The sequence below is a fragment of the Diadema antillarum genome, unplaced genomic scaffold (assembly GCF_040938485.1).
Source record: "Diadema antillarum isolate AM-2024a unplaced genomic scaffold, OU_Dant_1.0 scf00000226, whole genome shotgun sequence".
Taxonomy (NCBI): Eukaryota; Metazoa; Echinodermata; class Echinoidea; order Diadematoida; family Diadematidae; genus Diadema; species Diadema antillarum.
In genome coordinates, this window is record NW_027271115.1 from 108,250 (window position 1) to 180,338 (window position 72,089).

Below are 72,089 nucleotides of genomic sequence, written 5' to 3' on the forward strand. Positions count from 1 at the left end.
CCCTCTATCTAGATGTTCGTTATTCCGAAAGAAATGGTGTTCGTTATGCGAACATTTTTGGCGTTATTCCGAAGGTTTGTTAGTCCGAAAATGAAGCAAGTTTCATTATTCCGAAGGTTCGTTAATCCGAACATTTTGTGCCGTCATTTTGAAGGTTTGCTGTTAAGAAGGTTCGTTTATCCGAAAATAAAAAAGGTTCGTTATTCCGAAGGTTCATTATTCCGGAACACACGAATTTCGTGTACATAGCCGTAAATCCGACAATGAAATAGGGTTCGTTAGTCGGAACATTTTGTGGCGTTATTCCGAAGGTTCGTCATTGTATGAAGGCTAGATAGTCTGAAAATGTAAAACGGTTCATTAATTCGAAAATGAGAAAAGAAAAGTGCGTACCAGCGAACCTTCGGAATTGTGAATCATATTCTATTTTCTGAATACAAAATCACACGTGCAAAAGTCAATAAAATTGAACACAGAAAAAAAAAAACCCAGAGAAGCAAAGAGAGGTGGCTCGATGAAAAAATAGAGCTGTAGCCATGGTAGCGAACGGCCGAAAGCTATACCTTCAAATATTTTTCATAACACCTCATAATCCCTGATACCATGGATACACAGAAGCTTGCCTTTTGTTTATTGATCATCAACATACGTTATACGGAAAATGCTTTTAAGGTTTATAAGGTTAGTTAAGAAGGCAAGGGAATAATTGAAGCAAAACTTCGGCAAAACTCCAGGGTCCCGTTGCATAAAACTTTTTAATTCAGGTTGGGATTTGCCCAACCTGAATTTTTTTTGTGCTAACCTAATAATGTAAAATCCGTTGCATAAGGAATTTTGTGATTTCAACCGGAAAAAAATCCGGTTGGAGTTTTATGCAACGGGCCCCAGGAAAAGGTTAGAAAAATGTGTTCTTTAGAATGTTTGTATTTCAGTTCATAAACTGAGCAGCTGAACGTATTTTACTGGAGTACAATTCGACAAGTTTGCGCATTCAAGCCACAATAGGTGTTCTGGAGATCATAGAATTAACTCTGCCTTATTGACATGTTCCTTCGAAGCAGTCAAGATTGTAGATTTTATAGGACGTCAAATGAATCTCTCGACAAGTCAAACAATTATTGATTAAATGTTCTTCCGACAGACATAACGATAACAACCAATATACCGTCCGATTTCTTTGAAGGTCTACAGATTTTCTTCTTTTTTTTTGTCTAGAGGTTACCGCGCAGGGGAAAAACGTCTGGCTCCAATGCTAAAATATCAAATGACAATAAGAAGATTTGCAATCTTAGAGACTTAAGTGACTCGAGTTAATATTAACCGCTCAAACGAGGCTTGTTTGCCAAATTATGCAGTAAATATATATATTAGATTATGTGCACACTACTATCTTGGATAGACACATCTTTTATTTTGAACTGTATCATCTACCAAATAACTATGGGCAAAAATTCGCCAAAACCACGTCTTACACGGAGTTTTCTCCACTACTGTTGTGAATTGATATCTCCAAGACTCAGAGCAGAAACATTTTGCTGTTATGATATGATATATATATATATATATATATATATATATATATATATATACATACATATATATATATATATATATATATATATATATACATACATATAGGAAGAGTATGGTCCAAATATCGGCATCATATAACTCTATGAGATTTAACATACACACACACACACACACACACACACACACACACATATATATATATAATGGATACTATATATATATATATATATATATATATATATATATATATATATATATATATATATAATTATACATATATACATTATTTAGAGAGAGAGAGAGAGAGAGAGAGAGAGAGAGAGGGAGAGACAAAGAGTGCGAGAATGAGTCCCAACCGTGTACAAAACCACAGTATAGCTCCTTCATTAATATTCGTCTCTCCGTATTAAAAAAAAAAGGAGAAAAGAAAAGAACGAAAGGAGGGAATCATCGACATACAATAAAAATGACCAGAATCAACCAAAATATTAATACAGTGATCCTATACGGAAGTGACGTACATGTATTAGAATCACAAATGATCTGTAAGTTTCCATCGTCGTTCTAGCATCAAAAACTATATCGTCATTTTTTATCCCCTGTAAGAGCGAGAACAGAAGGAAAGCCATGCTAATCAAGCCAACCAATGATTTATTTACTCATCACGACTATCGTCACAAACGTTTCCCGTTGAATAGACAACATGGCCTAGAGTGATCAGAATAATTATGGATAGTTGGAAAAGAAACAAAAACACCAAAATAAAACCTGGTCATGTTCACACTTGAACACAACATCTTGCTGGAAGGTTATACCTGGTGAGACGAGTTGCTCTACGCTTAATAGCTTAGTGAGTGAAGAGTGACCTTGTGGTTCGTATAGACACCTAATTATCACGGTTATTATGACTGGCTGGTCATGTACACTTTTTATGTTCCATGATTACGTCAAGGATGCAGGATGATAATAAATGTATGCATACACACAAAAAACAACAACTGAATGATAGAAAATAAGGGAAGGATAATAGACCTTATATCGGATTTCCTTATGATACGAAGACTAGACGGCTACAGCAAAACATTTCCTCCTCTTGGTCTTAGTTACACCTTGAAAAGTTAAATTACCGACGTCTGTTGGTCGAGCCCTCTCAGCAAATTACATGTATCCCAACCAGCAGTCATGTCAAATACTTTTACCCCTTTCAATAGCCTATAGTCGCTATACAATATGCCGAGTCACGGAAACTCTTACACACACACAGGAGATATATCAATATTGTGCATTTATAAACATAAGACATGTCTTAAAATTTTGCTCGTTTTTCTCCACACACTTACAGCAAAGGCAAGAATTTCGGTGTATAAGACTCATCTTCATGTGTGTGTGCGAGAGAGAGTGTGTGTGTGTTTCTCTCTCCAGAATGCAGAGATTCTAACACATTGGGTTTTTCGGAATGATAAGCATGGAAATGTGAAAAGAACGTACATTTTAGGTTTGACGTAGGGGATGAAGACACTATGTCTTCATCTAAACTGTAGTAGAGTACTTTGGCAACATGTGCTATTTATTGTTTTAATTTTGCATGAGCTCGCCCTTGGCTTTTAGGGACAATGTCTGTCGAGCATGAGCAATCAAGCATACATGTATCTTGGTTCCACGCACAGGAGTGAGGACATTTTAGGAAAAACAAAACAAAATCGGCAAAACAAAATGGCCTCAAGAAACTGCCATAGAACTAAGAAGAAAACCGTAGTTGAAAAGTCTGGTCCTCACAACGACCGCCGCAGATGATCTCACTATAAATTCACTGTTAACGCGGGAAAATGTTTTTATTATTCACAAACCAGAATATGATTTCTATACGGTATTTTCTGCTTACTGAGCATTTTTTTCTCCCAATGAACTCCCTATAACATAATATAGACAGTATCCATACCTTGTTTGTTTCTCTAATAGATGACGATGTTTCATCATTCGCAATGCCGATAACAGCTGCCACCTGGGATCAAATATTTGATCGATAATGTTTTCCTGACGCCGTAATCATAAAAAACTTGCTCAAGATTGGCTCTGCACTTCGTTAGGAGCGAACACACACGTGATCGAAACTTCTTTTTAAAGACTTAAATCTCTCCCTTTTTACTTGCGATCTGTTTGTGCGCCTTTTCTAACTCCCCGTCCCTCCCATTTCTCTTTCATCCAAAGAGCGAATTGATTCCCACAAGAATTGAAACTCATCACCCAAACCCTGACGTCGTAGAGAAAGCTTTATTAAGAAAATCAGAAGATCTAGGGAAATGTTTCAGGTGCATGTGTGCGGTTTCTGCGTCGCCCTAATGCCGCGGAAGGTAAGTCGATACTCGTGTGGGATAAAGCGTAAGGCCGGGAGGATTTGCCAAGGGATAAGAAGTGAATATTAACCCTTTCGTTGCCTTGCTTGCTGATTGGGCTGTCGGCTGGCTTGTTTCCAACGATACCGGTGTCCTACTTATTTCCTTATAAATGAATAAAGAAATCACGTGATACTACATGTATTAATCACTGTTCGATCAGTATCTGCTTGAAGAAGAGAATGTCAGAGTGTGTTGTGTTTTACTTGTGGTCATTTTTTTTGGGGGGGGGGGGGGTGGTGAGGAGATGGTAATGAATGTCATTTGATATTGCTTGGCGTGTTACGGCAAAGTGTACGGTCACCCAAAGGGTTAACGTCATGTAAATAGGTTCGGATCGACGTTAATGATGATGTCACTGTGACAGCTGCTAAGGCCTACAACTGAGCTCACCGACAAGACTCGAGGAATTGGGTCAACGGGGACCTAGAGATGGCGCTAGTCAAATGGTAATTGACAGAGGGGGTGTACCAGTTCTCTCACAAAAAGTAAACAGTGTCCGTGTTCTGAGAGCAGGAAGACGGGGTGGGAGTACATGTACAGCTGTATACTACAATGTCACAGACAGGAGAGTGAATTAAAAGACCATTTCAGTGGAAACTCAGTACGAGATCCTTGGACCTACGGTATTAGGCAAATTTTGTTCTTTATATCAGATATTTTGTTATAAAACAAAGGATAGGAATTCATTGGGACTGGAGAAATCAGTTTGTTATATCAGGTATTTTATTACATCAGATCTCTTTACATCAAGTTTCCATTGTACCAATGTGTTTTTTTTTTGTGTGTGTGTATACACTTGTTAATATGTATTTTATTGTTGTCAAGATGATGATTGCGTGTCTGCCTCTGTGCATATCCCTCAACATCTCTCCGTTCTCTTCTTCTTCTCTCTCTCTTCGTTTCATGTTAGAGTCTGTGACTGTGCCAAAAGCACGATCATTTTATCATTTGTTTGCTTGTTTTTATGGCAAAACCCACATTTAGAAGAAGTAGCTCATGTGTGAAGAAACTCAGAAAATTTCCAAGAACCTTATTTGAAGATGGTCTTCACCAGCAGAATCACACGTAGTCATACATACAATTGTATTGTTCGATGAGAGGAAATGGAAATAAATTGCTCGAGTTTCCGAGCACTCGGCACTCCTAGCACATAATGAGAACATGTTTATTGTCTGATGGGCTCATGTAACCGCTATACTGCATATGATTCAGTTTTTCATTCATACAGTAGACTCCTGTTATAACGAAGTCCTCGGGACCGGCAGTTTTCTTTCGTTGTATCAACATTTCGTTATAACCGAACAAATAAGGAATGAAAAATACATAGAGTGGATGATGTTCCGGCCTGAATTCTTACTTTGTTGTAGCCGGAATTCCGTTATAACCATGTTTGTTATAACGGTAGTGCACTGTATTCCAAAACAACAGAAGCCATATTTAATTTAATGTTGCTTGTTGTAAATCTTTTGGAATACAATTTGAATTATCTCTCTGATTTTGGCAAAACTGTCTTCAACAATCAGGGGAACATACAGTACTTGCATGCCTTCTTTGCCAGGAAAAGGTCTATTGACAATAGTGAGACCCCTCATTCCATTACAATAAAGAGAAAGACAAGAAAATAAATACCCTCTCTAGAGAACAGTGTTGGTGGTAGGCTAGACCAGGAGTATAACACATACTTCTGATATTTAATGAACAGATATTGCTGTATTTTACATCATCCAAAGACTAGGTAAAAGAAAAAAAAATTGGACTTTATAATATATACAATAATCTTTACCCTAGTAAACAGCTGAACATGTACTTACACATAATTCATTACAGTGTTCATTGATGATATAAATATCACCAGGGTTCCACCTCCCCGATATCACACATATTCTATGTGGCATTGAAATGCTGCTGGCTGTTACAATGCTCAGATACCAGATAGAGACAAACATTGGTTTGTCTCTTCAGGTGCAGTAGAAACAAATCACACTTACAGCTAGAGGGGAAGGTATGATTTTAAAATAATATCCTTAAATCCATGACCATGAAAAACAGTTTCAATTTGGCTTTTTTTTTTAGGGTACACTTTTGTACAGTGTGGAACCAAGTCTACTTCTAGGAAAGTTTGATTTCACTTACTGATGTGCCTTTCAAAACTGCTAGACTGCGTCTGCTGAAGTGAGAAAATATTAATGTGAATAGGGTGCGACTTTTTCAGGGTCTCTAAAGCACACAGCATTTCAAATATTTCCCATGCATCTTCACTGTCCAGATATCTTTCACATAATCAAGGTACTACTGTATGATAACTTTCATCTTTGTCATGAGTTGACATTACCATAAAAAAGAAGAAAAAGGCCAGCAATGGTTCTTGTGTACGTGAATTGAATGTGATCAGTATTCAGCAGGCAAAAACTGCTCGGTACCTTCCAAGAAGCAGAGTTCTTTTTGCATGAAGTGATATCCACACAGGCAAAGATGATTTCCAGTATATGAAAACACCTGTGAAAGAACAGTAATGTCCAGTTGCAAAGTAAGCTCCAGCCTTGAATGTCTATAAATGTCCAATTTTTGTCCACAGATGCGGAACAAACTGACACTGAGGTTGGCCAGTTATGTCTTCCTCCTGGTTATGTGGTCGTAGATGACGACTTGGGTGTACTGTGGGCACTCAATGGGGGTTCTCGTAGAGTTATCTCCCGGAGATGGGGCCTTTGGGTCAACGTTGAGGATCTTGCGGTCACGCTTGTTCTTAAAGAGCAGTCCCGATGCATTTTCAGCGATGACCTGGTAATTTGGAGTTGGGTTGGATGTGGAGGTCTGTGTCTCCCAGTTGTAAAAACTGTCAAGACAAACAACAAACAGTATAAAGTGAGTTCACATCTCATAATGAGCATAGGCAGGGAACTACTGGTAATATCATCCTGCATGATGTTACAATGTGACTCTGACCACTATGCAGAATATCCAGATGCAAACACATAAACATACAAGATAGAAACATACTAAATTGTCCTGGATTAGATCTCTATAGTAGGACAGCAATGCATAAGATACATCAAGAAAAGGCATTTTCTATGGAATGTTTTGTTCAAATGAATATGGCATTAATAGGGCAGAATGGATTCTGAGACATTATGCCAACGAAATTATCAAAATTACCAATTTAAGACAGCATGTACATTATCTGTAGAGGAAAGTTGTTGCCTTTATGCACTGACAATCTACTCCATACACACCTCAAGTCTGAAGGCCTTGGTAGAAGACGCTTTCTTCCACTGAAGTAGGGCTCAAAGTCCTCCGTCTTCAGGCGGTGGGCGTAGTCGATGTAGCCCGAAATTTCCTGCCCCCTCGAGTTCTTGTCCCTTATAAAGATGATGGAAGTCATCTTCCCACTCCGATTAGCCTCCTCTCGCTGGGCAAGCGCTTTGAGGAAACTGTTTTTTAGGTCCTTTCCAGAGCTGGCTAGAGTTCTGTGAGACACAAAATTCAGTTTTAATGGAAATGCATTTGACGATTTGAGTATCTGGTTAAACATACTGCACATGACGTATGACAGGGGATTGTGCCTAAAATTCTATGATAAACACATGCACATTTGTGCGGTATAGGTTTCTCTGCCTAATTATTCCCTTGAAATCATATGAAATCTACATTTGGCAGACACAATGATATTCCTATAATTGTATGAACATTTCTCCTTCCAAGTACACTCAATACTGAAGTTAATTTTATATGTGACCGTGCATCACAAAACGAACAAAAAGTCGCACCCCTTGATTTTACATGAGGACTCAAGAAAGGTGAATCAGGTCAACCGAGTCAATCTTCAGTTTTCCAGATTTTCTGAAAGAGCTATTCTTCTTCTACATTATTTTTTTTTTTTAGTTTGGGATCATAAATTGAATTGGAAAGTAGATTTTCAGCAGTTTTTCTACAACCCCTTTTTTGGTAGAGTAGTGTGATCAGGTTTTTCTTATAGGCACCTTTTCATTTCTTGAAAATCCGATGCACACTCTTTCACTTTTAACTGTAATAACTTTTGGAAAGATGACGCTACTGCTTGTAAAGTTGACATACATCATGGACAGAATGTGTTAATAGAGCATGCTCAATTTCAGCTTGATCTGGTAATCTCTTCATTGTTGCTGCTTCAGTGGTTTACGTCATGCTCTTTGTCCTATTCATTACACAGCTAGCACGGCTTGGTAAAGATTAAGCGCTTTAATAGACCCTGTACTTCAGAGCTTCTTTTCTCAGTTAAAAGTTTTCCAGAGTGTGTGCTTTCTTTCCAATATTTACACTTTGTATATACAGTAAACCTCGCATGAGTCGAAGCTCTCGGGACTGACAAAAATGCGTCGACTTAAGTGAACTTCGACTCTCGCGAGAGTCGATTTTTTTTCGACTCACAGTTATGTGCATGTATTATAGTACATTTGCATGCATGTGTGTGTGTGTGTGTGTGCGTGTGTGTGTTTGCATTCAAATTTGTCTGTTCTTGAAGATAATGTTCTTATTTTGTTCTAAATTGAACATGGAATTTGTATCAATACAAGTACTAGTAGTTAAACGTAGTTCTGAGAATGTCTGCGCTAATGTGGCAATGTGCATGTGCTATCGTATGTCTATGGTGCAACATAGGTAGCCATCTCTGTCAACCTACCCTGAGAGACAAACACTCTCCCAGGCCCATCCCACCTCCATTGAACAAAACTATACAGCCAGCCGGGCACGCACAAACAAGCTCCGCCCACTTGGCCTGTCACTAAAATATTAAAGCAGCGATTGGTTGACCAAGGAGTTTTGGCTTGACATGGATAAAGTATGGATGTGCCGTGTGTATGGATAAAGTATGGATGGATGTGCTGTGTGTATACATGTATACATGTGCATGTATTCGACATGCGTGCTGAGCGGTACGGTGAGTGTGCATGCTTATACCTGCAGCAGGCCAGGGACGGGGTTCTGCGACATGCCGATTGCTTTTGTTCTCCTCTAAATGTAATGAGAATGCCAGACAAATCTTCTTCGGCTCAAGTGATGTAAACTACGCGTATTTTGTACAAAAGGGACTGAATGTTTTACTTCGACACAGCCGAAATTCGACTCTCGTACTTCGGCTTATGCAAATATTTCTTAGAGAAAATACATAGGGAAAAATCGGGACTTTTTATTTTGCTTCGAGTTAAGTGATTTTCGACTCACTCGACGTCGACTTATCCGAGGTTTACTGTATATAGGTTAAGAGAATCCATTTGAATTGAGTTTTACGTCATTTTAAAGCTCAGAGGCTGCTCTTTTAGAATCTGCCCTAAACTGAAAATCCATGTCTGGCGACTTTTTGTTGGTTTTGCGCTGGAGAGTTTTTCTTGCAGTCATCACCACAGCAATTTCATTTGCGTGCTACACTGTAAATGTAGTCGGCACAGGAGTGCCATAAAGGCAAAGGTATAATTATTGCTTGCAATGTGATGGGCTTTTTGTACCGCACAGACATATATCATTTCTCTTGTAAACATAAAGAAAATGGGATGTTATGCATTCCTCCCAATTGAAACTTCATCAGTCCCAGTTAGGATTTGTCCAATGGGATAATTAATATTCTTTGATGACATACATTGTATGGTTGGGGCACCACCTATCGGCAGGGCACCTTCCCATCGGCACCCTGCGTATCATGGCTGTTTGCGTATAGAACGAAAAGGTACGCGCGGGATTAAGTGTCATTAGCTATAAAGACAATAAAAACGAAGAAACGAAAATCAAACTCAAACAAACCAAGCTAAAAATTACACATCCACTCAGTAACGACACATGGCTGTGAAATTCACGTGTATTACCTATGGCCTGTGAAATTCACGTGTATTACCTATGCTGTGAAATTGACGTGTATTACCTATGGAGGGGAGGGGGTGCCGATTGCAAGGTGCCCTTTTTAGCTGCGCGAAGAAAACAGAACGCACGCACTAAAATTGCGTTATTTTAAAACGGAGATTCATAATCAACGAGACGGTCACGACATTCAAAACTGCAGTATTTATGGCATATCCGAGGTAAGAATTAGGCGGATTTGTGTTATGTTTTTAGAATAAACAAGCTACAGATCCTTAAGGTGACGATAGGTGGTACCCCCAACCCTATATACTTTTAAATGCGCTTAGATGCAGTTGCTGTCATTCCTGACTGACATCTACACACACACACACACAACCACACACACATATAGTGAACCTGATGAGAAATTACAGGACAATCAACAAAATTCTTACTTTTGCTGGCTTCTCTTGGAGAGTCTGCTGGCCTCTGCCGCCTGCTTCCTGGCCTCAAACTCTTCTCTCTTCAGCACCTCGCCGCTTCCTCGGTAGCCCAGCTCAACCAGCTGTCTAGCAAGCTCTTCATCCTGGGTTAGAACACGATGAGACAGAAACAATATAACTTTTTTTCCCTATCTGATACAGGTCAAAAGGTCTTATTTGGGTGCCTCTCTACATTTCAAACACAGCTCATCCCAGATAAGGACATGTATATTAAATGACCATTGGCATGATAGGTGAATGGGCTGCAGATTTAAATCATTAAAATGTTGTTTTCTGCAGAGATGAATATCTCTGACAATTTCCAGAATTGAAAGAGGGGGAATGGTTGTACAGAGGAAACAATTTGAAAGTGCAACTCAATTTGTGGAGATAAGCTATGATGCAGCAAGACGGCCAATGCCTCTGTGGCTACTGTACATCTATCCTTTTTCCAAAGTTTGAACATGTTTACTTAATACCCACGTTATCAAAATGCATTTTCAAAGGCCTTTCTGATCATGTTTCTCAAATCCACACAGCTTTTTTTCAAATTGTTGCATTTATCATCTCTATAATATGAGTCGAGAGGAAGGCATTGTAAAGGCACAGCTCCATTGCATTGCTACCAGTAGTTGACCCTCTGAGTATCAGACGTCATGTAGTCTGCATGGATTCTTTGTATCTCATCTGATTACCCATGAATTGATAAGCTTCTCTGTAATAGGTTTTTACAGTGACTAGAGCAGGTATAATTTAACACAGATGAGAGTGAACTGTTTCTTTCTTTCTTTACTCCTGCATGTTCTGATAATTTGCAATAATTCAATCATCTCATCTAGGCCCCAATGAATATCACAAAAAATAAAAAATAAAAAATGTAAACATGTCATCTCATGATACTGTCTAGCCAGCTGGCTAGGCAGATTAAACACACACTAGACCTACACGTAGTCTATATCCAACCCTACACAACTCCCTGATTCAGTGAACAGAAATACTCAAGTCAAAATCATAGGCATGTTGTCTACATACAGTAAGAATATGTAGGCCTACAGCTGTAGATCTAGATACACACACCAACACGGTCCAACACCACATCTTGACGTGTAAACACAGTCTTGTGATTTTGTCTTGTGACTGTTAAAAGTCATTTGGACGTGTACAAATTTATTCGTTTGCTCTGTACCAAAGCGATAAGTTACGACCAAGAATGTCAGCGTGTAGATTTTGCATTCCATTTGCGCATTTCACAATGCAAACTTGTGTCTTTTTTGGGCTCGCGACTGCGAAGGAAGACCAGCTATGCATGTTTTTCAACTTTAATAGGGCCTACGCTAATATGAATACGTGGGACCATTCATTCCGTAAACATTTGGTAGACAAACAATTAAGAATCTGCAAAATTGCAACCAATCCTCACCTCTAAGTAATACAGATCTAGAGACGAAATTTGCGAATCCAGAAAATCTTCATAGGTGTTGAATTCTGTGACAATGTTGTCACTTCCAGACGTGATTTCTTCCTCCATTTCAAGTAATTTCACTGCTCGTTGCTTGCTTTTTGGTCTCGGGTCTCGCGCAAGTAGTTCTGCGCTTACACACTACACTACGAGTCGAGTTCGCATATAAATTGAGTGTGTGTACACGATACACACTACTATTCATCACACAGAGAGCGTACATTGTTGATCCCTGTCACAGTCACAATAAGCATGCTTATAGCAATATAGTGCCTCAGAAAAATTCCCTAGAAATAAACAGAATACCATGAATTACGAGAGAATGACACACTGAACCTATTACTTCTGTTTTTTATTTCAAAAAAGTCACAATTCTGGTATTCGGATTTAGATTTTCTCTTGACTCCCTCGAGCCGCGGAGGGATATTGCTTCATTTGTGCTGCACGTTGCTAGGAAACTACAGCTCCATGTTCCCATCCACCTGCTACTTAACAAAGGAATGCTGCCAATCACTAAAATAATCTTTTTATGCATATTTCGTCTCGATATTTTACTGAGACGAGTAAAACTTGATGACAACACTTATGTATAGCATTAATACTTTGAAAACTCTTTCCAGATTTCTTTTTGTCTTATGACATAATGATCTCGCTGCAGCTCTGGTTATCCGCAGGTACCTCCAATCGATCTGACCAAATCATCACACGTGTACCTGTTCAACAGCTCATTTGCATATGTAATTGTACATAGTTTCCCATAGCGACGCACATAATCGATGCACCCTGTCCGTCAGTCGCGCGTGTGTTCTACAGGAATTGTCAACAGCGCTATTCGCACGTAGTGTGTAGTATATGGACTAGCGCAGAAAGTTGTTAAATCATCGGAGTTTCATCGTTTCTGCATTTCAAAGGTGAGTTTGGAGGTCGAGATGTTTATGCTGAGATTGCATGATAGGCATAAAGTTTGTCAAAACATGCATCGGTTTTCGATCTATGGTTGCAAATATCACGGTTACTAATTTTGCTCATCAAGGAGTGGGAACCGCGCAATATGCCCTGCCGCGGTACGTATATCGCAGGCGATACATCGGCAAACTGTCCCACTGGATTTTCGAACGCATGGTACCGCTACCGTGTGGTTATAGTGCCGAGCCGGGCCGAGCTGAATGGCAAACACGCTCTTATAGATATCAACGTCGACGTCGATGAACAGTTCATATTGCAATCACGTCATGTCAGTATTTGGCAGTAAGATCAATCTGTATTTTATCGTCGGGGATACATGTTCCGTGGGGACTACAAAACAAGTACAAATATGTATGGCTTCACAGAATTCCCTCTTCCGGAGGAGGACCGATGTCGAAGTCAAAAAAATGTTATAAGACTCGATCCTCCGGACATACGGATTTTTTGTTTTTCTGTCTATGTCGGTATTATCCTGTGCCATAATTATAAGATATGAACGTTAACTGATTTCACTAAACCTGCATGCCCTTTTTACAGAATTTGGTCAGCACACTTGACTTACAAATTTGTTTCTACACAATGTGCATGAAACCATGCACAGAGAAACTAAACTGAAATTGAATTAAAAAAAAAGACATGATGTAGATTTACTCAATGTGGGCTTTGAATTGTTATGCACATTGAGAAGAAGTTCAGAACTTTGTTCAGAGAACAGCTAACAGTCAGTATATTCCATGACATGTACGCAGTTAAAAAAAAATATAGTATATACACTTGTAATGCCATTTTCTAGATATGATTTTGAAGTTAAGATATTTAAGTAATATCTCATCAAAGTGACATGATTGTTATTATATACAACTGTAGTACACTCTAAAAAGACCCAAGTCAGAACTGACCCGGAACTGGGTCCGTTGGGGTCATACACCGTTCCGGGTCAGAAATGACTTGGAATTTGGTCATGAAGATCCCGAATGGGGTCATCCTGATCCAATTCATGACTCTGAATGGGTCATATCTGACCACATTCCTTGTCATTATTGACCCGGAATGGTGTACATGACCCCAACGGAGCCAGTTCTGGGTCAGTTCTGACTCGGATGTTTTAAGAGTGTAGATGGTGTGCATTATAGTCATCACTTACAGTGTCTAGCATCCTACGGAATATATATTTTTAAAGTCGTTACATTTTTTTTTTCTTTTGCCTGCAATCGGAGTATCATTAGTAGGTTTAGGTTCCTCTGTAGATAATATAATTATGAGATTCAGTATTATAATTTCTTGTGTATGATATTGTGAGAAAATCATTTGAATATAAAGATACACAGCTTCGACTGTATCAGAGTACAGGTTTCTTTTGCAACTTTTGCGTTGACATAACTTGCATTTTAGCTGTTCGGAGATGGAAATCAGTGCAGTAGCATTCTACCTACTTCGTGTTACTCATGAGAGACTGCATTGCAGCTGATGATGATGATTCTTCATCACTGCCATATTTTTAGTTTCCTTCATGAGTTCCATCATCCTGGTCTAATACATTGTACATGAAAGCAACATCATGTGCATGCCAGTAGGATTGATTCATGTTGCTCTGCTGTCATCTAATTGAGATTCATTGATTGCATCCAAAAGTGTAGGCCTACAGAGCTCCAGATTGGTGAAAAAGGAAAAGGACATCGAGAAGCAATGTCCCACTCTCCTATCTCTTTATCATCTCTGTCAAAAAACAGGTACGCACATTAAAAACGAGAAGAGCACCAGTCCAGCAGAGGATCGAGTGAGACACCATGCTGAAACAGGACATGCCCAGTGGGAAGGTGCTGCTCTCCTTTGAGAGCAGCCCCAGGAACAAGTCCCGCTATTCCACCTTGGCGGTGAAGACGGAGGAACCAGAGGCTGAGGAGGCCAAGGAGTATGCGGCATTCTTAAAGTAAGTGTGGTTCAACGAAAAAAGAAACAAAAATAGCAAATGCAATATGACTTACTGAAGAAAAAAAAAAACTCATGAGACAAAATAAAACAAAATATTTAAATAAAGGAATATATTTGTGTCTTTTAGGTTATGTACTGGGCAGTTTTAGCAAAGAAGTTTAAATATGTCACATTCACATTGTTTCAAACAAGGATGTGGTATTTTTTTCGTATATATTCATATTTGTGTGGAAGAGGTAGCATATATGAAATTATTTTTATTAACTACAATCTTCTTTTTTCTTTTACTATACAGTGCATTATACAGTGAAAGTTGCATTTTTACGACACCAAAACTGTGACATGCACTTACAGCACACAAAAAAGAAGCCAGTTTGTGCACTTCTTACAAATGAATACATACAGTGCATCATTTTATCAGATCTGAATCCCTGCAAATACATGTGCTCTTCAGAGAATATCTTTAAAAAATCCATAGAAAATGTCAAAGAGTGTCTCTAATAGCTAGTATATTATGAGTTTGATACTTACATGTACATGTAAGTTATTACCCCTTGTGTCCACCCTATATTTGCATTCATCCCTAATTTGCATCGCATGTCATTTTGAAATGATTATCACAGAGAGCAAGAGAGAAAGTGTGGCCCCGATGGCTTCCTTGACTCCACCAAGTACACCCACTCATTCCAAGTCCGTGGCAAGGTCCTTGAATCCAAGGGCAGCAGATCCAAGAAGGACAAGACTGTTCCCGGCGGGGGGATGGCCGGAAAGAAGTCCCCTTCCCCATTGAAGTCAGCGCCAGCATCCCTCGGGCCCCTCGGGGAACAGATGGGTCCCAAGAAGCCAGAGACGGTGGTTGATGTGATGAACAAGGTGGCCAGGGATGAGCAAGAACATACAAGGAGGATGAAAATCATTGAGGTAGAGTAATACTCCTTGAGGTAGAGTTTGTTACGGTACTCTACTAGATATATTCAAGATTTTTAATTCAAGAATCACATTTTTTGTTGTCATGAGATATGAAAAAGACATTCTTCAATTCAGCTATATACAATGTTGGAAAAGTCTAGGGGAAGAAAAAAGATGATGCTCCAATGATATTTGTAAGTAACCTTCAGTTAAGCACTGAATTTGTTTACTCTTTTGATAGCGTGATTGGTGTCTATTACCACATATTCAGCAAGAAAGAACTTGTTTCTTTTTGTCAGTATTGAACCTCTTTTTATTTATTTATTTCATTTATTTATTTCACATATTTTGAAAGGGTTGCTTGCTCAATAAGGTCTGGTTTTCCGCAAGGCCCTTTTTAAAAAAACAACACATAAAATGTACGGTACAGAACATTAAAGATACGCAAAATTGCATTAGTAATATACACATTTAGCTGTAAAATATTGTAAAATATATAAATCATTAAACAATGATTACAACTAAATGCAACAATTCAATGACCATTATATTAGACATCTTAAATGAACTGTAAAATCATCCATATAAATAAATGTTTAACTGCAATAAAGTAACACAATTTCAATTCATTAAAAGACAACTGAAATTACATTATGTTGCTGTGTAGAATTTCATTTGAATATAATGTGGAATAACATAAAGGAAATGAGGCAGTTCTGTTACATGTCAGACAATGACTGTAGGCATTTTGTGTGTATGGAGGGGTAGGGCGTGGTTACCAAGCATCAGGATGACATTGTGGAGTACTGGTATGCTCGCGGGTGACTTGGAGACATCGAGGAAGTACTATATACAGGTGACCTCCATGGTGACATATAGTGCATATATATTGATATTTTATCTCTCTCTCCCACTTTATCTCTCTGTCCAGGACCACATGTGGCAGCACAGACAAGAGGAGAGAGACCTGAAGAGAGCTGAGGGAGACCTGATGAAGAATCAAACACTTCTCAAGAGAACGATGAGGGACTATGAAATTGGTGAGGGACCAAAAAAACAAACAAACACCAAACTTTGTGTCCATCCGTAAGGGGCCCTTATCGTACCACTGCTTCAGTGATTATAATTTATGTCCATCACAATATGATAATCTCACTGTTACATTAGTATTTATATATTTATAGGCCACAGCAAAACTTTATATGCTTTCATCAATTTGCCATTGGTGATAGTACTGATGCAAATTTTGTTCGTCGGCTATAATTCTTGCCCAGATTCATTTATGTTTGTGTCTGCCACCGAGTTGCAGAATATGTTAGGCATTTCTCCATTTAGTGAAAAAGGAAATTTGATGTTCAAAGAGATTACTGGTACTTTTCTGAGATACCTTTATGTAAGCTGTGTACATGTAACTGTGTTTATTTCATTCCTCCAAAGATATATACTATGTTCTTTTATCAGTTCATGAACAATGTAGACATTAGCATCTGTTGCATGCATGCACATGTTCGTGCTCATGTATGTCGAATGTATTCAGTGCAAATACACTACCGCAATTGGTTATCAACAGATAATGTTGCTAATGTTAGACTTTTACCTGAAATGTTGACACCCAGCAAAAAGCCCATTGACATTGATAAGGACATCTTGACTGTTGACTTGTTGCATATTGATTGTGAAAAGACAAGTGATTGTAGATTGTCTCAATGTATAAGAACATATCCTCGTGATACTGTACAGAACCATCTCTAACAACCTGTTATTTCAAAACCAACCACCAGCATCTATTCTTAATCACCATATTTCTCTCCCCCCCCCCCCCCCCATTTACCCCCAGCAATAAGTCGGAAGAAGCAGTCGGAAGACCAGAAGATGCTTGACAATCACAAGAAGGAATTCTTAATCACAAGAGATTATGTCCATCAGAAAGAATCTGTAAGTAAAACCATCTATTTCTCATTAATTTCTGAAACATCATAACCCTCCTCATCAATAACAATATTAGCGTTCCCACTGGTATAACCTGTAATATATTTGCTGTTATTAAAAGTATAGGTATTGGAGATATTTATCTAGACGAAAATACTCGAATCATAAATGTAGACGCATAATTCATGAAGCAGGCAACATGCTGTAGTAATGCTATACTTCTCAAACTTTTTCAGTCCATGGCCACTTTGGCTAATACAATTTTTCTTGAGGCCCAATAACAATGAATGCAAATCTTTTAGATTGTTTAGCTGAACTTGTTGCCCACCTGCACTGGTTAGAAGTGGGGAGATAATTAATAACTGTAATACCAGTTATAAGTTATCCTTTTCTTGACAGACTTTTTCATTTCACGTTAATATACATTAATGAGTATTATCCTCTTTTTTTTTTGGATTGTACATTCAAAGATTATTCTGTTGTTACCACAACCCTGGTATCTTTTTTTTATCATGAACGTAAGTACATTGATTATCATTGTTATTTTCCTCTTCTTGCATCTTTACAGCAAACAAAGCAGAATATAGAAAAGGGTGTAAGCAAGCAACAACAACTCAAGGATGAAGACAGGAAGGTCTTTCTTTCAATGTGAGTACCAGCACATCATGAATAAAAAAAAAGCCCAGCAAAGATAGTAATGTTTTTTCATCTTCAGTTGTGGTAAACATGCACCGTGGAAAAAACAAATTATTGAGTGTAGCTGAGCAGTGTTGTGTGTAATCATGCCATGCCCTCAAGTAAAATGCAAAAACACTCTGTCCCTTTGATAGGGCATTACATTGAGATCCAGTGTGTTAGCAAGTTATGACTTTACACTCACACATGTAAAAGATCCCACGAGCTGGGTTTTAACCCCGTGAAGTGGTCCTCCCCTGTGACTATAATTATTGTCTACACCAGAAAATGGGCAAAGAATTCAAACTGCCTTTGTTCATCCCAGGTGACTAGCAATAATTGGCAAATGGTATCAACCAGGCAAATTGTGTCATGTTAAGAAGTAGAAAATGAAAAGATGCAGAAGACTTGTTCACCTGTATTTCATCCACCAGAGCCTCCTTGGGGAATCAAACACTATTTTTTAATGCCCTGCTTGGAAGTACAGTATGCATGGATATGAGAGTTTAGAGCTTACGTTGATGTCAGATTCTTTTACTCTGCCCAAAACTCACTTTCCAGACTTTTTTGGAAATTCAGATACATTGAAATGGTTGCAGTTTAATACACTTCAAACAATTTGTCATAAGTTTAAGATTTTTTAAAGGTTTCTTTTTGCAAGTCCTCTTACACCCCTGACTATATTTGATGTAGCGCAGCAGGTGGAATCTTCAACCTGACCAGTAGACCCCCTATGTTACATCTCTCCCCCCTCCTTCTTCCCCCAGTGGTGACCTGGAGAGGAAGTACCGTGCCAAAGTGGACGAGATCGAGCTGCGGCGGGTGGAGGTGCAGAAGCTGAGCGAGGAGTTCTCCAAGAAGATGCTCCTGAAGGAGGAGGAGACACACCGGCTCAACAGCGAGCTCACCGACCTCGCCCTCAACATCAACATGGAGCTGAAGAAGAACCAGACCATGGTTAAGGACACGAGGCAGTGAGTATTATTCGTCTTTTGGGCTTCAAACAGGTGGCAACACATTTTTTTTTTCTGATTTCCCGCGTGTACCATATCATATTCATCAGCAACCAGTTTGTATGCGATGTCGATGGTAATCTCAGATGATGGCCAGAGAGGGTTAAATGAATGAGCCAGTTCATAGTTCCACTTTGCCCACGAGCAGAGAAAGGTCATTTGTAATAGCAGGCATTTGGGTTTTCAAATTCACTGAGATATGCACCAGTGATGTAATGATTATTCATGATGTAATCCCCATTAGTTGTGATTGCCAGTATATCCACCTAATAGCAACAAATTGAATTTTCATTAAAGCTGAATAGTGTTTAGCAATATTAATTGAAAAGGTTTGTCAATATATCAAATGCAAAACAATGAAATGGATGCTTCCTCAAGTGTAAATTGACAAGCCATCCTAGTCACATGGTCTATGCAGCTTCCTTCAAACATTTTTGCCATATATTGTGTCTGGCAAGAGTATGCAGTATATCACCTTGATGATGAGTGCCTAACCAAGTGAGAAAAAAGAAAGGTCATTTGTTCAGATGTGCACATGAGCTAATTGTGAACTGGCTCTCATTGTTGGTTTCATATGTGTATATGTATTGTGGTTTTTTTTTGTTCATCCAGGGATCATCTAGATGAGGGTAATGAAGCTTGGAGGCATGAAAATCAAATGGAGAGAAAATATGAACAGAAGATCAAGTAAGTACCATACCTTCTTCTAAAGAATCTTAAAGATTTAGTTCAGTGTATAAGAATCTGAATAATCTCAACACTACCCATGCTGAAAGTAGTTGTTGTAGAAAAAGTAATGATAATGAGGCTGATAATCATTCTACAAATGGTAATTATGAAGATCACGATCATGTTCATGATCATGATGATGGTGATGATGATCATGATCATGATCATCATTACCATCTTCATCTTCATCTTCATCATCATCATCATCACCATCATCATCACTATCATCATCATCATCATCATCATCATCATCATCATCATCATCATCATCATCATCGTTACTGCTGTCAGTCCAGTCATGCATTATGCCGATACTTTATTCCTTCAATGTTCTCTGACATTTCCAGGAAAAACCGAGATAAGATTGACACGTTTGAGAATGCCAAGAGGAAGCTGAGTCTCGACCAAGCAATAGCCAGAACAGGCATGGAGGAGAAGATACGAGACGGTGAGTGACTACTGCTTTCAAATCATTCCATCTGCAGTTGTTGTTGTTCTAATGTTTGTGTGTGGTGCATAAGCAACTTAATCACATTTACCACAAAGAGAAGGGAGGTGTTAAAATATCATGGTCTACAGGATTGCAAATTGTTCGTTAATCGAGAAGGTTCAAGGTTCAAGTGATGCCTTGTGTTCATCAGGAAAATTGATATCGTAACATCATCACTTATGTTGTCATACCAACAGAGGGACGAGCCCTGCTGGACACGAGGAACAGGCTGACTGACAACAGTTTTACCCAGAAGAGGCTACAGGAGGAGGCGCTGAACACCAGGCTGGATCTCACCAACAAGAGGATAGAGCGCAAGCTGCAGGTGAGTTATTGCTTCAGAGTTCATGTTATATAGGGCTAGGATTGGGGGTAGGGTTAGGAGTAATCTTAGATGCACTGATAGCAACACAAACTGCTTGTATAGGATGAATGGGTCGTGGGGAATGGGTAGTGAAATGTCAGTTAAGTCATCTGGGGCTTGCTAAACAAAATATTAATTGCAACAAAGGTCTTTCATTTTTTAAGTCATTTTCTCTTGCCCAGGCAATAACTTTTATGACTAAGTCTTTACTCTAATAAGTGTTTTTTTGTGTGTGTGTATATCAGTTGACCCCTTGTTCTTCTTTATACCCCCGCCAAACGAAGTTTGAAGGGGGTATATAGGAATCAGCGGACGGTCGGTCGGGCGGTCGGGCGGTCGGGCGGGCGGTCGGTCGGGCGGTCGGTCGGTCGGTCGGTCGGGCGGTCGGGCGGTCGGTCAGTTGCAAATCTTGCGTCGCGAACTACTTCCTCAGTTTTCAACCGATTCCCATAAAACTTGGCACAGATGTGTGCCTTGGGTTGTAGATGTGCAAGACGTATTTTTTGACAGCACCCAAAAGTACGTTGCCATGGTAACGGCATATTATGGGCAAAAATGGGTACAAATCTTGCGTCGCGAACTCCTCCCACAGTTTTTGATCAATTTTTATGAAATTAGGTACAGATGTTCATCTGAATATGTTAATGTGCAAGACACATATTTCCGCAGTGGCAAAAAGTGCGTTGCCATGGTAACGGCATGTTATTGGTAAAATATAGGGCAAAATGCTTCATGGCAAAACTGCTTCATCAGTGTTCTTCCAATTCTCATGGAATTCATATTGAATGTTTGTCTTAGGATATAGGTCAGCATGACACATTTCTTGACAGTGACAAAAAGTATGTTGCCATGGTAACAGCTCACATATTATGAGCCAAAATGATGGAAAATTTTGTGTTGCAAACTACTTCCTCAGTTTTTGCCCAATTTCCATGAAACTTGGTACAGATGTGTGCCTTTGGTTGTAGATGTGCAAGACGCATTTTTTGACAGTACCCGAAAGTACGTTGCCATGGTAACGGCATATTAATGGCAGAAGATCAAGGAAAGATCTTGCGGATTTAACTACTTCCTCAGTTTTTTGACCAAATCTTATGAAATGTGGCACACACAATAGTCTTGGTGGGAAGATGTGGAAGACATATTTTTAGGACGTGTCGGAAGCTGCGTTGCCATGGTAACGGCATATAAATGGCAGAAGATCAAGGAAAGATCTTGCGGATTGAACTACTTCCTCTGTATTCGACTGAAGCTCATGAAATGTGGCACACACACTGGTCTTGGTGGGAAGATGTGCAAGACATATTTTTTGGACGTGTCAGAAGCTGCGTTGCCATGGTAACGGCATATTAATGGCGGAAGATCAAGGAAAGATCTTGTGGATTGAACTACTTCCTCAGTTTTTGACAAAAGCTTATGAAATGTGGCACACACAATAGTCTTGGTGGGAAGATGTGCAAGACATATTTTTCGGACGTGTCGGAAGCTGCGTTGCCATGGTAACGGCATTTAAATGGCAGAAGATCAAGGAAAGATCATTCCTTGGGTAAGACTGTCGTCACGGGGCGGGGGTATTAATCACCTTAAGTGATATTTCTAGTTCAAACTTGTCTTCAGCCAACCAAACTCATATACAAAATACCCCGACAGACCAAGAGGAGAATGGACTGGTTAACTGACATATTTAAATTTTGTGCATGCCTTTCTGACAGCGAATCTCTTTGACAACCTGAAAGCTTGCCCGAAATTGGTCCAACATAGCAATATCTAACATTCGCAAACTGGATTCCAAGTATTGAGAAGTGTTTTTGACGTACAGGTTAAGAGAATGGCTTGTTACTACTATGCACGTGAGGATGGATGAAGCATCCATAGATTTGAATATGTGAATAAAACTTTGATGGGTGATTAATTTTGCACGATTCTTCCCCTCCAGCTTCACAATGCCAGGAAACAGAAGAAGCTGCAGCAGATTTCGATGGACAAGCGGGACCAGCACGAGGCCTCCGTGGCCAAGTGGGCGGAGAGATACAACAAGAAGTACTTCGACGCGATGAGGCGGGAGAATGAAGATACCATGAAGCATGCACAGGTGGGTGTGGCTCCGAAGCTGGCTGAAAATTATGAGAGAAAAGCTTTATCTCATTTCTAATGCCAAAGTATGTAGTGACAAGGGCCCAAGGGGGCAAACTCTCTAAGATGGAGAAGTATGGGGTTAAAGATGGATGCAGAGAAAAAATGACATGAGAAATGACATATTCAGAATTTCATCCCTGTTAGTTCAGGTAAAATTTTTCAAAGGATCTGTCATTGTTTGATTGCATAAGACGATTAATGTGACTCTTGTCTTTCCATTCACTCATTTGGTTGTTTGATTCATAACCCCCATCAAGCCGAGTGCATCCATCAATATGCAATTTGCTGCGATCAAAAGGTGGATGAAAGTGGCCATCAGCCACCCATTGTTATTTTACTACCATCTATAATCATGAAAAGAAAAAAAAATGCATTGATAATATCTACATAAATAGCACATGAAATACACAGGAATAGAGTCACATGATTCTCGAGCGTGATTATGCCACAGGCATATGCCACAGGCATCCACAAAAATTTAACATCATTTTTTTTAGCATGATGAGCAAATGCGTAAACGTGGGATTTTAGATTGAGAAACAAGCACCGCATGGGTCTCAGGTTTTGTTCAATTATCTCGAAATTGACTGTCACCCTCACTGCATTTCCACCTCTCCCCTCCGCCCCCCTTCCACCATTCTCTTTACAGAGGACAGTAAGCAAACTTGAAGAGATAGAGCACAACCTATCCAATCGGGTGCGGGACTCGGAGCTCTCGCGCAAGCAAAAAGAGCAGTCGGTGCGGCGGCTGAACCAGAAGCTGGCCGACATGAAGCGGCACCACCAGCAGCTGCTGAAGCAGCAGATGATCGAGTGCACCAACAAGGAGCGGGAGCTGGAGCAGGCCCTCCTGCGGGAGCAGTCTTACTTGGCTAAGGTAACTGGAGGAGGGCGGCCATTGGGTCATTAAGTCATTGTTAATTTACCGGCAAACTGTTATAGCTAAAACATCAGAAGTTCTCAGAAGGGCTAAAAATTCATCCTACACCATATGGAATTTGCTTGCAATACAATGAAAGGGTCTACCAAGAAACTTACGTGGCTGATGCGTTTTGCCAGGATGATGAGGTGTTATAGAGTATTTTTGGATCAAAAGTGTAAAATAATTTCAATCGTATACATACAACTTTTAGTCCAGAAGAGAGCCCCCCCCCCCCCCATTCAGCATTGTAAGTAGAACATGACGTTATGATTGATCATCCCCTAGCAATCATATTTTCAAACAAGCTACTTGCAAATTGCTGTCGCATGGAAGATCAATGGATATTGTGGCTCGATATGTCAATTATCGATAATTGATTATGAAAACTTATGTAACAACAATGATCTGGTGAGCTCTGAGATTGTAATACTTTGGGCAAATCTGTTTTTCACACTTTCGTTGTTGCCTAACTGAAATTGTGTCATTACAGTTTGATTTCACACATTTCCTATGCATGCATGTCCATTCTGGAGCTATAATTTACAGTTCTGCAGGCATGCAAGAACTGTGTTTTCACTTTAAGGTGCAGCTCTACTCAATATTCCAGTTTACTTTAATAGATGTACTTGTACTTGTGATACCCTTTCTTTGGTGCTCACTTGAATGTTTCACATTTGCCCTCATGCTGTAATTATTTCATTGTTTGTGACTTGGAAAACCGATTATTTCATTGTTTGTGTCTTGTAAAAAGTTACTTCAGACTTTTGCGAGCACATTGTACATCACAGTTATTCATCCATTGAGGTTTTTGTTCTCTGTTATGTTTTTTTGCTCTTCTGCAGGCTCACGTCAATCGTGAAGAAGGTTACCTGACGTTGCAGAAACACAGAATGTCGATGCAGGAGGACGTAAATATACTCGGCGAAACAGCCAGGGTAAGCTACTTCATTGGCAATTACATATTTAGAAGCAGAAGGGAGTAACTGCACAAAGATACGGCCCGAACACTCTTCCGCGTTTTGACACTGGATACAACATTTAAATGACTGTGTGATAAAATGTGAACGCATACTGTATTGTTGTTTGTGGTCGTTTTGTGAAAAATAAGATTAACTGCATGTCATTTCTTTTTATGCTTTTACTCAAACAAAAATGCAACATATGAAAACAGGAATCAAATGGGTGTGTTCAGTCTTAAAAGTACTAGGTGTGCCAAAGTGTGGCACAGCAGACCACGTTACCATCTGGTCCAGAGCCTGCTGCAGTAAGCCTATACTCTGCTGTGCTACAAAACCTTGCTGAGCAGCAGCCTGGCCACATGCATGCCATGTTTGCATTGAGTTTGTACACTATTAACATAGATCTAAAGATTATGATGAATTATTACCTCCGCCAAGGGGGAGGTTATGTTTTCGTTACCGTTGGTTTGTTTGTTAGTTAGTTGGTTTGTTGGTTGGTTGGTTCGTTCGTTTGTTTGTCTGTGTGCAAAATAACTCCAAAAGTAGTCAATGGATTTAGATGAAACTTGCAGGAAAGGTTTAGAATGACACAAGTAACAAACGATTAACTTTTGGTAGTGATCCGAAAATTTTTGGGGAATTTATGAAGGATTTTTGATATTTTGGCAGGTAGGGTCAATGAACTTAGGAGTTCAGGCTGCGCGCATTTGAGGTTTGCATGCGCGCACTAAAGTGCGTGCTCTAGTTTCTGCTAGGGCAAGGCCCGCCGTGCAGCTGAGGGTTTATGATGTAACAAAGGCTTTTACATGTACTTGGGGAAATCGGGCGATGGGTGGAAATCACTGATATCTCTATGGATGAATAAGATCAGTGGTGGAAATGAGCTGCATACTTGGCGGAGGTTTGCGCTCTCAGAATGCTTTTCTAGTTATGTAATTTAGCTGGATGAATGCACCAATTTTCTAGGGGAATGAATACAATATTTGTCTATTTCCATCCTATTTAGCATGACAGCAGTATTTTCTTGACTATAAAACAAAAAAATAGGTCACTGAAACAAATATTGTGATTATGATTTGTTGCCAAATGTTGGATTTGACATAATGAACAGTGAAAGAATACTCTTCCTCACATCTTGGTCTGTGAAAATGCAATGATGATAGTACATGTAAGTTATCAATTAAGCATCTAAGTCAACTTAAGAAATGCCCATCAGTAGAACTTAACATTTGATATGAGGCCATGGTAATACAGCATACGTGCTCATTCTCTCCTTTCCTTTAAAATGGTCAATAATCTTTCACAAAATTGTGCTCGCTGAAATGTAACTTGCCATATGGGTATAGTCAGGGGGCAGGCTACAGGGTGAGGAATGTGAACTCACCCTGAACTTCGGTCATGGTCTGGTTTATCATGGCATTGTCATTTTGCTTGATGAAAACTGGAATGCAGGTTAAAATATATGCATGATCTCACCACCCATAGATGGAGCCTGGAGAGCCCCCTGAATGACTTAACATATTTTTGATTGTTGTCCTTCTTTTGTTTGTGTGTTTTCTTTGTTTTCATAGGAGCATCAGAGGCTACTCAGGATTGGGCAGCGATCCGATCTAATGAACAGCGTGCCGTGAACCATGACGAGCCCACAACCTTGATGGGTTGAGTTTGGACTTCCTAGAATCCTGCCTTTATGCTATATGAATCCTGTCTGTACGCCATTGTTGTAGGGAAGGCTAACCCGAGCATGGTTTGTAAGTAATTTCCAGGACAGTATATCTGCAGTCAATGAGACCAGTTGCCGTCGCTGCGTTTTGATTGAATGCGGTGCCAAGTTTTGTGATCAACTGCCCTCATTCGCTGTAGAAAGAAGGACACAAAAAGTTGCCAATGTGGTGGTTTTATGCCCAGATTTCTCTGTGCACCAGACTGGTGGTAAGCACCAAGCAGTGAAACTAAGCCCCCCCCCCACTCAATGCCAACCTGTTTTGTCAAGGGTGTAGTTTTGCAACATCCATACACAAAGAATCATGTTGGCCAGCAGCCCGTTTGGCACTAAGTAGTTAGGAACTTGCATGCTGTATCTGAAGGACTGCCATTACTCAAAAGTAAGATCTGGTACAATACTCGTCTGTACAGGAGTTGAAGTATTGAATGCTGCGTGAGTTTGCAAACTAAATGAAATGCTGAAGATATTAAGAAAACAAACAAATATCTGTCTTTCACTTCTTTTTACAGAGACGCAATTTAATTATTAGTTGATTGTGACATTGTGATGATCATTCAATTTTAGTGTTCGCCAGATAAATGATCAGTGCGCATTTCAAGTTGCAAATGTATGTTTTTTGGTGTCGAAACCCACTGCATATTCTTGTTTTGTAAAGCATAATACTACGCTTCTAACTTGATGCAGTTTCTATGGCAGCAGCAGTGTAGCAACAAATCTTTTGCTGGCATTGAAGCTTTTGGCAAGAAAATTGAAAACTTGTTTTTCCTTTTTATTTTGAAACTTTCAATATTAGTAAATCTCCCAATAAATCAGACGGAGATTTGCAACATGACATTCGAGAAAAATGCAAAGTGTTTCTGGGGATAAAAAGTTCTTTGATGCCTTCAAATATTTGCAGTGATCTTGAGGTAGAAATCAAAGTCTTACTGTGACTATGACAAAATTTGATCACAAATTCCAAGGAATGTAGAGAATCCTGTTGTTAATTATGAAGAAAAAAACAAGAATATGTGCTGCTAGGATCACAACCATGGATGTGCATTTTATCATGGAAGATGCATTGTGATATGGACTGAGCTTGGACGAGACGCCAAAATTTCAATGCTGCAACCATGTTGCTTTCAGGAACCAAATGACACATGTCATCATCGCAAGGAAAGCATATTTGTTTTGGAGGTGCTTGAACAGCCTCTTCTTTCTGCGAGTGCAATTATCTTGAAATGATTCATGTCCATGCAATTTGTTCTCTTCAATACCAGCAGACTATATAACATCCCTCGTAAATGAAGACGACAAAATAAAAGGGAAGCTTTTTAGAATCAAGAACAGATAAGTTTCCTCCGATTTAATACAAACTTACTTATCCCTTTAGTACATTTCCTTACTTTTAATTTGCAGAAATATTCTAAAATATGCCATCGAGGCCCACCCACTCTTATTAGGCTTTCAGTTTTCACAATAAATTAAGTAAAGGCACTGATGCACTTCCAGAGGGTCATCGCACTTTATGAAACGACCCTAACAGGACCTTTTATGTCTGAACACTTTAGAGTTATTAGGTACACCCACTCGCCCATCCCCATTATTAAATCCCTCTCTCTTGCAAAAACAAGGAGAATTGAAAGTAGGATATATTCAGTCTGCTGGTCAGTGAACGATACAGACTTCATTGGCCCATTTATTCTTGCCCATCCAAGAGTAGCAATTGGGATGGGTTGACATAATGGCAGCCATCTTTTTTATGCCCCATGCCAATCCTCCCCTCCCCCCCCCCCCCCGATTAAAAAGAAAGGAGAAAAAAAAAGGAAACAATGTGAATGAGTAATACCTCTTTTATCTTGCTTATAGATAGTGGGTGATTTGTAGAAACTAGCAAGCTGAAGTGGATTAACAAGAAGATTTGATGCTTGTTCATAGATCTAGCGATGTAATCAATGATGATGCACCAACAGTAAATGGTGTGTTAGTCTTGTGTGATAGTATTTTTCATACGATATTTGCAAAATATATCTATACATATATATGTTTGAATAAATGTATTTGACAGTGCAATTTATTGTTAAGACAATTACCCGTTACAATGTATTTCGTACGCTCTTTGACTTGCACACTGCAAACTTTTGGCAACTGATGTGACTGAAGTTAAACTGCTCTTATCAGCACACTTATATTTCTCCTTTTGATTGAAAAGAAATGGATTCGTTCATGCACCGGTATTTCTTGTACTCATGTTGTGCAGATATGTAAACAATATCAGAAACTTTTTAGACTTTGCTTCCTCATCACTACTCTCTTAATCAGATATTTCCTGTATAGTTTTAGTACGTGTTGGTATCTTGGGTGTGGTTAACAATTATGCTTGGACCATGCAGAATAGTCCTGATTACATGAGATGCACGCTAGAATTGATTAACTCCTTCTGCATCGCATGGATAATTGGCCCCTTAGTGCCACAATGACGCAAAACCCAAAAAGAATGAATAAGATAATGGCCAGTAACATAGTCCTGCATAAAGGTCGTGATATAGATTCTTCTTGTCATCTACCAGAACGATTGATTAGTTAGTGCTTGTTTTTTGTGATTGGTGATGGGACTTTCTGCTTTCAGCTCAGAAGCAGTCATGTCATGTAATATTTTCCATTTTATTTTCTATCTACATACAAACAATTTAGATAATACTCTCAACTTTTACTGTGGTACACTTGCGATTGTAGTGATTTGTTTTTTCTGACAAGAGTATATTATGATAATGAATATTCTTGTGTGTGAGGATTCAGTGGACACTGAAACAAATGGCTTGCCTCATGGTAATTACATGGAAGCACATTCTGTATCTTCCTACAGCGATTAAAGTAGTTCTGCGCACAACTTGAATAATGCACTGAGCTAGTTTTCAATGTGCCTCAAACACCATGAATGGTGTTGTTTTGTCTCTGCTCTTCCATATGTACAAGCTATGCACAAAATAAAGCTATGCACAATTACCCACTAGTGTCTCTGGGAAATGTTACCGTTAGTTAGGTGATAGATTTACAAAAGTAGGCAAGATGAAGATTGCTAGAAAGTTCTGTAGTCTGTTATTGCTACTTGCCATAAATCATGCTACCGTATGCATGATGTTGTGGAAATTGACACTTAAACTTGAAATTCATTGCCCACCATTCCTATTGGCTTCTTCATAATGTTGTTTTTGTGCTTATCATGAAATATTTGCACGCGAAGAGTTTGCTTCACAGAATGAACTATTCCCACCGTAAAAATTGTCAAATCTCACAGTATTGTGCTTTACTAGTTTTATTGTATTCTTGTATTTCGATATGCTTATTCTGTACAGTTATACACAGGTTATATTCAAAATATATGCATGTAAAAAGACAAAAATTCGTCTGTGCACAACACGGCTGAAAGAAATGAAATATGGGAAGGCGCCGAGTGTGCCTTAAACATACTTCTGCTGTCTATCTGTGTGTATTATTTACGTGTCTGTTGATGCAAAGTAGTTTTTGTTTTGACGAGTGTCGTACAGGTTGAGGTATGGCAAAACAATAAGTAATGTGGTTGCCACCCAAAATCTGTTTAAGATTGCGTGAATGTTGATGGAGGAGGGGTGCCGTAGCAGGTCTAGGGAGTAGCAAGGGTCCAGAGCGTGCCTGGATGACCAGGATACTTCTTCCCCCAACGCTCCCTCTCTACCCAGGGGTGAAAACTTGTACCCGGTTCAGAAGCTGAATGTTAACCTGATTTGATATATTTCGATAGCTGAAATGCTCTCCCGGAAACGCTCCAGAGATGCGGCTTTGAGTCGCGATCCATAAACTGTTGGTCATTTCGGTCTCATTTTAACCCTTTCTTTGCCAATGAGTCGACTGTGCACATATTTCACGCACTTACGTAGGGACAAGGAATCAATGTAGCACAAAGAGGGTTAATAGAAATTGACAGCTACTACAGGGCCGGCGCACTGTTTTCAAAAGTGTGGGGGCCCACTTCCGGGTTTCATGATCTAACAAGCTAAAAAAAAAAAAGGTCCTCAGCTCATCTCTCCCCGTCCACTTCCGGGTTTCTTCACCTGACAAGCAAAAAAAAAAAAAAAGGTCCTCAGCTCATTCTCTCCCCTCCCATTTTAGTGCCACTTACGTACTTCCGGGTTGAAAAAAGTGTGGGGGCCCAAAGTGATGACACCTTATGTATTCCTTTGTATGGTGCACAAAAAGTGTGGGGGCCCAAGCCCCCACGGCCCCCACGGCTGCGCCGCCCCTGTACTAGTGATTGGGGAAAGCAAAGGGAAAACAGATAAAATAGAGATTACCATCATCTGTTCTCATAAAGTGGTGAAATCTTCAGAAGTAAAACGCAAAGTCACTGACTACGTTGTCCATTTTAAACATTGACTGGCCATTACACCCACCACTAAAAATTATACATGTATATACAATGAATGCATGAAGACGGTTACGATTTTTGAGGCCTGGTTTTTCCTAGTACGATTATCATGGAAATACGACACAGTTCTTGTAATATTAATGTTAAGTGTTCAAATTTTCACCATCTCTCATGTTGTGGCAAGTTGGAAAGCATTTGAGTAGCAGTTATATAAGAAACGACTATTTTGACTATCATAATTATCATTATAAATGCTTGGCATTAATAGCGGCCGTGATGTTGGAAATGGAAATCGTGATAACGCTGAGGATATTGCTGCTATTGTTCTATAGTTATTATGACGGTGTACAAATTGAAGAGAGACGAGAAATTGTGCAGATAGATCAAGACATTGCTTTTGCCGGTTGATTGCAATGTTTTGTTAATCTGGTGCATCAATCCCCAAAGAACATTTCAACGGGGGCATAAGGGGAATCTTTGATGTTTAGCTCATTTTACACATCCATTAGGCAAAAAGAATATCCAATGCCCCGTGTAAATGTTTAGGGTACACTCAATCAATGAGGGGCATCTGTGGCAGAGCCACTATCATTATCATTGTTATGACATTGGACGAATTAAAGAAACAACAAAAGTTGTACAGACAGAACGAAACGGTGCCATTACAAGTTTTGTCAACTTGCTGCATCAATGCCTAGCGCATTTTACAGAGGACGTGAGGGAAATCTTTGATGTGTTGCTCATTTTTGGCTTCTGTCAGACAAAAAGAATATCCAGTGCCCCGTGTAATGTTTAGGGTACACTCAACCAGTGACGGCATTTCATGTGGCCGAGCTAAGTGCCTGTCAGTAAGGAAATGTCATCTCACTGTGGAAGATTCAGAAAGACTGAGACACACTCTAGATGAGTTGTTTTGTTGTGTTTTGTTTTGGTTTTGTTTTTATGTCTGTGCGCTACTGTGAAGCTTCTTGAAAACTTTTCTGCTGTCGTTCCGGAAGTGATTCCAAACTTCGGTGGAGGACGGCATTTAGCCGCTTAATAAAGTCGGGTCGCTTAAGTTCAGTGCAATTATCCGTGAACTTTTCCTCAAGTGTTTTCTGCGCTGAGTATCAATTTGGGCGGACGCCGAGTAAAGTAAGAACTCGCTGAGGGAATGGCCGCTGCCGAGTCGACCATTAATGGCAGTGAAAGAGATAAAAGTCGTCTTCCATTATTCACCGAAGCAGGCGTAATCAGCTCCGTTGCCACGCGGCCCCTGTACCGTCGGACGAGACAGGTCGCCTCTTGTTTGTCTTGTCACAGCCGATAGCGATAGTGCGTCAGATCATTTAATTGATGGTGATCGATCAAACTTACCTGTTATCGATGACTTTTCCTCTCTTCCTCCCTCTTTCTCATCCTACCCATTTCATCCGGCCTCTCCCGCTCTCTATATAATCCCTCATGAGCCCAGCTAATCATCCAAAGTGAATAAAGGGCGACCTCAATCACTTGATTTCCTTCGCCTCGGTCCCGGCCGAGAACTTTGGCCCGTCCTTGTTGATCGCAATCTTGACGGCGCGTAATCGATGGCAGATTACGAATCTGTCTTGATTTCGAAACTAATGTGTCGTGTGCATAGAGCGTCATGAAGCTCTCGGCGTAATCATAAGATGATCGTTAAATAGTAAACCTTATAACTTAAACGCCCCGGAACATTATTAATCGCAAAGTCTACAATCTTACAGGAAAACAAAAATACTGTCAGACAGTTCTTATTGACTGTCACTTTTCGAAGGCACTTCGCATTCCGTCTTTCACACAACAAACAACGAAAATCACGCGCCACGTTTAATGTCTTTTGTATATTTTTTTTTCGTGGGGGGGGGGCGAACTTTGCTCTTCTACCATTATTGGTTCTATTTCGGCGACGTGACAGTTTGTGCGCTTTCTGATTCCTTGCCCTAAGATTGGACATCAATCTTATCGTCCACTTTGTTGTCACTAATGACTCAGGCTGTGTGGACTATCTGAGAAACAGTGTCAACATACCATCGACCACGCATCTCTCGACAATAAGTCCAATGACAGTGACAGCTTGTGTCTTAATCATCAGCGTGTTGTCACAGCGCCATAGGTTCGGCGACAACAGTTTATGTGAATATGACAGGCAGGTGAATTGCCAACGCCCACACATTGCCTTCGTAATAAAAATGATAATCAATGTTTGTCTTTTTACAAAATGCATCATAGCCTCGTTGACGAAGTAGATTTGCTTTTCTCCGCGATTTGTTTCTTATTCATCGGTGGTGGTAATCGCTGGTGTTTCGACTCCAAGCTGCATTTAGTTTTACTCTAGTCTAAAAATGAATGATGTAAGGATGCATTCGTTTATCAACTGGTAACAAAAAGGGTACGGTTTGCGGAGTTATACGTATCTTATGCCTCTGGAGTCTATTTATTGACGCATTCTGGGCCATCAGGACCAGATGAACGGTCATTACGACCAGATGAATAGTTATCACGAACAGATGAACAGTTATCATGATGGTATATATCAGACTCTGCATCTCTGCATCACCTTTATCAACTCGGAAACACACAACTTGTGTACATAATTATGTCGGATCGCAATGTGATTTCGGGGTCATATTGATGTCAACCGTGACACACCTATCGATAGCTTCAATCATGATTCACATGCCTAGATTTCACAGCGACTTTTAGTGCGAAACAGCTAGACCAAACTAAGGAGATGAGGTATAGGCCAATGAAATTTTTTAATGGGTATGAACCTAATAATCAGAATTCCACAAAATGGAAATGTTTGTTTGTTTTTTAAGCAAAAATTTGCAACAGAGATGTTATGGGTAATATCATTCCCCTTGCCTTCTAAAACAATGCGAATCAAGAGCTCTCAGTATGCGGCAAAAGCGACAAGAATTTTATGGAAATTTCTTTGCATTGTTCCACTATATACTACGATATCACATTTTCACCAGCCATTCAATTGCTTACTATCTAGGAGGAGTCTGCGCCTTTGAATGTTTCTGTATATAACAGATATATGGCCCTATACAAATGCTATGGATCATCATCATCATCATCATCATCATCATCACCATCATCATCATCATCATCATCATCATCATCATCATCATCATCATCATCATCATCATCATTATCATCATCATCATCATCCCGAACTTTCGTGGCCTTCCCATCTAGCAATGTCATCTTAACCCAAACTTTTAAGAATCCAAATAACTGTTAAATGGATTGTGCAATTTTCTTCAAACTTTACCGATATCATATTCTATCAATAGTTCGGCATCCAATGAATTCACATGATACACACTTTGGGTATATAATTGTTTCCCTTAAACACTTGCAAAAACAGGATAAATAGAATCCGGACTAACTTTTATAAAATCTTGAAACGGATGAATTCTATAGAATGGCATTTTCCCTCTTCTAGTATATGAATGCTGACTATCTCATTTCAATGGCACTTAAAAATCGCCTCATGTATACTTCCATTGCAGTCTCACTACAGTGGAAGTCTTCTAAAACTAGCTGGAGAGATTCAAGAGACTGTGGTGCTGATTATGTAGATGAATCGGTTACAAGCTGCAACCACAATACGGTCTGATAAAAGCTCCAAAGTTGAATAAGAAGAAAAAGAGACTAACGAAATGGAGAGAAAAGGAGGACATAATCTCCGAAGACACTATGACTGAGGCGGGCACATAGATTGACATTTCAAGAAGAGGAGTCGAAGAGGAGTAAAATGGAGTGACGACAAAAACAACAAAATACATAAACGTCAGATCGTATCGAGCTCTAAAAAAGGATCGTGTTATCTGCGCGAGTCGACCCGAGTGACTGCTTTCGGGAGTGTGACGCTATATGCTTCGCCAGGGGGGCTCCCGCAGTTCGAAGTCAGAGGAGTTCGTTCTCCTCCGCGCTGTACTAAAACACTCCACGCCCCGAGAAGGCCGAAGAACATGTTCGTGGTTAAAATTACATTTAATTTGAAACCAAGAAATGCAAGCAGACAATTCAAAGACTATACTTTGATTATACTTATCTCAGTAGTCTTTCAGAGGACGGTCTGTGAGTGCTTTAAAGTGAATAATCACTCCAAATTATCGATAAAGACGGAGTAAAATCAAACATAGCGAATGATTAAAGATTTGTTCATATATTAATGTGTTTTACGCCGGTTTCAGAGCACAAATTATCCCTACCGGTGTGTTTTCGAGTCTGTTGAATATAGGATTTATTTTCTTTCTTTTTTTTTTAATACTGAAAGGAAGGCCTGTATTTTTACCAGTGTGTGATTCACTCTGACGGCAGAAGTATAGCAACCAAAGATGAATTGACACAGAAATGTCTGCATACTTTAAATTGCTTGTCCATCATTTTTCGCTTTTCTCTTGCACGTCTAGCCTAATAATTATAAATGTGTTCCAGCTAGCATTATAGGTGATACACAGTGAACAAAGGCGAAAAATTTGACCTTCCTTACTGTTGTTTTTTCAATATTCATGCTTTTTCTTCAAATTCTCACTACGTTATGTGTATTGTAAATTATGCTTATTTTACTGCTTATGTCATTTTGATATAGTAGGCAAAAATAAATCACGATAGAAATACAGTGTATGGCTGTTCGACACATAGGCCCTATATAGTTGCACACGAAATTGACTGCAAGGAGCCTTTCGATGGGATTAAATTCAAATCATTCCTATCGTCAGTCTTTGCGAATCTGATGAAAGTAATGAGTATATGCTTCCAACAAGGACATAAGTGTGTCTACTGCGTGACCAACCAATTACTGCCACGACTGCAATGAATAGACTTTCATGGCAGGTTATCCACGGTGGATTTACAATCCATTTACTTTCGCTGCCCAGTTGAGAAGGGAGGATTATGGCAGCTCTGATCATTGCTGTGCCGGGAGAAAACGCATGCACTAGTGGTAAATAAACACTGTGATGGCAATATGAGTAGCAAATTTCTTATCACTCTCACAAAACGCAATATCACAGCGTCATTTAAAATGGTTTATGACTATTGTAGTCTGCACTTCACAGACACCATACTGGAGAAAATCTCGTGGCGTGAAAACAAATGCTAGAAAAAGAAAAAAGGAAAGAAACCAAAATAGCAATAAAAAGTCTGAATTTCGTCACAAGTTGGTTTGCTGTTGATTGTGTTTCAGTCTATTTTCCTATAGTTTTTTTATTATCATCTGTAATTTTATTTAACTAAGTCCCGCAAGAAAAAAAGTCTGATTTTTACATCCACCTACCTCACATCCCTATATATTATGGTCTGTATAATTAAACGCACTTCATCCCAACGGTCATTCTGGAAATAATACTATATATGATATTGCAACGTCGATCAGAGCACAAATTAGTGTCTTTATCTCACCTTTTCGTCTCTACGAGAGCAATTTATTTCTAAGCTGTTTATCTGTCCGCCTGTCTCCTTTTTCTCATTCCAGCCATAATTTGCCTTGTGTTGGGCACGTGGTAACGATGTACTGATATTTCTTACTCGATTAACTCTTTTAGTCCGATTGGCCATAAAATTCATGTACTGTATCAGTAGCTTGTAAGATGGTGAACACGGGTGGGATAACTTGTCTTTTTTTTTTTTCAACTTGCCAAACATCTCTCCTGAATTAATATCTAATGAAGATAACACTTCTTATAGCAAAAAAAAAAAATCGCTTTTCTTGGATTATCTTGTCAAGTAATTCGTCAGTTAATTATTCTTCTTGTTCTAGAGATTCAGCACGGACGAGAGAGAAGGGGAAAAAGGAGGGGCAAGGAGGAGATATAAAGAGAGGAAAAGGGAACAGACAGACAGACAGACAGACAGACAGCCAAACAGGGAAATGACAACGGTCGGGATGAAATTGTATTTGAAGGAAACCAAATCCCAATCATCAAAGTAGGTTGAGTGAAAGGAGAGACATTGGAATATATTTGTGAAAGTTTGAGGAAAATCGGACAATTTATTCAAAAGCTTTAGATATTTTAAAAGTTCTGTGCACTCATTGCTGGAAAAGAAGACTACTTAATGACGTAATTATGGACAGCAATATTAATGAAAATGTAAGGAGACTTTACAAAATTTCATTTTCACAAAAATTACTCGTTCCATCGACTTGTTACACTGCCATAGTATGCTAAGGGCAATGTTATTCCCCCTTGTTTCTGAAAAAGACAGGTCAAGTGTCCCCTTCAGTATGCTAAAAAGAAAATAAAATAGAATTATGTTGATTTTCTGAAATATTTTCCTTATATCATTGTCCAGAATGACGTCATGGAGTGAAGTATTCTCCTTATCCAGCAATGAAGGCTGGCACCGGAACCTTTACAAATTCATAATTTTGGAATCAATTGTCCTGTTTTTCTCAAACTCTCACTGACGTGTTCTACTAATATTACTGTTTTAGTCAATCTACATTTATATGGGTTTTGCTTTCCTTCAATAGTTTGCTCCCCATTGCGTCTCAATAATACATGTCGGCCATTGTGACGTAATTCCTGTTTTGTGTTGACTCCAGATGCATCAGCGACCTACTAAGGCGACATCTTACTAAGTCGTGAGTGAAAATAGTAACAGACATGACAGATCGACAGTGAGATTTGATCGTGAATTTCCGATGATGTGATTGTGAAAATGATGTGATGCGAACAAAAAAAGAAGAAGGTTAGTTTATTTTATTGAAGATTGAGGCATTGTAACTTTACCGGTGAAGTAATATAGTTATAGGCTATACTTCATAGCCGAATTTGTAGCTTCTTTATTTACACTACTCCTCAGATACAACACCCCCCCCCCCCCCCCAAGAAAAAATGATAACAAAGAAATAATCCGAAAAATACGAACATGGCTATGTTTTTCTATTTATATCTTCTCTGTCGAATCTATTGAAACTCGAATTTGCAGTGCAAAATGTTTGATTGAGAAGATCATGAATTATAACTGTCGATTCAAGAATAGGTGATGAGAGTAGCCCCCTTCATCTAGCTGGCTGGGCTAGCGCCCTCTGTCGCCAGGTAAAGAAAGCAACGTGATCGTTCAATCTCAGCAAATCAAAGTGACATCATGACGAGTTCTTCCGACAATCCTATCATATTAGAAATCGTTCACGCCGCGGACGCGCCCACCCACACATCCTTGTTATCACTTCATCGTCACGACACCCACTCACCGGGCATCCTGCACGCAGTGCCACGCTTCGAAGCGTTTACTTGGTTGACTTATGACGCTACCAACGCTTTTCGCAATATTGGCCGTATTCGATGGACACTATCGACTAATGATCGCGATGGAACGATCAAACACGTTTGTCATCCGATAAGCACACACATCAGCGCGCTCCTATTGTACACCTTAATGTGAGGCGGAAGCGAACTGAGATATCGAATAGATGCCTGAATCATTTCATTAAAGGTAGCACTTATTGCGGTAATGCGATTAGCTCTGTCACTCAGAAAAAAAAAAACGGCTGCCGAGTATTGTGATTGGCAATCAACGAAAATTAAAACTAAGATGGAAATGCAATGCAGATTTCTCATTCACTTCACTGTGTTTTAAAATCCATTTCATACCCAGCGTGTCACTGTTTACTTTTCAATTAACGTCTCTTTGCTTTCTAAAGACAAAATGATATTGTGCACAATCAACAATCATTCGTCACATTTTGATTACGGAAAAGGACATTTTTTTTTAAAAATGACGGGGCACTATCAAAAGATCAATAATATCAGATTCCGCCCTTACCAAATATGTCTGCTCATCTATTGACAACTGAGAGAGAAAGAGAGAGAAAGAGACAGACAGACAGAGAGAGACAGAGACATACAGACGGACAGACAGTTAGAATATAGTTATTTTAACGATCAACCTAATTGTACTGCATTTACAACAACAGCTACTACTGCTACTTCTACTACTACTTCTACTTTTACTACCACTACTACTACTACTATCCTCTATACTACTACTACTACTCTATACTACTATTACTATTACTATTACTATTACTATTACTACTACTACCACTACTACTACTCTATACTACTACTACAACTACTATTTCTACTACAACTTCTACTACTACTACTACTACTACTACTACTACAACAACTACTACTACTACTACAACTACTTCTACTACAACAACAACAACAACAACAACAACTACTACTACTACTACTACTACTACTACTACTACTACTACTACTACTACTACTACTTCTACTACTATTACTATAGTACTACTTCAACTGGTAATGATAAAAACTATTGTTGACAACATCACAGTGAATATTTTTATCATTATTATGATCATCTCTACCATTTCTGTCAGTGCTATCAATTGATACTATGATTATGATTATCCTGGTATACCGCAGGAAAAATAAAGACATGAGTTCGTAAATAAAGGTTAATCCTTTGACAACCTTCAAAGGCCATAGACAGCACGCACAAGCCGGTCGCCGGTAAAGAAGACAAGAATTAATATTGTACTTGTCCCACTGTTGGTGTGTCCTAGGTAATATTAGAATATCAAGATTATATTCCGGACAGACAGGAAGAGACGAAAAAGAGATGCGTTTGGCTAACTATCACATTTTTTTACCGTTTTTGCCTTTTTAATTACAGCGTGGGTTTGATTACAGCTCGATCTTGTTTCTTCCTTGCGCCTCAACTCGCTCATATTATTTTCTGATAACGCATGAAAACAATCTGCATGCATGGGATGAAATAATACTGTTCTGATGAAGGATTTTAAAAAGAAAAAGAAAAAGAAAAAGAAAGGAAGAATTCTCAGCATCTTGGATGAAATTAAACCGTCACTCACGTCAGATGTTTATCTAGCCCTTTCCGATGTATTTCTCTCCTTTATTGTTTGCCATCTACTTAGGATCCCCATAGGTGAGATTGATGGCTAATGAGCAGGACAGAAGTATATGTATATGCTGTTCCTTCTCTCCCTCTTTTCTCTCTCTCTTTCACCTCTTTCGTCTTCCTGCTCCCGTCTGTAAATGTTTGCCAGGGATGATCTTATCGAGTTTCTGATTAAAAAGGGGGCCGAAGGACAAGCTTTAACCAGGGGGCCGAAGGACAAGCTGCAATAACTGTCCTGTGGATGCGTGAGTTCGAAGAGTTTTGTGGCTGTGTGTATTTGTGTGTGTGTGTTTGTGTGTGTGCGTTTGTGCGTGAGTGTATTGTGTGTGTGCGTTTTTTTTTTTTTGGTCTTTGTTTGTCATTGTCCATCTCTCTACCATTTATATTTCACCTATATAAGGGCTCGACATTAGCAGTGGCCAAGTGGTCCGGTGGCCCAGGGCCACTAAAAAATGGTGTCGGGCCGCAAAACTTCAAAAAAAGAGTTTATCTTTTTTGTGGCTCGATAGGGCAAGCGAGATTCAAAATGGACTGTTACGTTTATGATATTCAAATTGGATCGTTGCGTTTGCTTTTATTTCGGGCCACTAGAAATCTTTTCTGGGCCACAAAAATTTCACATATAAAAATTTATGTGTCTCGAAGGGGCCACCAAAGAAAAAATGTCGGGCCCTGCCCATACTATATGTTTTTTTTTTTCTAATCTGGTTCCCTTGACATTATAGCATCATAAACCCTGTTTTGATAACATTTTCTTCATGCTTCGAAATAGGTCCTACTTTATTGTCCAGGGCCCTGTGGCACAAAATGAGATGCAATCAAACATAAGTCAGAAAATCAAACATAAGTCAGGTATCAGCCAATCAGAATTGAGTATTCACAGACTTCTGACTCATGCTTGATCTTAGCTTTTATGCAACAGGGCCCTGGTCTCATACTACTACAAGACTATAACAGGTACAGCATATGACCCGGGGGTATAGCTTTCTCTGACTTCAATGCTATTTGTGTAACATTTTGTTTTCCTCTAATTTCTTTTTGAAGTGACTGTGAAGAATTAATTTAATGCTACTATTGTAAGCACATTCCGCACGCACAAACAGATACATTCTCATATACAGTTTTCTGAAGGGATCTGGATTTCTTCCATTCATCAATTCCAAAGTAAGTAAAATAGAGAACATTGTGATACAACCAAACAGAAGTAAATAAATAAATAGATTAATAAATGAATAAATACATAATTATACATATATAAAGAGAGAGATAGATATATGTACATATATGATAATAACAAAAATGAATATACTCCCATTTACTTTTACTTGCATTGAACCTCAGACGCACACACACATACACACACACACACACACGCACACGCACACACACACACATATACACACACAAGCACACACAGACACAAGAACGCACATGCACATCCATACTTAAAGTCAAGGAGATTGTAATACCTCCCTCTTTCAAGCATAGCATACCAGACCAATACTATATTACTCTACATGACATATAGGTCGGAGTGCACGGAAGAGACAGGGAACAGTCTGGTGTGAAAACAGAGCGCGACGAAGAAAAGTGGTATAAAGATTATTAGAGAGAGAGACTGATAGACACAGACAGAGAGAAACAGAGAGAGAAAAAAAAGATATAACGAAAAAAAGTGTTCAAGGACGGAAGACGAAAGCAAAGCATTCTTTAATATTGCCGTTTTAAAAATGCGCTTAGCCGAGTATCACACCACTGAATACGCCATCAGCTTCTTCCCCACCCACCGGTCCCCCCCCCCCCTTTGTTTCTCCCACACTCTTTTTCTAATAAGCAGATAGCGATCAGTCCCGTCACTATTGAGATGAATCATCTTCTTCTTGCTTTCTAATAAAAGACATCACTCACCAGAGGACGTATAACTCGTTGACTCGCTGCTCACAGGCCAGACAGTATATGAGCACTGTTTGCTTTAATGCTCTCAAGCCGAAGTATAAGCCGAATTATAACAGACCGCGTCGTTTTAATTGTCATTTTGGATGAGATTGTGAAGCGTTGATTTTTATCTTAATCACCAAGGCGCCATTTCCGTTTAAAGAAATAACGCCCTTCACTCTCAAAATATCACGCAGAGCGAGAATAGAGAGGGATATACGTTGTGCATAGGAAGAGGATAAAGCTTCCGGAGCTTTCAAGTATAGCACATGACATTGTAATTAAAGCACGAATGATCGTGATTTTCAACTGCCAATTTACGATCACTACGCGAAAAATACGCGGCCAGAGGAGGGCGCCCGATTCTCTCCAACGAAATTAATGGAAACTGTCACTCCCCATTGTCATTTCCAATGGCAGTGCGACGCTCTATATCTGAACTATGTAATTTACTTAGCATTGTCACATCACACAATGTATATTTCCGAATTTGATGACATACACACATGTATATATAAATATGTATACATTATATGCATTTGTTTATTTATTTATTCACTTATTCATTCATTCATTTATCTATCTATTTATCTATCTATCTATCTATCTATCTATCTATTCATTCACAGAGAAAAGTCTGTATTTCAGATTATGTTTTGAAAGTGAACATAATACTATAGGCCGAAGCGGTATGTATGTAATTATAATCATGTGTGAAATAATGGTAACGGTACGCTGTGGTTCGGAGTCTGATAACAGAAATGGAGTTTCTAACGGAGTTTCCAATTGAATTGATCTTATGAACTGAAATAAGAACCGAATGAATTACGCATAAATTATGTAACAATGAACCAGCGCGTACTCTCCCAAAATTCCCAGTAAAATCGTTTATCAAAATGCATTGACAACATGAACAAACAGTTATTGTAGTAACCACAAACGGTGCAGTCTCAGTGACGCACCTTGTTGCGGCACATTTTGGTAAATTGCACATTTTGGTAAATTAACAAAATGTGCAATTTACCAAAATGTGATGTAACTATGTTACGGCACATTTTGGTAAATTTACCAAACTGTGCAGGACATTGACGGCACATTTTGGTAACTTTCTGCTCCTCCACAATCATCACAAAAACAAATTGTAATGCATTTGGTTTTTGTCCCCACCGAATGAGTTCGGTAGCCTACAAGCCGTGTCACACCTTTCCGGGCAAGCTACGCGGGCTTGTTGCGAGTAAGGTTTTTCCAGCACGCAGGAAAATTATTTCACCCATAGTTGCCCGGAGCTGCGCACGCAAGTCCGATTTACCAGCAGCCAAGTTTTGAGCAGCACCTCGCAGACAACTCCAACGCAGGTACTTCGCAGTCCCCGTATGCGGCCAGCGCGGCCAAGATTTATAATGACATTTGTCATTTCTGTTGGACTTCTGCCATTCCTTCAGATGAATTTCTGAGTTGTCAGCCCCAACGCGCCTGGCACGCAGGTCGCACAGAATACACGCAAGAAGAACATAAGCAGCACGCATCCAGCAAGTAAGACACATGCACAACCTGCCCAAATCCTTGTCCGCCCTCAAAAATTGTCCGGTATGCTGGAAAAACCTCACACGCAACAAGCCCGCGTAGCTTGCCCGGAAAGGTGTGACAAGGGTAAAAAGGATTTGCGTGCGCACTTCCGGACGACTGCGGGTGAGATACGTGCTAGGTACTGTTATGTGCAGGCCATCTGCGGGGACCTCCGGGTAGTAAAAATTGTTCTTCGCAAGTCGCACGCAAGGCTTGCCCGGAAAGATGTGACACGGCCTTACAGGCCTTACAGGCCGTGTCACACCTTTCCGGGCAAGCTACGCGGGCTCAGGGATTTTTCAGCACCCAGAAAAATTTTCTGCGGGCGGACACTGGAATGTTTATGAGTTTCGCGCTTGTGTCTTATTTGCTAGATGCGTGCTACTTACCTTCTGCTTGCGTGTATTCTGTTTGACCTGCGTGAGAACTTTGAAACCGATCCGTTTTCTGTTGCGAGCGACTTACGGGTATTGCGAAGTACTTGAGTTGTCTGCAAGGTGCTGCCGGTAAGGGTCTCCTACTGGTGTTCTGCGTGTACCCCCGCGACTCACTCGGAACATATTTTGAACAGCATGCTCAAGGCCTTGTCATACCGTATCTGGGGAAGTTTGACTTCCAGGGAAGCAAACTTGCTACCCGGAGCTCTCCGCAGTTGGTCCGCACCTGACAGTACCTAGCGCGTATGTCGCCCGTATTTGCCCGGAGGTGCGCACGCAAGTCCGATTTACCCACAGCTAAGTTTACAGCATGACCAAACTTTTTCCGGGTGAGTCGTGAGTAGGAGGCCCTTAGCGGCAGCACCTCGCAGGCAACTCCCACGCAGGTATTTCGCAGTCCCCGTATGCGGCCAAATTAATGACATTCTGTGGTACTTCTGCCATTCCTTCAGAGGAATTCCTTCACTGAGTTGTCAGCCCCACGCACCTGGCACGCAGGTCACACAGCATACCCGCACGAAAAGCAATCGCAATAGCTCACTCGAGCCTTCAGCTCGAGTGAGCTAGATAAGTGTCTTGCCTGTCTTTACTGCAGGACCATAATTTTTCATCACCTTAACTCCTTGACCGTATTATAAATCTCAAGCCCATTCATGGGTTTTTAGTTCAGATACCAAAATGTGCAGATTGTCCAAAATGTGCCGTAACACACCTCCCTTTAACTGACACCGATTGCACACACTCCCTTTCTTGCACACTCGCATTAGTCTATGCGCATTTAAATTTTCCCTTTTTTGAGGGGGTGGGGGAGGATCAAAAACTCTTTGATGAATTCAACACGTCTGCGGAAGAGCGCATGCGCGTTCCACGTTCTTTCATGGATTGTTTTCGGTGGTGGTGGTGGTGGTGGTGGTTGTAGAATTATCAAAAACAAAAGAACAGTGCAGTCGCAGTGACGCACCTTCCTCCCTCTGACACCGATTGCACACGCTCCCCACAACGTTCATTAACTTTTTCCTTTTTTGGGGGGCGGGGGAGGGTCACAAACTCTTTTATCTATTCAACACGTCTGGGGAAGAGCGCATGCGCTTTCCACGTTCTTTTACTGATTGTTTCCGGTGATGGTGGTGGTGGTTGTTGTTGCCGTTGTTGTTGTAGAATCATCGAAAAGAAAAGCACCTTGTTACATTTTCGAAAGGTTCTGTGGTTGCTTACTTGTATAATTAGGCAGAAATTGCTTTCTCACGAGACACTCATGTGGTCTTCTTTATCTTCCCTTCGTCTGAAAATTCTGTGGTTACGCTTTAAGCAGGCATGCAGACACTTGGGACACAATCCGGTGATTTTACCAATTTCCCGAGCTGCGGGAAGGAGTATAGAGAATGCCATGTCACACCACGTTAAAAGTTAATTTCTAATAAGTAAGCAGGGAATTAATGGTGGAAGTTCAGCTGCAGTCGGTAACAGAAAAAGTAGGTTAATCGGATTTGCAAATTTCGTGTATTTTTGCAAAAACACTGATGTTTCTCGGAGCCACAAATGCAAGAAAATGGTGTCAATTAATTATCACCTTTCAAACCTCCCATTAGATTGTCGACAAAAAAAAATCATGTTTTGATAGATGATTTAACAAAGACAAATCTTTCCGACCTTAGAGCCACCATTAATTGCCTATAAGTAATTATCTAACCACTATACTTCTACTCCAGGAATACAATCATATATATATATATATATATATATATATATATAAATTTCATTTAAAAAACAGAGGAAAGTTAGTGAACATTTGTGTGCAGGACAATGGGAGAAAAAGTATGTGGGGTGATGATATATTCAACTACTCTAAATTGAACATTTCGTCTGAATATTACCGTATCGCGAAGACACCTACCATTTGTTGAGACCTTACTGTCCGAATCTATGATTAACAATCTACTCTCTTCATTGTAACATTACACTTTACATTATTCAGTGTCGGATCCGGGAGGCACACTGGGCGGCTACCCCCTCCCTTTTATTCTTTTGTCTATTTTTTTTTTGGACCAAAAGTATGCATAAAATTTCACGATGATCAACATAAATATAAAAACAAAATCTCCCTTCCGTGGGAGGGGGGCACACCCCCTCGACACCCTCCCCCCTTTCCGGAATTCCTGGATCCGTCCCTGTTATTTTTAGCATGTTTATCTTGAACGTGGAGTGCATTTTCACTTGACAAGTCTGATCAGAGCATTAAAAAAATGGCTTTGGAGTCTAGCAGATTCCCTCAAGATTCAAACGAATTATACGACTGAAACGTTGTCATGAGAGTAACATGAAGATTGCTCACTAAAAAAAAAGGACCTCTCTTATCAGTATGTTATCAGGTTCGCTAGCTTGGTGGTGTAAAATAAATCAGAACTTGCGTTGCATTTCCACCGATTGTCTGGACTAAATGTAAATGAAGGGGCAACTTGGACCTACCTTTTGCTGCAATTCAAACTAATCTACCGCTTGGGAATGTATTCTTGATGCTTGGTTGTTGTTTTTGCTGTTGTTGTTGTTGTTGATGATGACGATGTTGTTGCACTAATTAGTTAGTGTATGTTATATGTATTCATATATACACATATAGATAATAAACATAAAGCGAGGGAGATGTCTCTGTATATTGTATGTATATAATAATGCACATGTATGTATGCATACGCAAGCGCATGTCGTTACGTGCAGTAAATATCTACATTTTTTTTTCTGACAAACGTGTAACCACCCTTTAACGTAGCGATTGAGTGGGCGGATTTTCTGCTGATAATCATTTTAAAATCCTACTATCGTTTTAAATCAATGCACTTATTCCCTTGATGCATGACTGGAAAGGAAGGCACACGCCAAAAAAAAAAAAGAAAAGAAAAAAAGGGTTTTCCATTTGCATTTTGCAGGTTTACTACGGCTAAATGGAACAACCAGCCTAAAGCATTTTAAACTTTTAGCAGTCTAAAATAGGGCGGAGAGGGGGAGTTGGGATAGTTGGGGAATCACTAGGTATTTGTGAAGTCGCGCGCCAGTTCTTTAATGGCAGGAGTGTTAGCAACTTCAACGCCTCTGAGTATTTCTATAAAAACTATTTCTGCAGAGGAAACGCATGTGATCATAAATAAAGTCAGGCAAAACATTAACAGCATTAAGTAGTGTGGAAAGTTTCCAGATATTTCCAATGTGAGTTGAGCGCTTTCAGTGCTCTGTTTTCAATGAATGTCACATGTATATACGTATATATATATATATATATATATATATATATAGCGGTGACTTCTTTCGCAAATATATATATATATATATATATATATATATATATATATATGTAACATGTTCAGCCCACGTAGGGGCAGAGAGTTTCGAGAGCTTTTGGGACTACGCAAAGTGACACTTTACCAAATAGATAAGCTCCACCGTTACAATTGGGCTGACAGAATCAAAGCGCGCGTCCGTATCAAGCCAGTAGTTCGGTAAAATCAATGTCAGAGGTAAAAGTATTTAAGGCAAATATTCCAGAGAAACACTGTCAGGATGTCACTTCTAAAGAAACAAGTAGTGAAATGGGTTAAATGTCAGAGTGGGTACTATTTACCCAGGGCATTTTTATCTAATACTTCTATCAGTTTACCTCTATCATAATTTTCCCTCTAGACTTTGACTTCTGACATTACCCCCTCAACATATCAACCTCCAAATCAATATTTCACATAAACAAAACTACACTGCAAAAAGTTCGGTGTTAAATAATGAAACACCGAGCTGGTGTTAAATTTTCGGTGCTCATTTAATTTCTGTTCGATTAACATCTCCGGGTGTCTTTTCAAAATATAAAATTGTTTTTTGAAGAGTTTCTTAGTAACTGCACTTCTTGTTGATTTTGAACTTCAACAAGACGATCATGAATTTTCCGATAAAGTACTTGATTTTTGAAAAAATGTGTAAAAACATTTACACCACAGTAACACCAGTTGGTGTGGTCTCCAATTGAGGCTGGACGGGTGTCATACCATTGACATTAACACCAGCAATATCAAATCAACACCATGCGGTGTCATTATTGAATTAACACCAGCACGGTGTCAAAATATCACCAGATACAGTGTCAAATTAACACCACGAAGTGCCAGGTGAACATTTTTCAACACCATCACAACACATTTTCTACACCTGTGGGTGTGGTCCTCTATTAACACTTGATCGGTGTTAAGTTTAACTCCCATGGTGTTAAATCTAACACCGATGTTTTTACAGTGTACACGTCGTATATCAGGAATTCTATCGATCTCCTTATTCATTTGCAATGGTACATTCAACGTCAACTTCTGAGAAGTTCTTGCTTCTACAATATAACGGGTCGCTCGGAGTTCAGTTTGTCTTTCACGTTTGTTTGTTTGTTTGTTTTTTTCTCTCTCTCCTCATTTCTTATTACAATCATGTCTTTTTCAATTACGTCAATGTAGTGCGTTCAACCTGTTATTTTTCAGGTTTTGAAAAGGCAACATGTGAAATATTTCAGAAGCTTCCAACGTCGAATCCACCATTATTAATCATGAACAAACCTGATGAGTATTGATTTTACAAAACGAAAGGAAGCGCAAACATGAACAACAAAGTCTTTGCAGCAGCGTTTACCCGTAATAAAACACTTTGAGTCTTTCATGCGGCAAATGTTTAGGAACAAAAATCTTCGGCAAAACATCTTAACGACCACCTGCTCCATCAGCTTTCGTCACATTCCTCATAGAATACTATCTTCAGAATACTTGATGGAAATAATCCGTGTAAATTCCTGTGTCAACCCAAATGACGTGTATGAACGACATAGTGAGGATCTTTAAATCATCGATCGTTGAAGAGAAAGATGATGATGATGAAGTTGAACTGAAGGTGGAATTCGTTGCCAGGGAAACCGCTTGTGGAGTACACGCGGACGCAACGCACACACACCGAGTTAAAGAAAGAGAGGGAGAGAGAAAGAGAGGGAAGGGGGGGGGGGGGGGAGGGAGCGAGAGAGAAACCAGCAAAGAAGAGATGCGAAATCTAGTTTCTCGCTACATTCGCCTAATGAATACAATAAATACATCACATCCATGGCAATAGAGGCATAAAATTGCATTGTTCGTGTTCCAGTATGTCGGCAGCACTTGGGGAAATCTTGGATGCAGGGGTCGTACGAGGACAAGAGATATCGCTGACGGCTGGGATGGGCCTATTCACTACTCATCGCTGTGTGGCATGAAATTAACTCTTTAGTTACCGTAGGCAACAATCATTGATGAATATGCCGATGCCATTCTGAAGTGTTGGTCTTAAAAGGTTAATGCGCGATTTCCTTGGTTGAATTAGCCGAATTTCATGGCGATCGCCCACAGCGAAAGCCCCCAATCCCTAATAACACTCACGCCTAAAAAAAGGGAAAAATACGTTTTCATGTGCACACCAGCTGAATTTCTAATTCAGAAAGTGACGCGGCTGATCTTTTCATCCGTGATCATCCTCAAGAAATACTATGTAAATGTCACAAATTTGTCGGCGTGTTTGAGACGAATAATGGTCTGAAGACTGATAGGTGAGGTAGGCTGATTGCGTTGTGACTGTGATTAAAGCAGGCTTCTACATTTGCCGTTTAAATTGATTGTCTGATCTCAAGTGCACATGTCCTTTCATCGTCTTTGTTGTTATGGTCAGGTTTCATGATTACCAACACTGAAGTTAAAAATAACGGACACATTTTCCCCAGCGTTTGAATTATCGTTTTCACCGTCATCAATGTGGTTCCACTTGTATCTCCTTCGTCGTCATCATCATCATTGTCATCATCATCATCATCATCATCATCATCATCACTACCAGTGCAACTCCCTCTGACCGTAATTTCCGATAGTGCGAGTAATAGGGGAAAAATTAAACTCGTGTTTTTGCTGGATGAAAAAAGCCCGTAAATCCCTGTTTTTACTTGTACCAACGCTCTTTAATGATGAAAGATGCTGTCTACAAAGATGTTTCTATAGAACAAATATCCCCCATCGCAGTTTCATGTGTTTTCTAATCGTTTCGATCGTGTTTCTGAGGTGAATATCCGCAGGTGACGTTTGAATTATTAAGTGGTGAAATTCCGCTATAATCTGACGAGGGGGGGGGGGGAGGGGTAGAGTAAAATGTGAAAAGTTACTGAAGGACTAAATCTCAGCAGACAACAAAAATGATTAAAGCAGAAAATTATGTGGGTTTGTATCAAATAAACAAGTGTTATCATGTTTCATCCCATATTGTACATCTTTCATCTTGGACACCATATATGTATGTATATATATATATATATTGATATTACATAACTGTTTTTATGTACGCGTGTAGAAAAATAAAAGTGTATTTTTTGTTACTTGAAATGCAATGAACTCATTTCATTTCACACAGGATCCTACAAGATACTTACAGACTTTGTATTGCACATAAGTGAGGTTCCCGCAGTCAATCAGTTAAGTACACGTCGTTGGCAATTTTTTATATAAAAATCATCATCACGATGTTTTACACAATACTGACTTATGATCTGTGACATGAGTCGACTGAGAATCATACATGAGTCGAATCAGAACGTTATGTGGTCACTATATGTATTTCTTTATTCATTTATCTATTTAGCTAGTTAGTTATTCATTTATTGCGAATCTTTATACAGTGTGGCCTGATCAGCATACAATATTGAATATACATAATATAAACAGCATAAAATGGACAAAGAAGTTTCAAAACGACCTAAAGTAGACGCGCATCAAACAGTCAGGATAAAATAAAATTACACAGTCATGCAGATTTAAAATAGACTAACTGCCGGTCTTCCTCAGGGCTCTGTTGTTGATTAAAATCCATTGAACATGAACAACAGCAACAACAGCAACAACAACAACAACAAATCAATTTGTTGAAAAATAAATGCTCGTGACAAATTAAAAACGAGACACATAATACAGCTAAACATAAAAGCTAAGTGAAGGTACATGTACAAATATTTAGAAATGCAATAATTCAAATTGAATGAACGTAGAGACATCTAAAATAAAAGAGCAATGATTAAAAAGCACGTTTGGCGACTGCCACTCAAACTAAAGCATTGTGGAAACGAAACCTACGACAAACAAATCTCTCTGGTTTGGAGCACAATACAGACATGAGAGCAGGTCAAAACGTACTGCCGTGCTGGGGGAAGTCACGTGATGAAAATGACATCATCTGCTTACAATTCGTTTACATTTTGTGATCCGGAAGAAATCTTTGGAGAAAATAAAAATGAATTTGATTTTTTTTTTTAAATCAAAAAGTTCCCAAAGAAAACCACAGGCATCGCATATACCACAATAAAGTTAGATTCGTCACGAACCAATTCTTTCCGTCGCTGTTCGTATACCTCTTGCATTTTGAAAGGTTACTTATCCGGTGTCCTGTTTCATTAAAGGTGACATCATACATAAATTAGTGAATCAAACATAAGTATCAGAATACTTAATTCTGATTGGCTGATTACCCGACTTACGTTTGATTTTCTGACTAAGTTATATAGCATCTGCTCACACCACAGGGCCCAGGACGTTTTCCATAATATATCCTTGTTCTCTGTACTGGCAATCTATTATTAGATTCACTGAATTTTTTAAAGGCATGAGGCCCTTTCTAATGCCGAAATGAAAAGGCACCGCGCCGAGAACACACACGTTGAAGCGATCATGATGAATGTTGCACCCACAAATTTCACGCCTTCTTTACTCTCGGCCGCAAATGTGATCATGCTGTTTAGGGATTTTTTTTTTCTACTTTTTTTTTTCATTCTTTATTAAAGCATATTTATCCCAGATAAATATTCATCGCGACCCTGTGGAAGCATCAATTCTGTTCGCCGACAGCTTGACTGAGAATACAGTATGCACGACGGAGGTTTTTTTTGTTGTTGTTGTTATTATTGTTGTTGTAACAAGCGTTGTCATGACGACCACATTTCTTGGGACTCAGGCAGAATTCTTTGGCGCCTTAACCTCTCACCTTTCTTCTCAACAACACCTGAGATGATGCAGTCCTGAAGAGAGTGTGCAAAGGAGGGAGCCAATTCGTGTGTTCAGTCCTCTGTTTTCACAGTGTATGGCTTGGGTCGTATGCTGCATGTATCGAATGATTGTAAAATTGATAACGATCATATAACATATTCATGTGAACTTATTCATGTATGTATATAATACATTCATATATATATATATATATATATATATATATATATATATATATATATATATATATATTCATATATATATACATTCATATATATATATTCATACATATATATATATATATATACATTCATATATATATATATATTCATATATATTCATAAATACAAACATACTTAGTCTACATTCATACATGCAAACATGCATACAAACGTACATAATAATAATTATTTACATGCATATGTACATGACTGTTCAATTCAGTGGAACTCGATTCGAATTCATTTTCATTTTGGACAGAACATAACATACCCCTAACTCTTTTTTTTTCTTTTAGTGATAGAAGAATGATGTAAACGGTACATCATAGTGAAAGAAACAGTGTTTACGACCATATGTTGGTGTATGTTAACGCAGAGAGCAAGGAGGGAAACGGAAGATACCTGTCGGTGCCATCGGAGTTTTTGGATGAGAAGGAAAAGTGATATTGTCACCACAACTCAGCTGGTCGGGAATAAAGGGAGAAAAAATCCATGAATAAATTCCCATTGAATGTATTTTGACCAATCAGACTCAAGAAGAAAAGATGAATTGGGGTGTAAGATCGGAGAAAAGTACTTGAAGTCGCCGGCAAGCTAGAGACATCTCAAGTAGATTGAGATGTTTCCGAGCTGGCGGATGTTTCTTCTTCTCCCCAGTGTAGCTGCTACAAGAACACGAGCAGCAAAAAAGGATGTCTTAAATAAAAGACGACGCGGAGAATTGAGAAACACAACTCCATCCCTTTATTACCGCATCGAAAGCTAGGATAACGAATTGCATGAACGTATACCCATGCAATTTTGGGGCACGTTACGCATGACGTCACGATTCAATGTATACGCATGTAAACACCAAAACTCCCCGGCCTTGGCGCATAAAGAAAAAAAACTATAACAACCCTTATATTAGATACGCTGACTAATCTCACAACACGGGTACAAAGGGAACCAACTGCTATTCTTTGTCTTTTTTTAATAAAGTGTAGGACCTATGCTTATAAACACCAAATAGAATGCGGCGTTCCTTTTATATAAGCTCTATGTAGACACACAGTCGCTGAAGGTATCACAAATCTGACCGCATTCATTCTTTCTCTTTCTCTTTGTCTGTCTGTCTGTCGTCCCCCTCTCTCTGTCTGTCTGTCTGTCTATCAGTCTGTCTGTCTCTCTATCTGTTTGTTTCTCTCTCTTTCTTTATTTCTGTCTGTCTGTCTGTCTGTCTATCCATCACTCTCTCCGGTTTGACCCTGCGTAAATTCGGCTCACATGCCGACAAAGATAATGTGTGTGTGCGTGTGTGCTGGTGTGTGTCTGTCTGTTTATGTAATTTGGATACATGCCAGGTAAAGAGCTAATGAGCTTTTTCTTCCAGTCATCCGTTGATCAACCTATATGTATCTCCACTACTGGGAATAGTCATGAAACATAATAGATTTTCTGTGCACATTTTTCATCGTGGGGTTTTATTTCGTGCCATCACCTGCTTACTCCTATAGTCGCGCTCATTATCGTCGCCGAGTTAGAATCGACGTGGTGGAATAGACGAGTTCTCTTGATGTGGGTGTGGAATAGACGAGCGTATTTTTTAGGTTGTTTAATCTCTTCATATCGCTTCACACAAAGCAAAAGACAAAGAAAAAAAAAGACAAGAAGAAGAGGAAAAAGAAAGACGAAGGAAGGGATTCTCCGATCTCACCCCCTGTTTCGCGGCTTTGCTCTTTCTGTTTGCCGCTTTCGTCACCATGACGACACCAGCAGACTTGTGATTCCCGCTCATTGGACGGATGTCGGCTGACTATTGCTCCTTAGACATTTAGGACGAGCTGACCTTTGTCTTCATAGTCTACTTTTTCCCGCGTTAGTCGTTTGCAAACTGATGGTAGTCGTTGTTACTGTTTGAATTAGTGCTTCTTTTTCCCCCCAAGGCACAATTCAAACTGTAGGCCTGTCGACATTCAGGACTGTACTTAGAGGTTTTTTTATTAATCCCCTCTTGTTCTCTAATAGGCCTTATGTACGAAACAAGGTCATTTATAAGGGAATGATGATGAATATATAATCTGCAACTTTGACTTTTCATGCAATTTTGATGATTTGCAATCGTAAGGTAAACAAAGAACCAAAAGAGGGAAAAGAATTACACGCAAGGAAAAATATCACCGCAATCTGCACAACGGTGATGAGTTGAGTGGAAATCTAACATCGCGCTTCAAGCTTCATAAAATTGCACGCTGTTCAACGAGCACGATTTGTACGCCCAATTTCTTCTCAAAGTGTGCGAATCGACGTGTAATTCACTTCGTATTGAGGACTTCGCCCTACATATTGTTGCTTGACGATAAGAGCCTCGATCGGCAGAAATTGGGCTTGTAAGAAAGAAAAGATCTTCATCACCTGATTTGACGGATCCAGGATACGTACGGCAGTTGCAAACTTCGCCCGGTAACGGCCGCCGATCATCCTCGGAGAAGGATATTAGTCTTTGGCATACCCGTCTAAATGCTAGCCGCCAACAATCGTGATAATACATCAGCAAGTTGGTGAGTGATACACGGCTTTAGCAGATAGTGGCGTGGTAAATGTTTCTCGCTCTTCATTTGTCTTTGTTTTGTTTATAATCAATGAATGATTTGATAGTGATGTGGCGCAGTATCGTTAAAAAAAGTTCTCTTGGTTTGGGGAAGGACGCAGGGAGTACAAATCCGAATCCATTTCTCAAATTCTTTACACCAAGCTACCAACGTTGTGCACTGCCCCTTACGGGGAAAACGGGGAATAAAATGATCCCACAGTGGTTTATAACAAAGATTTCTGCTGGCAAAAGCGATTCCATGATTTATGAATTTGATAATTTGATCGTGGCCTCTTGTAATAACGGTTTTCAGTTAGAGACACCCCCCCCCCCCCGGCCATGATTGATTCAAAGCAACATTGGAATGTAGGTACAAAAATATGTGTTTGAGGAGTGTCTCGTTATGATTGATATCTACAGTATGCTATCCAAATGTGATCATTACTTAACCTTCATGACAGCTACCGCTTATTACCACTTGGAGTTTCGCGTTATTTTCCTCTATTCTACTGCGCTCACATCTGCATTTAAGTACTGCCAATAGAAAATACCAAACTTCACAATGTTACGTTCCATAGATGAATGAAAGGGAAGGAAAAAAAAGCTCACCCCGAGACTGCGGAAGCACAAATTGTAATAATGGAAGATCTAGTAACAAAATATGCACATGTAAAATCATCGTGATCATAGGAGAGAGTTCGAGGACAAACGATCATTGCGAGAGTAGTTGAGTGTTGCTGTTTATACTGGAATCCATAAACGCCCGAACTCGAAGTTTGGTGCAACATTATCTGCCAGTTTAGAGTTTTCAGTCTGCGCCACTGCGTGTGCTGCTGATTCATGATGGCAATAGGGTTTTACCTCTGGTCACCGCTTTATGTTCTCTAGTTAGCTTTAAAGGAATGGTATAGTTTTGGTTAAGATGGGGATTCAGGTTTTAACATTTTGCGAGATCATGGAAAACCACTTATATCAAATATTAACGATCATACATTTCCTCGAGAAATTAAAAGCTTATTTGACTAAAATCCGTTTGAAATGGTTGAGATATCCAAAAGCAAAGAGGTCGAAATAAAAGGTGGAACCCACCTTTTATTGGGACCACTTTGGTTTACCTTGTTTTTTGGATATCTCAGCCATTTAGAAACGACAGTCATCAATAAACTTGGAATTTCTCTTGGAATTTCCCAATTCCACTGTTATGCCAAAAGGCCCTTAACGCTATAGACTTTATAGACTATTAGTGTCCTTTTGGCATAACAGGGGAAGTTCTTTAAGGCCCTTTTGGCATAAGGCCGACGGTATGCTCTTCAATATTTCATATAAGGGGTTTCTAATTATTAGGCAAGAAGTTTAAACCTGAATCCCCATCTTAACCAACACTATACCATCCCTTTATCCTTAAATCACATGAATAGCCTCAGAAATTTCCCTAAAATCAAGCTTGAAAGAAAAAGAAAAAGAAAGTTGTGGTATTTTGAAGTTTTCTCCCCCAACAACTATAAGAAGCTACACCAGGGAGAATGCACTGTATTTGTCATCAGAGACTGGATTAGAGCCGTGGTTTCAAGCTTTTTTTCCGTAATAGGCAAATCCTATCCTGCTAACACCCCTCCCCTTTCGCCATTAACTCACGCGCGGTAAACGCCCTATACATACTAATGTAGCACCACACCATCTCATCTCACCCTAGCAGAAGTGGTGTTGGATAATAATGATACATTTATCATCGTTAAATTGCCACAGCATGTAACAACCACAGTGCTATCTTCATGTCAGCAGGCTTTTAATTGACGTATCTCTCTGTATGATACTATCCAGGGTTCACCCATCACCAACATTGTCATCCCAAGCACCAACTATTATACTCTATCACCACCAGTATCATTGACATCAAGATGATAGTCACCACACGAGGGAGAACATCGATAATGACTATGATTGATAATGATGAGGATGAGGATGATGATGATGATGATGATGATGATGATAATGATGATGACGATGGTGGTGGTGGTGGTGATGGTGATGATAGTGACGACGATTCTAATATTGCAAACAATGATAACAATGATGATTAACACATTGAAGACAATCGTAATCATAATTTTATCACTGTACTGATAATACTGATGATATATCATCAGTATTATATCATCAGTATTATCAGGATCAGCGGTAGCTGTAGACGTAGCAGTAATACTCTTAGTAGAATATTCGTGACCACAGTCATCACAAGCTTTGAAGACTCAATATCAGCTGGGAGTCTCGTTCTTCTATGATGCTAATGTATAATTATTATTAGAGCCGGCTAAACTTTTGTCATCTACCACCTTGAAAATCATGATTTTGCCCATCAATAGCATCTTCCGCACTTCGCAAAATATTGGCCTTTTTCAAAGTCATCAAGATGATTTTATGAAGAAAAATAAAACAAACAAAAGAAATGGCAAGGATAATTTGCTATAGAGAACCGCTCGTAAAAATGTGTAAACCTTTGATGCTAATCTGCGGTCTTGCTAGTCGCTTGGTACAATGGTACAATTGCCCTTCATGATGTCATACGAGATATAGGAAACGAATATAGCGTGCTATTCCAACAGAGGTCATAGCTGCAGAAGTAGAGCCGCATGTTATGTGAACATGACTTGTGCAGTAATGTGTGGGCTCACACAAACAATAATAACCAATCACAAGAAATGACAGTGTGTAACATAAATTATATAGTTATGATCGTGATTATGGTTATGATTATGATTAGAATTGCAATTGAGATTTCTGATTATGATTATAACTGCAATTGAGATTTCTGATTATGATTATTGGTCTGAATAATTATGATGATTGATATGATTAGTATAATTATGATGGCAATTATTTTTATGACTATTCGATTTTAATTTCGAGTCTATCTTTGTATTTCTCGGTGGAATACACATGAAGTATAACAAAGTATGATAATAAGTACAACATGAAACAAAGCAGTCGATGTGTCAGTATCAATCAAAGTAAAAGAATGCTATAGAGAGATACGATGGAACCTTCATAAAACCAAGCTTGTTGAGTGTTGGTCCAAACAAAAGCTTAGTGTGAAGAACAGGATGAGGAGCACGGGTACAGCTTAAGACCAAACTAAAAAAGTAAGACCATTAATACTCGGGATACAAAAGATTCTTCTCGATTACGATCAAAGGAGGACAAATTACTAAGTAAAAAGCACATGCTCCATACAAATGAGAGGTTGCTATGATAGCAGTATTGACAGAGGTGTGATAGTGTAATTGCGAAAATACATAAAGTGTTAGAAAATGAAAGACATGTCCTTCCGTGTGATCTTCCAGCCAGCTGCAATGTGGTGAGGAAAGAAAACAAGGAGAAACAATGACAATATGTGCCGCGCCCCGAAATCTTATACATTCTACTAAACTCCAGAAGTGGAAGGAATACGCTGGTAGGCAGGAATTTGAGAGTGCAAGCAACTACACGTATACTCAAGTCTGTTCGCATGACCGTGATCGTGTTATGATTGTGACCGACTTTAATTCATTTCTGCATTTTTTTTTAAATTCTGCAGGCACAGTTATACATTATGATGCAAAGTAACAGCAGAGCGTGTCCCACCTTTGATGAATAATGTGCAATCTATACGTCGGTCTGTGCGACATATAAAGTCGACATCCTTTGTTACTCCAACGTTTGGAAATTATACTTGTCTTCATTATTTCATCTTCATTTCGTGCTCTAATTTTCACAAGTCACTTCCAAACTATTCACGCTGTTCTTCACTCACACACTGAGCAAGTGCGTGGTATATTTTTTTTTTACAGACATACACGCCCACTGTTCCTGCTTGTCTGACGTGCATATGCGTACAAAATTGTCTCTATATGCCATGAGATTACAGTACTTCAGCTCAGACACGAACAGAAATTATGTAACTACTCGAGCGGAACAAGGGTAACAAAAAATCCATCAATGATACTAGGATTGACAGGTAAAATGCAAAAAAATAAAAAATGAATAAACAAGAGAGAAAAAGAAATGGAAGTTGTATATTTTTATAAAAGGCAAAGACATGGTTATTTCCGACTTTATAATTATTCAATGAATATGGTGATTTTATATCATTAATGTTCGATTATGATCGAATGTAAGAGGAAATAATTCATACATATCTGTTCGCTACGTTTGATATAGATCCAATTCGAGATGAGAAATCAAAATCAGAGGAAATGTAACAGTCTCTGGAAACAAACGACAGATTGATGTTGACTATTTTCTTTTTCTTTTTTCTAAAATGAAGGTGTCTGATTGATTTTTAGCAGCGCATTACATGAAGACTTTAATGACCACGGAACAAATAATCAATTCGTAACATAATAAAAATGTTATCAAGACAAACTATGCTTGTATTTTGCTTTCTTTCAAGATAAAGATTTGTCTCTTTTAACCGCTTTAACTTACTGATGGCATCCATCAAGAGCTTCTCTTTTCCCCTTCTTTAGGAAAGCACATACCATGATGAAATAATAGCCATGCGCAATTATTCTCCTTTTCTCTATAGATAGATGTCTTCTTCTTTTTCTGTCATAACGATCGTTTTGAAACGCAGATATCTTGAGTTCCCGCCACGATGCTCTTCCAAAGCAGACGATACGTTTTTCATCGATAATAGGAAGTAAAGAGAGCGGGAAGACACAATTTTCTCGCTCATGCTTGATGCAGAAAATAATTTCCTTAATGGGAGACGAAACCACACACCAAGCGGGAAAACATGGCGCGACATATAGCCCAGTTATATAGATCACATATACAAAGGTTTTTAATGAAAACCTTTTGGGGCCATTGTTTGGTCTCACTGTGACGGCCTCGTTCCTCCATGGACTTTTTCTTTACGCCGCGTTTCTCATTTTTTTCCTCTATCATATTATCCGGCATGCTACTGCATATCTAAATATTTCAGACCGGTAGTCAATAGACACATTTAGAGCTCCACGATGGTCATCAATCAATTAATGATCCCCATGCGCCTCCCCATTCGCATGAATAAGGTCGGACGTGACCAATCTACAGTCCTAATTTTTGTAATCATCCAGAGCGTTTGTTCGTTGTTGTTGTTATCTACATAATTATTGCCGTGAAAATCCCAGTACGATTTCGTGTGAGCGTTAAATTTTGTGCTTGCATAGAGACTGCGGACATTTAAAGGCACACTCGCTATGGCGCTTTCATCATCGAAAGTGTATCAGTGCCGTCATGGGCAAGCTTGCACTGAATACAGTACGGTGCCGTGTTGTTACCGTGCAGAAGCGGGACCTCGGCTGTATCGTGCTTTCCGCGGTAAAAATATAATGAAAATGTTTGATGTACAAATCAATAAGAGCAACGTTTATATGCGCCCACGAGTTAATCATAGTGAAAATGGGGGAATATGCCTTTATTCATTTCTTATGTGAATTGCCATTCAAAACATGAGTATCATGACGCCGTGAGTAATGTTATTTTAAACAATGTACACTCGTTCAGAGATAGTCGAAAAAGACTTGAAAATGCAAGGAAAATCAAGATTTAGATAGTTCGTTCTGACACAAAATCAATTAAAGACTCGTATGTAAACCACGTCAGAGCCGCGAGACCAAGACAGTTCTTGTACAGCTTACAGAAGGTGCAAGGTTAAGATGGCTTTAATACCAACATTAAAGACCGTGAATTACTTATCATCACGTGTTTCTTTTCTCCAACTTTAAAACGATCTGGTGCTTTTATTTCAAAGACATTGTTCAAAATAACTCTCCCTCCCTCTTCTCTCGCTAGCTTCGCTCGATCGCTCGCTCAGGGCAGATTCTCATTCCGTGTGCACAGTTGCACTTTAACCAACATGTCATTTATTTATCTATTCGTTTTGCACATTGCTCTTGCCCGCTTCGGTTACTCGGAAAGTGCAAGGACGGGTATGAATAGTATGTGTACACCGTGTACGGGGATACTTGGCATGGCAGAAACGACGTCTGTGTGTGTAAAATTAGAGAATTAATCGGCGTCTCATTAATGGAGTCGGAGGGCTGATGCATATCCGGTTAACTGTCCATCTACGACATTAAAAAAAAACATAAGCACTACACAAAGATGAGCGTTCAATTTTTATGCGGCACCTTTTCTGCACATCATGTTTTAGCACTTTGCTAATAGGCTGCGAAAGAAAGAAGAATAGTACAGCGTTGCCATGATATAGGGGTGACGCACATCTCTGGCACGTCTCGAATATCGTGTAAACCATTTCTATATCTCTTGAATATCATGTGAACCATCTCCCATATCTAACAACACAAACTAAAAAAAAATACAAAAACAAAACAAATACCTTCTATCGGCGGGGGCGTGGTCGCAAATGTCCCCTTTAATACACACTCGACTTGCATTTGGAATCGCGTCTTCAGACTTATGCCCACCAGGACGCACGCCGCAACGTTAAGCCGATTTCGGGATTCCTAGATTTGAGGGAGGTGGGAGGGGAAGGGGTTGAGGATGAATATAAAATCATCAACCTCTATAAAGTGCACAGAAAATGCAGCGTGACGAAATCTCAAGTAGGCCTACTCCGCGAAACCGCCGTTACGTGAGGATATAGATACCGGAGATAGATGTGATTTTTTTTTTTTTTTTTTGCGACAGCACAGTCAAAATACTATCTCGTTACTTCAAAACTGCAACATGTACAAAGGAATGAGAAAGACAATAGAAAACGATAGTTTTAGAATACGAGACATAAAAACAACAAGCATGCTAAACAAAGAAAAGCATATATACTAACAAAGTAAATATGATTTTTTTTTTGTCTGAGAAAAAAAGTAATTTTTATTGAATATTTTGAATAGAATCAGAATAGTTGGATCATTCAATAGTAAATACTAATTGTGTAAATAACACATTATTCACAATCTTTGTACAGATATAGAGTAAAACTGTCGATTGCAGGCAATATGAAAGTATTCTGTATACAGTAATTGTTTCAAAGCACCATACAAAATTAAGAATAAGATATCAATGTTAAGGCCTATAGACAGTATTCACTGAACCGTGTGTACCAGAAAAAAATGTAGTGGCAAAAACAATAAATACATTCACACAGACAATTTAAGTAAGACTGGTGTTGTACTGGGCAGACCGCAAGTATTTTGCAGTTCAGTTCAGTTCAGTTTTCTTGATTTGTATCTACTTACAAGGAATGTAAAATATTTTATAATGATAAGAAATTGCTGAAAGGGCAATAGCAGGGTTGGTAAGTGGAAGAAGATGAAGCTGATTAGTGGGCTTGAAAATTAAAGGTAGGTAAATAGCAGGCATATGTCTTTCTGTAAATTCTTGTGATGTATTTCGGGACGGGAGTTACATTTCTTCAGGTCAATATGGAAATTGCATCCTTACTTACGAAGATGGGTTTAGTAGTAAAGTTTGCATGTATAAAATATTCATAAAAAATCCACCAAGGGGCTCTATACATAAAACTTACAATACACCAAAACTGATTCAACTACATCGGATATTACATTCGACTCTTCGTGGATAATGTTGTCAAGCTTATTTAAGATATTATATAATCTATCTCCACCGTTACACTCGCTCACTTATTTCTGTGTCTGTTTACAGAAGCCAGGGAAAGAAATGACAATATTTTGAATTCAAGCATGTCCTGTCAATCCTTTTACAAAGGAAAATATCAGGGTTATCAAACAGTAAGCCGATCAGCGCTAGTTGTCAAAGTTTCTATTGATACTACGTATGTTAAAGTGAGCTAAAAAAATCATCGACAGAATAAAAACAGCCATGCATGCATGACCGAACGGCTGAATGGTTTAAGCCAATCACGATGCGAGAAGCTATAGAGTTTGTACAACCATCATTCTGTGCAGGACACGGATAAACAAAACGCATCGACTTTACTCTACATGACTTAAAGGGGATGGCTAGTAACTGATCAGAGGGAATCAGTGGGAATGCTGTCGAATGATTGTTCCAATCCTTGTGGAATTCATTTAGAGTACATTATATATCTATTGTTGTGTGAAAATTGTTTGCTTCAGAATGGTCTCATATTTAAGTAATGTGCAGTTCAATGTTTCCAGGTTAGCATGCCTGTACAGTGTCGGGGCGATCGTGAACGGCCCGTTAAAGATCGCCCCGACACTGTACAGGCATGCTAACCTGGAAACATTGAACTGCACATTACTTGAATATGAGACCATTCTGAAGCAAATAATTTTTACACAACAATTATAATGTACTCTTAAATGAACCCCAAAAAGGATTGGAACAATCATCTCCCAGCATTCCCACTGATTCCCACTGATCAGTTACTAGCCATTCCCTTTAAGGCTTGTGCGATGACCTCCGCTAGGATCGTTGCTTAATCAACTGTGGTTTCAAGGATTCGGTAGTCTTTATATGTGTTTTTAGAGTGCAGCATTCATATTGAAAAAAGCATGAGGAATGCAGTCAATAAATTCACATTCTTGCACAGAGACATCGACTAAAGAGAATATAGTGACACTGTTAATGTGCTTAATATGAGTGCACCTGGATTAAGTCTGTTGCATAATTGACGTAATCCGGTTAGTCTACAATAGAATGTTAACTTTTTGTGCCATTTTTAAGCAGATAAGTGCAGTTATTACCCAGTGCAACTATGTCATAAGTGGAGATAAACACTTGGTCCTTTTGGGTCTTCAAACACTGCGCCAAAAAGTATTTTCATCTCATCTCGCGCCAGCATAACATATAACCATCCATACATGTATAGGTTTATCAAAAAATAGTAACTTATAGCGTTGACCATAACTGAGGGGATGGGGTGGCTTAAAGAAGGAGAATCATTTTTAGGTTGTGCAATGATTTAGGCGAATTGATATATCTGTGCATAAATTAACTATTGCGAAATATACTGAATGACCCACCCCCCTCCAGCCACAAGGCTCATGTGGGTAACAGTTCACGTTTAGCACAGTAATGTAATATACTCTTGGAGATTTCATAGGCTGAGATTTTAAAGAAAATAAACATGTCCTCATGCAAAGTAGCCACAGAATGTAATAGTCGATGCACAATTCTCACCGTAGGCGCTTAAGATTTTACTCTCTTCTTCCATAAAAACAACAACAACAACAAGACTGTGGCAAGGTTTAAAGGGCTGGTTACAGAAAGCATTTCGCCTTACTTTGCTGTGTAAGGGGGCAAAAAACTGCCCTTAGCGGGGGAAACAAAAAAGACATCCATAAGGCAACGATACGCGTAAAAAGCAAGGCAGGCGACAAGACAGGTGGCAGTATAAACAAGGGAGGGCGTGGTCTGTCCATTGCATCAGCTTAAGCCCCCGTTCCACTATCACGATTTGGACCCCGATCTGTCCCGATCTAGCAGATCGGGAGAGAGCGGCAAAAGCGTACGGGGATCGGAAGCATCGTAGCAGCAGCGTGTGGAGGTCGGGGTTGGAGCGGGCATTTTTTCCGATCGCGAAGAAATTTTGAACCGGTTCAAAATTTCTTCCCGATCTCCCCGATCAAAATTGACCTAGTTACGGCGTAAACGCAGGGGGGTGAACGTAACAAGGTCTTTCTGAGCGTAGTAACATCGGCACAAGAACGGGAAGTAATTTAAGCTGTAATTTCCGAAGAAGAAGAAGAAGAAGAAGAGATGAAGAAAAAGAAGAGAAGAAAGCAGCAAAGCAGCTACCCAAAAGGCGAAGAAAGAGAGACTGCACGTGATGCTGAAAGAGGAGGAAGAGGACACAGCAGAATTTTGAAGAATATGAAATCATCTACAACTGGAGGAAGACGGACTATAAAAGCAAGGACATCAAGAAAAAGCCTTGGAAAATCAGCACGTCTTTGTTTATACAATGCATTGCTGCAAAAGAACCGTGAGTTGAGGAGCCTCTTCGAGGTCCACAGTATATTTCTTCGGTTCTGCATGCTAATAAGTTGACTGACTGCAGACCGACAGTCGAATCGGGGTACATCGGGGCACATCGGGCATTTTTCAGCTCTTTGAACGGGGTAACAGCGTGATAAGATCGTATAGATCGTTCAGAGCGTAGATACAGCGTGCATCGATCGGATAACATCGGCAACATCGCACTGACAGCGTAGCTACATCGTTCTAAAGCGTACCGGCAGCGGCAGAGATCGTTATGTCTTATTCCCGACCAACGTATAGCAAGCACTTGGTAGTCGTAACTGCAGCGTACTTAGAGCGTTCTAACATCGTACTGTGTCCAGGGGGATCTTTTATCAACGCTTGTCAGCGCCGACAGTTGTCGGCGCTGACGAATTTCAGCAAAATCCTTGGTTTTGATTGGCTGAGATGCTCTGGTCACTGACTGTTACTATGGTGATTCAAGTTGTCAGCGCCGACAAGCGTTGATGAAACACCCTCCTGATCGGCTCAGGTTTTACTCGATCCTTCCCGACCTGAGAAAATTGTCAAATCGTAGCGAGAACGACATAGTGGAACGGGGGCTTTATTAACAAGATGTCCCCATCAGACGAGGAAGTTGACTTGGCGCACATGAAGAGGAGGAGCGGCCACGGAGCATCATGGAGCATCACGGTGTATACCCATTGATTCACAAGACACTCCCCATTTCACGCAACTCGCATTCTTTTTATCACTGAGTACTTGCCTTTGTTTGTTTCTTGTTTAACCCTGTCGTTGCCACACGAAACTGTATTGCATGACAGCATGAGTTACCCAATGTGTCTGGAAGCAAGTGTAGCACGATGCTTAATAACTCTTTTCAAGACATGAGTACTATAGTACTTAGTTTGCTTGTCTTTTCTCAATATTGAACACAAAGTGAGGCTGCTGCTTCACTTGTTCGTTGAATGACAGATTCCCCTCTACCATATTATTGTATTGCAAAATTGAGCATGTTTCACAGGTGGATCCAGGAATTCCGTAAGGGGGTGGGGGGGGGGGGAGGAGGGTGTGTCCCCCGTCCCATGGTAGGGAGATTTTTATATCTATATTGGTCATCATGTGATTTCATGCATACTTTTGGTATGCTTTTTATGATTTTATAACTCTTTCTAATTCTAGAACTATCAAAAATAAAAAAGGGGGGTTCCTCCCCCGACATGCATGCCCCCTTGGACCCGCCACTGTGTTTTAGTGGCTGTACGTCAACGTCAAATGTGTTTTAACACTGTTACTTTTAGTTAAATAATGATCAAAAGATATAAGATTGCATGCAACAGACCATGGATACAAGAGGAATTAAGGCTGTTCAAAATGTATTTAAGTTATGTTCGATTCTTGGAGGAAGTAACATTTCTATCCGGTTTTCGCCATGTAACTTTGAATAATTCACAGACATGGATGTTGCCACAAGCGTCAGTTTCCATTGAGGATGATTAGAGTAGAACGGATATCACTGCTAGCGTGTTTCGTATAAGACCGCGACAGACCTTGTAAGTTGTGCGTAATGCAGCTGGATTTGCAACCGAACCATGAATATTTCCTGTTGTTGGCACCAGTATCTTTTTTTTCCTCTTTTTTTTCACGCTTGCATCCATCATGCGCGATGGGGAAAGAGAGTTTCATAACGCTGAGCGAAGAAAGACAATCGCATCAAAAGCTGTAGATCTGCGCTCCAGTTAATTTCGCACTTTCTCCTCTGTCAGTCTGTGTGAGATGCAGGAGTCGCGTTGCCATGGAAACGTCTGCGAAGTCTTCTTGCTGGTCTCAGACCAGTTCAAACCTGAAAATGAATGGGCAAAGAAGAGCAGCGGCTGCCGGACTAGCTCCCCGCTGAGGTCGAGTTGATAGCTCAACGGCTTCACTTTGTCTGTACACTACCCATGGTAATGATTTTTTTTTTAAAGAATAAAATTTTGTCTAGCCACTGTGAGCAAATTATCTAGAAATTGAGCAAATTTATCAAGAAAATACAGCCACAAATTTGTCACGACTAAGCAAGTATTCTTAAAAAAGGCCTGAAATGTACAAAGTTATGCGTCGGGGAGAGGCCTCAAGGGTTCAGCATGTGGAGAGAATACGCCGTGCGTTGTCCGACACTTATTTGAGTGATATAGTCAGTTATATCTTTGTATGATGTAGTTGCCATGGCTGATAAGTCCTTGTAATACCTATGATTTCATTTTGTCATACATTCACTTATCTTATTTTCTTCCATCCAGCAAGATGAATCTCATGCATAGTTACTATTTATTATGAATATCTTTTAAGTGTGTCTCGCTAAACCGAAGTATCGTGAAATCAAAGCACTGAGAATAACTTGGTGTGGAGCTATTGTCCCATAAAATTAATGTTCCCATTCATTCGAGTTCTCATTAACTAATTTTATGGAGTGCAGTACCTCGGCCCCCTCCTACAAAAAACAAACAGAAAACCAAACAAAAAAACTAAAACTAAAAACCGAAAAAAAACTTCACTCATGCCAAAAAGTTCGTGTAAAAATTGATGCACGCAGTTAAAAGGTACTTATGATCCACCACGTCTCATTAAATGGTAGCACTAAAAGAAGGCATCTTCATCGCGAGGGTGATTGTTCTGGTAATGGGAGTATAGTCCCCTTAAGTCTTACGAGGGAAGATTCTAACAGTTTCCTCCATAAAGCAGGTTAATATACATGAAACAGGATCGCTATGGCGCGGCAGAATCTCAAAGTACAGACGCAAAAAACCGGCGACCCATTTGAGTTCCTTGCTGGACAAAAAGGGAATCAAAATTCTCATGAAACACATCTGACATGTCTTTTCCATTTTAGGTCGTTTACTCCCGCAAATTATGGGCACTTAATGTAGCTCTAGCTTTTTAGTTGTGAACGGTATCCTCTAATTTTATTGTTGTTTCTTTTTGTTTTCTTTCTTCTTTCTTTTTTTTTACTGAGTTATTGTCAGATTGAAGTGCCGCAAACATTTCGCCGAGATATTTAAAGTGATATTCTTTCATCCATTATTTCCGAACAGAAAGAAATGTTACTGGTATGCAGGGCAATATGAAGACATTCTATACATTATATAGTCATACTGATGTTGTTTTCTCCCCGTGAAATTTGGCAGCGTGCCTATCACGCATGACATTATCATCAAGTACAACGGGCAAGAGGGGTTTCAATATTATTCTCTCTTTTTTCAATATCAATTTCAATCTCTTCCCGTTATTTCGAGGTGTTTCGTCGGTTTCTTTCACTTTTTTTTTTTGGGGGGGGGGGTAGGGGAGTAGGTTTCTTTTTCAATCCAAGCTCAATCGATCAATAATCTGGTGAAGACTAGATTTCTGTGGAAATTTGACGGTGTCAGAAGCATCGATCAATCACCGAAGTGTCGGAGGCTGGACCGTCTTGTCGGCCTTGAGGCTCCCGCACCCAGTGACACTTAGGACGGGACGGCATGAGTACGATAACGAGGGTTGATTTACAGGGCTGACATGATTTGAATAACTGTCTGGACTCTGAAATGACTAATATCACCATAATAGCAGCATAGAACACGGAAACACGAAATTTGTCCATATACTGAAATGACCGCTACTTACTGGCATGAGATATCAACATGCAGAAACATATCCCTCTATTACGCTCTATTACAGCTCTCAATTCCTGGATGAAAGCGTTGTTGAACGCAGTGTAAATTGTAAACCAACTCATTGAATTGAATTGAATAAATGAATTGTTGGAAAAAGAAGAATGAAAAATAAATGAATTGAATTGAATTGAATTGAATTTGACAAATGGGCGATTATTTTAAAAAAAAGTGGATACTCCTCCAATTTCCTGACCAGAAAAACGAAACAAAGCAAAACAACAACTAACAACTGTGAACAAATACGTGCTCATCTGAAAATGAATATTGTGTGTATAGGGATGCTCCAACTGGGAACATTAAGGGGGGAGAATGAGTAAGAAAGAGGGGGGGGGGTTGACTTTGTTCCACATAGCGCATGGACCTAGGTTTCATTTGAAAAAAGAGTACATTTAACCATCTAACACTGTTCTATCACTCTACACAAATTCACACACGCACACACACACACACACACACACACACGACAATAGCTCCACACCAACTTATTTTCAGTGCTTTCATTTCACGATACTTCGGTTTAGCGAGACACACTTAAATGATGTATTCATAATGAATAGTACCTATGCATGAGATTCATCTTGCTTGATGGAAGAAAATAAGATATGTGAATGTATGACAAAATGAAATCATAGGTATTACAAGGACTTATCAGCCATGGCAACTACATCATACAAAGATATAACTGATTATATCACTCAAATAAGTGTCGGACAACGCACGGCGCATTCCCTCCACATGCTGAAAAATTCACACACACGCGCGCGCGCGCGCGCGCGCGCGCACACACACACACACCCTCACACACACACACACACACGCACACGCATGCATAAAGCCCGCCGCACACTACACGATTTTGCCCCGATTCACCGGTCTTAAGACCTTAAGACTAGAAGTATGACGTCACAGTCTTGCCAGTTTCCAGTCGTACGACTGGGTCTTAACGCCAGTCGTAGAGATTTGACATGTTGAATTTCTACGACTGGTCGTAGGCTTTCAGCCATTCACAATGCAGTAAAATGCAAGCGCACGCAGTGCGCACTGCGCGCGCTTTACAGTCGGGTCGTATAGTGTGCGGTGTCTGGTCGTACGACTGGTCTTAAGACCCAGCTTGGCTTAAGACTTTAAGACCAGTCTGATCGTGTAGTGTGCGGTGGCCTTAATATACACACGAAATGACGAAGTACAATGTATTTTGATGGTCTATGGGATTTTCATGAAGTGAATGGGAAACACAATTCGAAGTGCCGAAAACAGAAGTAGAATTACGACGAATATTTTTATGTATATAACATTATGATAAAGAATTCCTCTTTTTCCCAAGAATGGGAAGACGGGAGAAGGGAGAGAGGAGATGGGATGAGAATGAGAGGGAGAGAGACAACATCTTTACGGATCTTTGGTTCAAATTCACGAAGGTGGTACAAATGAAACCATGGTTTAAACCATGGACAAAAACCATGGAGCGCCAAGTGTCGCACGGAATATTTCGTTACGAAATCAGACATTTCGTCGATGAAATGATTATTTTGTAACGAAATGACATTTTGTAACCAAATGAACATTTCGTCCAAGAAATGATAATTTCGTTAACGAAACGGTCACTTTGTCGAGAGTTTTGTCCATGGTTTAAACCATGGTTTCATTTGTACCACCTTCGTGAATTCGGGCCATAATGTTTATCCGATGTATTTATCGAATGTAAACACTGTTGTTACTGTGATATTGTTGACTCAAGTAAAAACGCAGTTACCTGGAATAGGTAAAAACTTTACCTGGGTTTACATGGTATGAGACAGTAAATGTATATATACTTATATTGGTTAAAATTACCAGCCGCAAATAAAAAATCACAGATATCATAAACCACAAGTTCATGTCAGTTGGAAATTTGGGTAATGTATATGCACTGTGATCTGTTCAATGAATTTCATATTTTGTTTACAACGTTCTTCTAGGTAGAGTCCAGAGACTCCAACCCCAAGCACCTTCTGATCTGGAGATTCTCCTGCCTGAAACCCCTTGCAAACGGGAGACTCCAACTTGATGTGCGCGAAGCGCACACACGACCGCGAAGTTCCTTGAGGCCGGGGTCCAGGGTCCGCCCAATGGTCCTGGAAGCTCTAATAATCAGGGTTCTTGATGCTCTCTCTGCTATCTAAGGCTTATTTTTCAACATACGGAGACAAAAAGTAAGAAATCATTTTAAGCGGGAGACACAGAGCCAGGGCGGGAGAAATTATCTCTCAAGCGGGAGAACGGGAGATATTGCAAAAATGGGCTTTCGGCGTTAGATCTCCCGTCGAAAGCGGGAGAGTTGGAGTCTCTGAGAGTCATGAGCCAGATTATGAGTGAAACTATTAGGAGCAGCACGGAATGAAAAAGGCAGCAAAATCTGAGATCTTTGATACACTGCATGAGACGTGTGCATTAAAATCAAAGAAAAAAAAGACAATAATTGCTAGATAATCCTTTGGTCTGCACTTTCACTTCATATTATTTTCAACGTCTTTCGAGGCACAGTCATTAGCGTTCTTGTTCGGAGCATAATGGAACGGAAGAGTTTAAAAATAAGAAGAAAAAGAAAAGCAACTAAATCTGAGATGTTTAATGCACTCCATGAGGCGTACGCATTAAAAGCATAGTAAAAAAACCACCCAAGATAATAGTTACTAGGTATTTCGGTCTGTTAAATGAATTTCACTCAATGTTTTCAGCGTCTTTCGAGGTACAGTCATTAGCGTTCGTGTTTGAAGCACAATGGTACTGAAGAGTGAAATCGAAAAGAAAAGCAGCAATATCTGAGATCTTCAATGCACTGAATGTGGCGTGCGCATTGATAGCTAAGTAAAAAAAAAAAGAGAGATAGAAAAAAATCACTGTATCACTTTTTTAATACAGTAATCTGACAATGAATCCAATTCGCAAAGCAGAGCATTGATGGTGATATATACTCGGAGGAAAAAATGCGGAAGTCTAACAATGTTTGATGACGGTCATTCCAATGAAGGAATTCGGACATGACATATTACGCCACGCTGTCTTACCCCATTTTCCCTAAGAGGTATCTTTTAAGATTCCAACTATGAGTTGCCGTGTCATTTATGAGCACGATTGCATCGTTACCCATTAATCTTTTCCATTTCTGTTCCGAGGGGGGAAAAAACGCCTTTGAAAATGAAATGAGGCATCCATCATCCATCGATGCTATTGAGTGACAATGGGAGCGTCTTGAATGGACATGACTGTTACCCTCGATTGTATGCTGGTACCGCGGGAAATGGCTGAGATTTCGTTTCACACCGAAACTTGCCTCGGAACACTTTGTGTCATGACATTATCCCCTGCGAACTTCGCCTTCTAAAAATAAAACAGCTCGATCGCTGTTCAACGAACCATGGACTAAACCCAGTGACGATTGTTCGTCAATTCCTGCATATAGCGCGTTTAATGTCAGAAACATTTTGTATCCTTTAATATTCTAGAGAACTGCGTGACTCGAGACACGTGCATGGTAACCTTTGAGATGACTCTATGGCTACCTTTTCATAGTGACCTGTCATATTGTTCATTCTTCTTGTTCTTTTTTTTTTATCCGAAGAATTGTACCTTGAAGATGATACACAACAACTGCAACTGTAACAAGTGCTGCAACAAGAAAAACAATACCAAAAAACATTAAAGATACTACATATATTTACCATTTAAAGCAGTATTTTAAAAATGTTAGAGTTATCACGCTTGATGCATATAATTATGTAGATCAGTTGTATCACAAAACTTCCTGTTATATAGAACTTTCGCAATAAAACCTAACATACTAGGAGATATCACTATATTTCTCAATAGCCATAACTGCAGATGGATTATCAAACAAAAAACACTTTATTATAACTATTGTTCATATTTTGTATATTCAGCAATGTTTAACATTGAATACACTGATTAACATTTTTACATTAG

At 39.5% G+C, this 72,089-nt stretch overlaps 2 protein-coding genes across 2 annotated transcripts; one reads left to right on the forward strand and one right to left on the reverse strand.

The window, feature by feature from the left end:
• Positions 1 to 6,536: 6,536 nt before the first annotated feature.
• LOC139724692 (cilia- and flagella-associated protein 299-like) lies at positions 6,537 to 11,750 on the reverse strand. The gene is made up of 4 exons (XM_071635815.1): positions 11,643 to 11,750; positions 10,196 to 10,326; positions 7,163 to 7,396; positions 6,537 to 6,765 (listed from the first exon to the last, which is right to left on the reverse strand). The coding sequence occupies exons 1-4, from the start codon at positions 11,748 to 11,750 to the stop codon at positions 6,537 to 6,539; spliced, it is 702 nt and encodes a 233-aa protein (XP_071491916.1).
• Positions 11,751 to 14,404: 2,654 nt separating this feature from the next.
• Positions 14,405 to 26,336, forward strand: LOC139724693 (uncharacterized). Its single transcript, XM_071635816.1, has 13 exons — positions 14,405 to 14,577; positions 15,203 to 15,500; positions 16,420 to 16,528; positions 17,326 to 17,423; positions 17,986 to 18,065; positions 18,860 to 19,066; positions 19,718 to 19,792; positions 20,182 to 20,282; positions 20,522 to 20,649; positions 22,625 to 22,780; positions 23,474 to 23,701; positions 24,589 to 24,681; positions 26,277 to 26,336. The coding sequence occupies exons 1-13, from the start codon at positions 14,435 to 14,437 to the stop codon at positions 26,334 to 26,336; spliced, it is 1,776 nt and encodes a 591-aa protein (XP_071491917.1). The 5' UTR covers positions 14,405 to 14,434.
• The last annotated feature ends 45,753 nt before the right edge of the window (positions 26,337 to 72,089 follow it).

Excerpts from the sequence above, each read along its gene's own strand:
- LOC139724693 (XM_071635816.1), top strand. The coding sequence starts at position 14,435 with ATGCTGAAACAGGACATGCCCAGTGGGAAGGTGCTGCTCTCCTTTGAG. Across the intron at positions 14,578-15,202 it reads GAGTATGCGGCATTCTTAAA|AGAGCAAGAGAGAAAGTGTG; the intron begins GTAAGTGTGGTT and ends TGATTATCACAG. Across the intron at positions 23,702-24,588 it reads AGCAGTCTTACTTGGCTAAG|GCTCACGTCAATCGTGAAGA; the intron begins GTAACTGGAGGA and ends GCTCTTCTGCAG.
- LOC139724692 (XM_071635815.1), bottom strand. The coding sequence starts at position 11,750 with ATGGAGGAAGAAATCACGTCTGGAAGTGACAACATTGTCACAGAATTC. Across the intron at positions 7,397-10,195 it reads TCCAAGAGAAGCCAGCAAAA|AACTCTAGCCAGCTCTGGAA; the intron begins GTAAGAATTTTG and ends TGTGTCTCACAG. Across the intron at positions 6,766-7,162 it reads CCAAGGCCTTCAGACTTGAG|TTTTTACAACTGGGAGACAC; the intron begins GTGTGTATGGAG and ends TTGTCTTGACAG.